The following is a 62052-nucleotide window of genomic DNA, read 5'->3' on the forward strand; positions in this document are numbered from 1 at the left end:
TTTCTTGGGATCTGTTGAAAGTAGATTTTCACCGATTGCATTTTCAAATCAGTACTGAAGTTGTCATTTCATTTACTTAGAGCTTCAAGTTTGCAGTTTAATAGTGAAATGCATTGCATTATGTAATACTATGTGCAGTTTGGTTTAATAATGACAAATTTTGCAAAAAAAAAACCAGAATGTGCATCAGAATATATTTAAAAATTAGTGCACATGTTTAAAAATTATTCTCTACTTTACCAAAAGGACCGTGATATACTAGCAAAAGAGATATGGGGAGGGAGGGAGAGGGAGAGCAACAGAGAGAGAGAGAGAGACCCATAACCTAATAATTTAACGTAATAGCATTACATTACATAACGTACAATCATAAAAAACTTAACTAATATCTCTTTCCCCGAATGACTGAAAAAAACCCCAAACAAAACCAATATTTTCCATTTTTTCTTCTCAGTTAAATGTTTTTGTTAGATTTTTAAGCAGCTGAATAGTTGGATTTCCCCAGTCCAATACTGGGGAAAGGGGGGAGTTTATTTGTGTGAACTTAAGAATTTAACTGAATATTTAAGGAAGCTAAACAAAAAACAAAACAAAAAAAACCCAGAAGATTTAAAACTGCACCATCAGTACAATAGACTGATTTACAGGAAAAAGACGTGTTTTCTTTTCAGTTGCCAATCTGCTTGTACTCCAATCCTAAATGGTGGATGATAGGATATAACTGAGATCAATGTAATGTAAATATTACATTATGTAAATATCGAGAAACAAAACAGTTGATGTAATGTCAAAAGCAACTTTGTTCTTGAGAGTGACAGCTAGCAAAGATTGTTATTCTCTAATTCAAAGATCCTCATCCTCCCTTTAAATCAATTTGCAGGATCCCAAACTGAGGGAATATTATTTTTAACTCCTGGATTTTATGCGATGCTGCATTGCTTAAAACCACATGGGTCATTTGCTAAACTCTCTTTGCAGATTAAATAAGTATGTGAACAGAGGATCAGGTCAAAATATTTTAGAAATCCCTGCCAGGTTCTAGTTTCAAAGCACATTTCTCAGAAACAAGAAACAAACTTGGGCACCTTCTTTGATTTGAGGTTATTGCTGTTGTTGGTGTGTGTGTGTGTGTGTGTGTGTGTGTGTGTGTGTGTATGTGTTATTCCTTAGGATCTCAAAATACTCAAGAAAGATACCCAAGTTGATAAAACAGCTTTCTTGCCTGCATTATTTCATTATTTACTGTATTTATTGGAAAGGAAGATTGCTGTTCTCCACATAATTTATCTTCAAGGGGGAAGGAATGTCTTAGAATAGTTGAGGACATAGAAACTGAGACAATAACGAAGGTTTGGCTGTTTTTTCTAATTCTCCAGAAACCATCATCCTTAATAACAGAATAACAGAGTTAGAAAGGACCTTGGAGGTCTTCTAGTCGAACAACTGCTCAAGCAGTGACTCTGTCATCTGCACCTCTAGAACTGTCTGGTTTGGCTCTGCAGCCCAACAAGACAGACACAGACTTCAGAGGGTAATTAGGACTGCAAAAAAACAATGGCTACCAACCTCCCTTCCATGGAGGACCTGCATCCTGCACAAGTCAAAAATAGGGCTGTGAAAAATATCTACAGACCCCTCACATCCTGAACATAAACTGTTTCAACTCCTACCCTCAAAACGACGCTCTAGAGCCCTGCACATCGGAACAACGAGACACAAGGGGAGTTTTTTCCTGAACGCCATCACTCTGCCAAACAAATAATTCCCTCAACCCTGTTCAACTATTACAAAGTCTGTACTACTATTACTATTAGTCTTCTCATCACTCCTTATCACCCATCATCCCCTCCCACTTGTGACTGTATGACTGTAACTTTGTCGCCTGTATCTTTACGATTTTTATTGACTGTTTCCTAGTATGTTTTGATTGCTTATTGTACCCTCTGACTATCATTAAGTGTTGGACCTGATGATTCTTGACGAATGTATCTTTTCTTTTATATATACCAAGAGTATTTGCACCAAGACAAATTCCTTGTGTGTCCAATCACACTTGGCCAATAAAAGAATTCTCTTCTCTTCTCTTCTCTTCTCTTCTCTTCTCTTCTCTTCTCTTCTCTTCTCTTCTCTTCTCTTCTCTTCTCTTCTCTTCTCCTCTCCTCTCCTCTCCTCTCCTCTCCTCTCCTCTCCTCTCCTCTGAAGGCAAGCTGTTCCACTGGTTGATTGTTCTGTTAATTTCTCCTTAGTTCCAGGTAGCTTCTCTCCTTGATTAGTTTCCATCCATTGTTTCTTATCCAGCCTTCTGGTGCTTTGGAGAGAAGCTTGACCTCTCTTCTTTGTGGCGGCCCCTCAAATACTGGAACATGGCTATCATGTCACTTCTAGACCTACCCAATTCCTGCAACTGTTCTTGCGGAAGGATATGATCCAAGAAGAATAGGAAACAAACTTCTAATTTGCTTCTTTTCTTAGGGGAATATTTCTTTACTTTTTTTTACAGTTTTTTTTCTTTCTCTCGCTCTTTCTCTACAACACACACAAACACGCACATATACATTTTAAAACTGGCAGCTTGCAGCCCAAATTTCAAGCGCTTCAAAGGATGGCTGAAATTCATTTTGGGAATCAGATCAGAACCTCGACTGATCTTGTGATGGTCCAAATCCAATCCAACTTTAGGCAACCAGTTGAGTGGCCAACACAGCTAAAGCAAAGCAGAACTTTGAAAAGAGGCTACCAGTTCTTCTATGTCCCATTTTCCATTCGGCTGGTCGATGCCCATAAGAGAATATGAATGGAATCTGCCCAAAAGACTCTTTGTAACCACAAACATTTTCTTCCCAAACGACACAAAATGTGCTGCGTTCAGCATCCGATGAAGCTCCTCATCCAGGTTCTTCCTTTGCCAATGTTTGAAAACACTGGAAAGGATGACTCACACTAAAATCCACTAAAGACTTTCGTTTGTTTTGGTGTAACTGCCTACGCAAAGAAACCATACATGTTAAAATAAATATGCCTAACCTATGTTTGCAGAGGTAACGTGACCCCAATGGTTATATTCACCAATTAGTTGTTCTCGACTGAGCAAAAAGTCATTACTACTGCTATGAACACAACCTGGGAGCTGAACTCATCCAAGGTTCTTTTTTTTCTCTCTTCCCCACACAAAACCGCCTCCGGATTTCATTGTTCAAATAGCTTGTTCTTCACAAATTGCTCTACTCAAGAATTGGCTGACTTTGGGAAACAGTAATAAGGCCCTGAAAGTCTTTCCATTGGAGGCTATGGCGAAATCGTTCAGAATGTGAGATTGCAAAACATATTCTTTGGAACTTAGGTAAGAAATTCAGTTTTCCTGTTTGGGACCATGTGCCTGAAAAAGTTGTGCAAAATGAAATCTGAAGGTTGTGGGATTTCAACCTTCATCCTGATAGGCTCTTTGAATAGAGCACACCAGACATTAGTGTGGTTGGTTGATGTGGCAATACCTGGAGACAGTTGACTTCATGAAACACAACTGAGGACTCTTAACGGAATGTCATGATTTATGAACTGAGGTTGAAGATTTTTCAAGGAAAACGTTGGTTGTCCTAATGATTGAACTGAAGCTCTCGGTGAAATACCAAAAGGACTCACCAAATATTTAGAAATGTTCAACTTACTGGACTTGATACCATTAATCTTGCAAAAGACCTCTCAATTTGGAACAGGATACCTGTGGTGGCGATACTTCCATGATTCTAAGATCCTGGTTAGGATCCAGCTCATTGGAGTCAACATCCAGTCTGTGTTATTGCAACTAACCACAGACTGGCATTTGGCCATCATTATGTTGGTTAGATGTATTTTTGTCACGTTTAATTGTTTTGTTATTCCCGTTCCCTTTTTTTTAATGTTGGTTTGTATTTTTAAGGTATGATGTTGAAACTTAATAAAGATACTTTTTTTAGAAAATGTGGTGACACAAAGGGGTGTGACACAAAGGCAACAGAGTCAGATAATCAGTAGGAGTCCCTTTATTAGCTCCAACTTTGCCCCCAATGTCCTGGTTACCTTCTGGCTGGAGAAAAACTCTCCCAGGAACAGCCTTTGGCTGCAGAGATTCAAGTCCAAAACATGGTCAACAAAAACTGTAACTCTAAGTCCAATCAAGGCAAGAGGAGTTAATTAGTCTAGCAGGGCAAGAGAAGGAATTCCAAGCATGAAGGCACGGCAAAAACTCAACACAGTTGGGAAGATGCAGGAACACAGATAATCCAAGTCAACATAAGATAAACTCACATTTGTTCCCAGAAGACACCACACTCAGCTTGCATCTCTTTTAAACTCTCTTCCCAGGTGTGGCTAATGAAGGGAATCAAGGCCCTTTCCTCCCCCATAAGCCATGCAACCCTGTTCCTCCCTGCATGCCCTAGGATGAAGAGGGAATGGGCCTGGGTCTTCCTCTGAACTCCCTCTCTCTTGTTCTTCCTCTTCCGGCTCTGCCCACCCAGACTTTGCCCTTCCACCCCCAGTTTCCTCCACAGCCAACAGAGCCACACTCCCACTCCCTGTCAACTGTTCCTCTTCCTCCTTGGATTCAGACTCCGACGGGGACATGACAGAAACAGAGAAATGCTGTTCTAGATAGAAAGTATAAAGGAAGAGTTTTAAAAGTTGAAACCAGGACTTTGAATTGGGGCTGGAAATGGACTCATAATCAAATCCTTGTCATAATGAATTGCTTCCATGTTTCCAACTTTCCAAACCATTTTCAAAGCCAAGCCCAGATCTTCTTAGCATAAATGAGATCTTGATGATGGATGTTATGCATTCAGTTGTGTCCAACTCTTGGCCGTTCTATGGGCCAGGTCTCTCACAGTCTTGAACTACTTAGAAGACTTCTTAGATCCAAATAAAATCACAGCTCCTGTATTCCTCCCAAATTATATGGTGGGGTCACATTCAGAGTGGCATGTGGTGGGATGCCCAGGGACTTTATGGTGGATAGAAGCAGGAAAAACCCAAATGGAAACTCTGTGGAAGAGAGAGAAGAGAGAGAAGGCAGAAGGAAATCCTAGCTGGCCCAGTTCATTCAACTGCTTTAATTGATTTCTTGTAGAATATATTCTGAATCTCATATACTCTGTGTTTGTGTGTTTGCGTGTGTGTGTTTGCGTGTGTGTGGTTTCATTACATTTCCTTTTCAGGGAGGGAAGGCACAGAACTAAGGGTGGTGCGCTAATTGCACAATCTCAGAATAATGCACACACAGACACACAATGTTGGGTTTTCTCTTGCCCCACTACTCTCCTCTCCCTTGTGTCTTCTCTCCTCTTTCGTCTTCCAACGGTCAAAGATGTGGGGCAGGAACTCTAAAAGTCAGGGGGGGCGGTGAGGAGGAGGAGGGGCAGGCACATGTTTTGTGGCCTAGGCCCCTTTTATTTCTTTTGGGGAAGTTGGTCCTATTCCAAGTTCCTCTCCCACAGATTGTTCCTGTTGTTGTCATTGCATCTGAGCTTTGCTTGTCATGTGGCTACCCACCAGTGTGTGTGTGTGTGTGTGTGTGTGTGTGTGTGTGTGTGTGTGTCCTGATCTCAGTTCAGCATCCCACACACTGCCAGCTTCAAGAAAAAGTCACAGCTTCTTTGCTGGATGAATGAAGCCATCTCATCCAGCGAGAGTGCTCTCTTGCTCCAATGATGGTCAGAGATGTTCACCTACAAATTGTCCTTCAGGTTCATAGCGAGACAAGGTCACGGCGTCTATTTTCAATGTGGAAACATCTGGGGATTGGAGGAGCCTATCTAGCCAGAAACAATCATAATCCAAAACATTTTGTTAGTACCAGATTAGAGAAGGGTGCTCTTGATTATGGTTTCAATCCAGAACAGTCATCAGTCCTCAAAAGTCAATCATCAAAGACTAACCCTTGATTTCTTAAGCAGCTTCTAGAATCATAGAGTAGATGATGGCAAACGCCACTCCAAATATCCTAAGAGGCATAACTTATAAAATAATAATTATTACTATTCTATGGGCCAATGAATAATGAACTTATAAAGGGATAATAATTAAGTATAGCATGATAAAGGTAAAAGTTTCCCTGACCAGTTATGCCCGACTCTAGGGCATGATGCTCATCTCCATTTCTTAGCCGAGGGAAACATCATCCCAACATATTTCTGTGGTCATGTGGCTGGTGTGGCTATATGCCAAAGGTGTACTGGATGCTGTTACCTTCCCACAGACGTAGTACCTATTTATCTACTTGCCTTTGCATGTTTTTGAACTGCTAGTTGGGCAGGAGCTGGAGCAAGGGACGGGAGCTCACCCCATAGCAGAGTGGCTGGGTCTCGAACTTGGGCCTCCAGCTGACAAGCTCAATGTCTTTAACCACTGAACCATTTTGTTATATAGTGTAGTGTAGTGTAGTGTGACATGGTATAGTACAGTACAGTATAGTTAGTATAGTATAGCATAGCTAAACAATTTGCGCAGTTAAGCAACTACAGCTACACTCTCAGAGAAGCTCCTTACACACACACACACACACACACACACACAAAAAAAACAGGAGGGCTTAAATAACACATTTTAAAGTGACAAAGCAATAAACATTACTCAATTCTGGAATATGATTCACACTAGAATGAACCAAATTTAGAAGCTGAATTCCCACTTCATCCTACAATATTCATATTACATTTCACCAACTCAATACCTAAAATATCCCTTCAAAGTCTACTTAGCTTTATGCGCTATGCAATCATTGCTACAAGGATACAACAGATGCCCAGAATCACTTTACATCGAGAGATGGATGGCATATAATAATCTTTAATAATCAGTAAACATGCTTTTATTCTTTTATCGTGTTCTTTGCTGTTTTTATTGATGCATTTTCTTTAAAGTATTCAACTGAAAAAGAGGCGTGGGACTCTGTGTTATACAACAATGGCATTTTTTTTATATGATCAATTATCGTGCAGAAACAGGTCTATCAAAAAGCATCATTTTCCAGGATGGAGATTGTGAAATTGTGATCCCACGATACAAATAACTTATACATAAGTAACAGAGAGAAAGAAAGAGTGAGTTTGTGTAGCTCTTGGTTACCACGTCTGACTAAGAAACCTTCTTTCATAATATTCCCACAAACTGTCAGAAAGTATTTTAAGGCCTTGATTTCAAAGAATGCATAATTTTTTAAAAACAAAAAAACAAGTAAGACCATCCTTCCTTTTTTTTTTTTCTTCTTCAAAATATGGCACACACTCCTAAACCTCTCGCTGTTCCTATTAGTCTCTTTCAGAGCTAAACAATTCAGGCGATATATTGTGTTGATCAAAATAAAATAAAATAAAAGGTCTCGGCTAACAAATTTTCAAGAAGCCCTCTGGAGAAAATAAATATAAGAGTGAAATCCTAAGTTCTTCTACTCCAAAGTAAGCCCCACCAAATTCCATAATATTCCTATCCAGAAGAAAGCCTACAGAGACAATCTTCCTGTTTGGCCTCCTTCTATAAAACTTTGCCTGTCCAGGGAAGCAGTAATGAATGGGGTGTGTGAAAAATGGTTTTATAAGTCACTATTTTCAGGGCCATTGTAACTTGGAATGGCCATTAAAAGAATAGTTGTAGGCAAGTATCTCCCATCACATCCCACCACCATTTCTGAAAGCAACCATCCAACTCATCTGAGATCATTGGATGAAAAGCGACAACTGTCCCGGGACTACAATTGAATGGAAATACTGAATTGCTGACTGGCATACAAAACCTTTGCTAGACCAATACCCGAATACAGCTCATCTGTCTGGAATCCTCACTGCATACCGGACATTAATACAATTGAGCGAGTCCAGAGGTATTTCACGAGAAGAGTACTACAGTCCTCTGCTTGCAACAGAATACCCTACACCACCAGGCTTGAGATTTTGGGCTTCGACAACCTTGAACTGCACCACCTATGGTTGGACTTACGCCTAATACACAAAATTATCTGCTACAATGTCCTACCAGTCAGTGACTACTTCAGCTTCAACCGCAACAATACAGGAGCACACAACAGATACAAACTCAATGTAAACCGCTCCAAACTTAGTTGCAGAAAGTAAGACTTTAACCACAGAGTGGTCAGTGCCTGGAATGCACTACCTGACTCTGTTGTTCCATCCTCTAACCGCCACTCCTTTAACCTCAAACTCTCCACTTTTGACCTCACCCCTTTCCTAAGAGGTCTGGAAGGGGCGTGCATAAGTGCCCAATCGTGCCCACCGTCCCTGTCCTATTGTCCCCATTTATCTGTATCTATTTCCTGTATTCTTACTCATGTTTATACTTATACCTATTATCTTGTAAGCCATTGACAAATAAAATCAATCAATCAATAAATAAATACAACAAAACCAAGCTGACAATCTAGGTGGTTTGTGCTGTCAAGCGGAATTCCGTCTGGGTTGTCCCCACCTTAAAACAGTCACAGTGTCATGCTTTTATCCGCCAGTTCCTCTGCTTTTTTGCTTTAATGAGACCCATTTATTTCCCAGGGGGTTGATACGGGTAAGTTGTTACATTGAGTTCTCAATTTTGCATGTTTAAAAGAAAAGAGAGAGGGAGGGAGAGGGAGAGAGGAGAGAGGGAGGGAGAGACTTCTGCAAAATAGTTGTGGGTGTTGTATTGTGTTTACTTTTCAAAATCTCAACTTTCCCACCTCTATGTGCTAAAGCAGAGCTCAGACTCCGTAAAAGTAAATAAGGCCACACCTGGAATACTGCATCCAGTTTTGGTCACCATATTACCAAAAAGAAGTCAAGACTTTGGGGGAAAAGTGCAGAGAAGAGCAACTATGATTAAAGAGCTGGAGACTAAAACGTATGAAGAACAATTGCAGAAACTGGGTATGGCTAGTCTAGAGAAAAGAAGGACTAAGGGAGACATGAAAGACCAGGGGAGATATGATAGCAGGATTCCAGTATTTGAGGGGCCGCCAACAAGGAAGAGGAGGCAACTTATTTTCCAAAGCCCCAGACGGCAGGACAAGAAACAATGGGTAGAAACTAATCAAGGAGAGAAGCAACTTAGAACTAAGGAGAAATTTCGTGATAGTGAGAACCATCAACCAGTAGAACCATTTGCCTCCAGAAGTTGTGGGTGCTTTATCACTGGAGAATTTTAAGGAGAGATTGGACAGACATTTCTCTGAAATGATACAGGGCCTCCCAATTGAGCAGGGCATTGAACTACTAGAGGACCTCCCAGGTCCCTCCAGCTCTATTTTGAATTGAATTGAATTGAATTGAATTGACAATATTCATAGCCTTCCTAACTTCTAAAGGGATAGTCCACTGCAAAATAAATGAGTGCAATATTATGAATGGAGGGTGTGAGAAACAGAGATCCCTAGTACATAAAAACATGATGCCTCTTAATTTTCTTGATCAAATATTGGAAACCACCAAAGAGTTTCAGATTTGTAGATTTAAATGTTGGCTGGAACAAACTCTTACTCTGACCTTGCACGTTTTTTTTTTAATATTTGCTTAATATTAAGCACTCTAGCTTTTTCAGCACAGGGGAAATAGAAATTAGATGGGGCAAAAACAGAAAGAAAAAAAATCTAATAATTGGTGGGATGGGAAGGGTCCTACCCAGACATTTGTATGCTGAAAAGGTAGAAACTTGGTTGAAACGTGGCCATCAACTGTCCAAAATTATTCTTAGGATGGTATTTTCCAATCTTGGCACCTTGAGGATTGTGGACTTCCTACTCCCCTGATGGCCTTGGGAATTCTGGGAGTTGAAGTCCATAGGTCCTCATGTTACCAAGGATGAGAAACATTCCAACTCCATGAATGAAAATCTGGGAGTAGCTATTAAATTAAAACGAGTTGGAATTATTTATATAACAAAAAGAGAAGCAATTGCACAGAGGCATCAGCCTATCTGAAAATAGGGTGCCGAGGGGAAAAACAGCTGGCACACTTGCAAAGATTTTCCATTGACTAGAGCATCTGTGCCCAGATGTTGAGTGTAGGAACTGGTTCTTCACAGGCACTTTCAAGTTCTCCAATTTGTATTCTTTTTCCTGCAATGGCACCTGTGTTGGTTTCTGACCATATCTTAACCACAGAAACCTCAGGATTGGTTTTACAATGATTTTATCTCGATGTTCAACTTCAGAATTGGAGGAGAAATGGAAGGAGCTTCAGAAAAGGCAAAGGTGTTCTTAAGAAGCCCTTCATCGTGCCAGAGGCCCTGTTAATAGGGAGGCAACATAAGCATCCAACAGACTACACAGAAGGGTCTCAAGATGTTGAGACTCTAGGAACAGTGAAGAGAAGAGCAACAAAAATGATTAGGAGAGGCTAAAACATATAAAGAACGGTTGCTGGAATTGGGTATGTCTAGTTGAAAAGAAGGACTAGGGGTGACATGATAGCAGTCTTCCAATATCTGAGGGTCTGCCACAAAGAAGAAAGAGTCAAGCTATTCTCCGAAGCAACTTGAAGGCAGAACAAGAAGCAACGGATAGAAACTAAACAAGGAGAGAAGCAACTAATTTCTAAGGAGAAATTTCCTGACAGTGAGAACAATTCATCAGTGGAACAGCTTGGCTCTATGTGGGTGCTCCATTACTGGAGCTTTCAAGAAGAGATTGGACAGATATTTGTCTGAAGTGGTATAAGTCTCCTGGTTGAGCTGGGGCAGGTAGAGGTCTCCTCCTTGAGCAGTCTTCAAGCAGACTAGAAGACCTCCAAGGTCCCTTCCAACTCTGTTATCCAATGCTGGCACTGCTGGCATTGACAATTTTACCTAACTGGATCATGAAACATCTGCAAAAAAACCACGAAGCTCAGAGACCACCAAGGACCCCCTCAGTTCAACCCTGTGCTGCAAAGATGATCTTCTGCTGGTACATATGAACATGTTGTCCCAAACATTTTCACCCTTGGAACCCTAAGTTGCTGCTGCTGCTTCTTCCACTGAGCATCTTCCTCACACATTGGGGCATGGTGCCTCTCAATCTCAGGGAAACAGATGCGAATTTTAATCCAACACATTTGGAGGGCACCACATTGAGGAGGAAAGCCAGTCTGACGTAGAGATTAAAGGCACTGGGTAGAAAGCAGGAGACCGTAAGTTTTAGACCTTCCTTAAGCACCAAACCAATTGAACTTAGTTTAGTTCAGTGGTTCTCAACATTTTCTTCACCATGAAATAGCCTTTGTGGCTACAGACCAACAAAACTTAACTCAAGATTTAAATCATAACATTTCTTCAAGTCTTCGTGGACCTCCTGTGACAATATCATGGACCCCCAGTGGTCCACTGTCTACAGGATGACAACCACTAGTTTACCCAAAGTTACTTTTTCAGGGGGCAATTGGACTTCCTTGTTTTTTTCTTTTGATTTTCAGAGGGAAAAAAAATGCAGACTACAGGAACCAGGAACACCACTCAGGTGAGCCTGAGGACACAAATAAACCCCCAAGTGGCCTCAACGACCCTCTGAAAGGATGCAAATGACCAGCTGTCTGCAAGGAGCATCAATCCTTCCATTCCCCATCATCCAGTTAGAGCTGAAGAAGCTTCTTGGATGAGAAGTGAAATGTCTTCAAAAGGAAAACCAAGGAAGTCCAGTTGCCTCCTGAAAAAGCATCTTTGGGACATTGATGTCCTGGAGGACAGAGAATCTCTACAAGCCAGTGATTTAGCTCATTAAAGACTACAGTTATAGAACAGACCCTGGTAACTCTCTAGAGCTCAGAAGTTGTGGGATGCAGTAAGCTTTGCCAAGCAGATGCCCTCATTGAGTTCAGCATCCAAATGGTGATCTCCAAGTAGCTGGGATCAGCCGATTGACTCAACCAAGTAGGCGACTTTGGCCCAACGTCTTAGCTCTTAGGAAGAAAGCCACGACAGACCACTTCTCGAAAACGTTGCCAAGAAAACCGTGGAGTCCTACAAGCCACCACCAGGAATCACAACTGACTTGAGGGGAGGGGGGGGCGGGCACCCACACAACATTGAGGAAGGGGGATTTAGGTGGTGAGAAGCACAGAGCAGATTGAGCACGGTTTCCGAAACTTTCTCTTCCCTTTTTGCTGAAAATAATAAAAGTTACCAAGAACATCCCACCGCTTGTACATGTTGATGCTTTTTTAGGTGTCCCTCAATAAGCAAGGATGGGATTTGGGAAGTGGCGCCCAGGTTGAAGCTTTCGACTTCACATTTTCACTTGTTAAAACAAATACCAAATGACTCATGCCCTAACCGCTGGTCCCATCACCTGGCTCCCCATTGGAAGCAGTGCCCATAAATATTATCTACTGAGAGCGAAAATTCTGCATTGAATTTGTTAGACTTGGGTTAAACACGGAGGCCAAATTCGCATTTCAGGACATTTTAGGCCTTATATGCAAAGGCGTCTTTGCAAGAGATCCCATCCAAGGTGCAATTTTTTAAAAAAAAAAAATACCCTAGAAATTCGAGAAGAAAAGAGTAAATCCAGCAGGCTGCAGATTAGGACAAAAAGACAAGAAAATAAATTGAACTCGTTCAACACAACATCTTGCAGACACTCAACTTGGTATCCTGCCAAGAACAAACTTTGACCATTTTCCAAGATTAGGATGTTGATGTTCTAATCTAAACCAACAGCAAATCATCCTGGCCTGTTTCACTATTCCAAGAACCAAATAAGCTAAACCTGGAGGAGAAAAAAGTGTCCACAGAAAACCAGCCCAATCAAGGAAATAAACTTCAAGTTTGGGTTTTTCTGTGATATGCAATTTTTTTTAACAGCAAGATCCCAAGTTACCCTAAGTCTGTTTTTCTTAGCTATTGTTCACTGAAAGAGTCACAATGTTTTGATTCATATAATATGATCAATCAGAACCATAATGGGTCCCATAACATGTTCAGAAAACCATCTGTAAGAGATGACCAGGATGAGGGAGGGGTCAAACGCATCATAAGTCACGAGTCCCTGCTCACCTGCAAGATATCTAAGTCCAGCCCACCTTGAATGCCTTTCTTATCTCCCACTCATTTCCCTTGACTGTTAGTTGGTCAGATTCTTGCAGAGAGTTTAAGCTTGCAATAAATCTTTATACTCATTTGGACTGTCTAAATCTCCTGATTTCCCCAGACCTTGACAATATCCCCATGGTGGTTTAGAAGAGTCTTCTCCAATCCTAGGTCTAATCATAGTCTATATTTCAGAAGTAGGGACTTTAAGTTTCTCAACAACAGTCCCAGGTTGGAAAACGTTATCATGTGTGAACCCAGGCAATATGTAGGTAATTTTATTTTGGTGAGGAATCCTTATTATCTGTTGGCTCATACATTCAGACAAGTTTTTGTCAATCCAGGTTCTTCAGGGTTCTCAAACTACAGTTCCCAACTTGGCCTTAAACTACCCAAGTAGATGTAAAATCTGATATATGTATTACTCTTTAGGCAAGCTACCTCATGAAGCTCGTGTGATGATAATCCTGGGGGATAAAAGAGGGAAGCTGTATTCTGTATCACCTTGATTTGTTTTTAAACAAACCTCAGAAACAGAAAGGGAAAGAGGAAAAGTAACGAAAAATGTTACTTACATTTTTGCTGGCTTATTTTGAAAGGTTACAAAGTTCTCAAACTTGCTTTCTCCTACATTAATCTTTTGAACTGTGTCTATAGTTTAATGATTGGCAAATTTTATAATTGCCATAAACTTGTAATTATAGCACTTTGCATCATTAAAAAAAAAAAAACCAACTCTTGTGCAATTTCTGGAGTATTTCACCACCAGAAAAGAAAGCAAAAAGAGAATAAGAGATGGACTCTGTTTACATCCATAATTTTAAAAAAAAATTAAACAAACTGTTATAAGTCAAGGACAATCTGTAAACCTTACTTCTACCCGTCTTCACACATTGAACAAATCAGATCTAAGGTTCAGTCACACATTGAACAAATCAGATCTAAGGTTCAGTCACCGAAAGGCCTGATTGCGCCAATCTTTCTCAAACTTAGTGACTTGAAGCTGCATAGATTCCAGGCACCAGAACTCCCCAGCCAGCACAGGGAATTCTAGAAGTTGAACTCCACGCAGCTTCAAGTTGCTAAGGTTGGGAAACAGCGGGGTGACTTTGATGGCCGGTATGCACAGGTCTCCAAATTTAGCACACAACAATGTTAGCAACAACAAAAAAAGACTCCGCTTCCTGTTCATCATTTCAGCTTCAAAGTTTCCTCTGAACATAATAGTTCACCTCAAGCGGAAAGGGTTAAGAACCCAAACGAAGCATAAAAAAGTGCATAAGGCCTTCTGGGTCTGCAAGCAACATCTAAACCTCCAAAATATTATTATTTTTTCCTCCAAATCATATGACTAGGGGTGACATGATAGCACTGTTCCTGTATCTCAGGGGCTGCCCCAAAGAAAAGGGAGTCAAGCTATGCTCCAAAACACTTTTGAGAGTAGCACAAGAAGCAACGGATGGAAACTAATCAAGGAGAGAAGCAACTTAGAACTAAGGAGGAATTTCCTGAGAGTTAGGACAATTAGTCAGTGGAACAATTTGCCTCCAGAAGCTGTGGGTGCTCCAACACTGGAGGTTTTTAAGAAGAGACTGGACAACCAGTTGTCTGGAATGGTATAGGGTTTCCTGCCTAAGCAGGGGGTTGGACTAGAAGACCTCCAAGGTCCCTTCCAACTCTATTCTGAATGTAATTTATATCCTAATCCTTAAAAGGAGCACCTCTAAATGTCGCTGGGGGAGCTTTTCAGCACCCCACTGTTGCTGTGAGGCTTCCTGGGTGGAAGTCGAAATGAACCACTAGAACTAAGTCATTGCCTGCATGTTATTATTCTTTCTGGAACATATTTGTGGCCCACCCTGTACATCTAAATGGTGCTCAGCCTTGCTGGTCAGCGTCATCATCACCTACAAGGCTTGCTGAAGGTCACAGAGATGTTTTGGTGGCCTGCAGGCATTGCATGGACCAGGAATTTGAGACTCCTGGTTTAGAGCAAGGATATTGTGGCCTTTTTAAGAGAATCCCTCTTGACGTTCAAAGGATTTGGGAAAAGCACCGGGCTCTTTCAAAAGTTCCCTTTTTAAAACACAAATAGAATGATATGTACCAAGCAACTGTCCCAGGTAGGAAGGCACATAGAAAACAGGTGTAGCCACAAAGTCGTTTTTCTGACTCTCTGAAAAAGAGATGGACATGTGTGCACAGCCTTAACTGAGCTGCCTGGAGAGAATACACCTCAATGGCTAGTCTTAAAGATGTTCATTTTCCACGAATGAGACCATATTTTCCCCCAAAAAACATCCCATCTCCGTCTGGACTGTGCCATTTTGCCATTCCAGCTATCCTCCAGGGGCACCCATTGCTGTTCTTTGCTTTTGTGATTCAGTAGACATCAAGCAATCTTGATTTGTTCTCTTGTTGATAAAGAGTTAAAATTAGAGACTGGGTAGATTCCCTCACCGAGCTCAGTGGGCACCAAGGACGTCACATATCTATGGAGATCCTCAACGAGTGTTGATCATGGTTTTCCCGAAGGTGCTTTGTTCGAAAGGCAACTGGGCTTGGTTTTATTTTTATTTTTCCTTGAAGATATTTTGCTTCTCATCCCAAAAGCTTTTTCAGAACTGAAGAACTGAAGAAGCTTCTTGGATGAGAAGGAAAAAGTCTTCAAGGAAGAAATAAAGTCCAGTTGCCTTTTTTTTTTTTGCGGGCCGGGGGGAAGCACCTTTGGGACAAGGACCCCACGGTTCAACCCTGAGCTACAAAACTTATCTTCTATTGGTGCAGAGAGCAGCTGGGGATTTACAGCTGCTTCCTCCCAACCACATGATTTAGCCGCTGTTTTTCGCCACCTGCAAGGACAGCAGCTCCGCCACCAGCCCTGCCAATTCCAAGGCGGGGAAGGAAAGAAGTTAAAAATACAAACGAGGCTTCATTTGTGCAATAAATTAGCCTGGGGTGATTTATAAAGCAACCAGGCTGACTGTATTTTTCCTCTATTGTATAATTTATTAAAGGCACGGATAAAACTTCCATTGAACAAGCTCCATTTAAAACCTGCCACTGAAAAAGTACGTCAAAGAGTGGATTGGATCACAAGCACACACACACACACACACATACACACACACACACACACAAAACCCCTCTTGTTTTTAATAGCACAGGGGAGAGTGGAATACAGAATAACACAGCTGGAAGGGACCTTGGAGGTCTTCTAGTCTGACCCTCAGCAGCGTGTCTCGCCATCACTGAAGAACAGTGGACTGAGCATACTTTAGGGCAGTCACAGCCTTCCAGGGGGTGTTTGAGAGATGCTGGGACTACAGACCCCAGTATCCCCAGCCCACTATTTCCCCAGACTGGGGGAAGTTGCCTGAAAAAGACCTTTCAGGTTGGTTTCTATGTTACAGGGCCATCCTCCAGCTGTTGCGGTTATAAAATGGCTCATGTTGAGCTCACAGCAAAATTGAGGAGAGGGGGGGCTTTAACTCCAGAAATTAAAAGTCTCTGCAAAAAAAAAAAAAAAGAGCAATAATTCTTCTACTGCATTTGAGACTTTTTTCTGTGGTTCATGTCGTGGCTCTTTGGAGGAAGTCTCCAGTTGAACATTTGTACCCCATCAGTAAACGTGGCTTTATATCAGGGGTGCGCAACCTTGGCAGCTTTTGAGACTTGAGGTCTTCAACTCCCAGAATTCCCCAGCCATTCTGGGGAATTGGTCCATTCCTCTTAAAATCGCCCCCAAGTTGAAAACTCCCGTCCGGGAGATGCCCTGTAAAGCAAAGAAATGTCCAACCTTGGCAACTTTAAGACCTGTGGACTTCAGCTCTCAGAATTCCTGAGCTAACATGACTGGAGGAGGAATTCTGGGAGTTGAAGCCCACAAGACTTAAAGTTTGAAGACCCCCTGTCCTAGGATGTGAAGAATCCCTAAACTGAGAGAGATTGGACCTTCTAATAGTGCAAGTAATACCTCCACAATAACTTTACTCCGGCTGTCAGAGAGTGCATGTGATTGCTGAAATTATTTCAAAGGAAATAAAACTCATTTAATGTTCAGCCTGAATCATACCGTGCCAGATTCTGGTGACTAAATATTTGTAACTGAAGTCATTTGCAAAGGGAGAGCTATTCTGAACAGGTCTCATGAGAAACTACATTACGCTGACTGGGATCTGGAGTTTTTCCCCGCCTACAGATGACCGTCCTTTGCTCTTTTTTACCTGTATTTCGGTCTCCGCATGCCTTCTCTCCGCAGAGTAGATAATCAGGGTATTTATGGCCTCGAAAACGGATTTCCTCTAGCTGTTAGGGGAATAATGATTAACAAATGAGAACTATGCCCCTTGAGAAACCAAGCCTTGATCTAGTTTAACCTGAAGCAGCTTGTAGATGTGGATGGCAAGGTAGAGGTTGCCCTCATCAAGTATTTTCTATTCTCCGGCTGGTATATTGGCTTCATAAACTGCAACCAAAATAACCACAACAACTAGGCAGACGCTTCTTTCAGAAGCTGCTTCACTCCGGAGAGTTATACCTCCAAAGCCTTTTCAGTTAATAAGTCCCTATTTCCTTCTTTCCTTCAATTTTTACTTGTTTGGTCCTTCTCAGCTACCATCGTTTTCCCAGAATACCCCAACACCGGGGGGCTTGCTTTGGGGAATGGGACAACATGCCATGGCCAACTCGTTATGGGACACTTCAACAATTCTATTTCATTACTTAAAATACATAAAAAATATTTTCATTTTTGCCATTCCCTTTTCATTCTTTTGCATCCTTTCTTTAATGATTCTGTTTCACCATTTCTTTGATATTAGTGTAACTCTTGTCCCGCAATGAGTTGGCCATGGCAGGTGGACTGTGGCAAGTGTGGTGCATTGGCTGTGGTGAATTGTCATAGACTTGTTGCTTTGGGCTTCCCTAGGAGAAATAAATGGATGTTTGAACCTCAAGGATGTTTGCTGTTGGGGGAGCTATGCTAGTCATCAGGTTAACCAGTGCAACCAAAATGTCCTTTCAGACATGCAAGGTTCTGTTAATCTTGACATCGGTCTTGCAGGATAATCCAGACCAGAAGTGAGGCCGGATGGACTAATTCTACTTTGTTGTAAGGAGACGCATGATTTAAATGGGGGTATATATTGTTTACAATTGTAAATATACAACGGTGCTGCTGTTTTGGCATTACATATACCATACATACAAAGATATTGCTAAACCATTAACTTTAGTATTATTGATACAGTATTTGCTTTTTGGTTCTGTTCATTCTGCCTATTTTTTTTCCCCTGACCTTCCCTTCTTTTTTGTAGCCACTGATAAAACTTATTCCATGTTTCACGGTAAGCTGATTCCCCCTTCTTTTGCAATTCTAAGGTTTATCTATCCCATTCTTCACAAGCCATTATTTTCTTTGTTATTTTTCTTTCTGGTGGTATGGTTTCATTTTTTCCAATATTGTGTGTATACCATTTTCACCACTATCAAAACAGGTATAATTAAATATGCTATCTCTTGCCTATACCCTTCTATCATTAGTCCCAAGAGAAACAATTCTGGATTAAATGGAATATGATCTCTCACCATTTGTTCCACCCAAGTCTGTATCTATCTCCAGTATATATATATATTTTGCAAATTTATACATCCACCACCTGTGGTAGAATGCTATCTGATAAGTCCTTACACTTCCAGCATTCTGGGGATAAATTTTTATGCTTTTTGGCAAGCCTTACTGAGGGCAGGTACCACCTGTAAAACTTCTTGTAAAGGCCGGAGCCATTGTTAACTTCCTATTATTTGTCCAGAGATTCTCCCATTTAACCAGTTCAATGTTGTGTCCAAAATTTCACATGCTATATTTTTATAATCTAATTTCACCTATTTTATTTGAATCTGTCGGTGCTTCTGGCGGAGATAAAGTAAGAAAGATTTCCCTGGCGGTTTTTGCAGCCGCTCAAGAGCAACGCCGGATAGATTGTCCTGGATTTCAACAGCACCAAGACAGGAAGAAAAAACCTTTTTTGGGAAACGGACTGAATTTTGCAGATTGAGCAATTGCAAACCTCGGCGTTTGCAAGCGGAAGAAAGGAAAGGAAGGGAAGAAAAAATAAAATAAAATAAGAAGGGTGACTGTTACTTTTTCTAACGCTTGTTTTCACACTTCTGAGAAAGTGAGATTCAAGGGGGCCGGAGGAAGCAGATGTAGCCCTCGGGCTCACAACCTGGGAGCTCTCCAACCGATTCAAATTAAAAATTAAACAGATTAACAGATTTGGAAGGGACCTTGTAGGTCATCTAGTCCAACCCTCCACCCAAGCAGGAGACCCTTTGCTATTTCAGATGAATGGATTCCCATTCTCTTCTTCTTCTTCAAAACCTCCAGTGACAGAGCAGCCACGACTTCTGAAGGGAACCCATTTCCACTGGTTTAATTGTTCTAGCTATCAGGAAATTCCTCTTTATATCTAGATCAAAAGGGACTAACCGTGTTACAAAAGGTTGGATTTCAACCTCTAGCAGACAGGGACCAAAAGTGCTTTTCCAAGAGGCAGCTGGACTTTCTGGTTTTTCTTTGAAGACGTTTTGCTTCTCCTCCAAGAAGCTTCTTCAGCTCTGACTGGATGGTGAGGAATATCAGAGCTGAAGAAGCTTCTTGGAGGAGAAGCAAAATGTCTTCAAAGAAAAACCAGAAAGTCCAGCTGCTTCTTGAAAAAGCACTTTTGGAAGAAACTTGACCTGGATGACTGAGACCTTCCGTATACTTTTTTATGGGTAGATAATATGTATTATATACACACACACAAACACTGAAGAATCTTCTTGGATGAGAAGCGAAACGTCTCAAAAAAAAACCAGAAAGTCCAGTTACCTCTTGGAAAAAGCATCTTTGAGACAATCATGACCTGGAGCAACCTTGTCAACTTTAAGCCTGGCAGACTTCAACTCCCAGAATTCCCCAGCCAGTTTACAGCTTACAGCTTACAACCAGCTTACAGCTTACAATTAACACCAGTTTACAGCTTACAACCAGCATACAGCTGGCTGGGGAATTCTGGGAGTTGAAGTCCACCAGGCTTAAAGTTGCCAAAGTTGGAGAGTCCTGACCTGGAAGACTGGGAATTATCTTAGACAGAGGTGGGTATTCAGCCGGTTCGGACCGGTTTCTGGAGAACCAGTGGCAGAAATGTTGAGTAGTTCAGAGAACCAGCCAATCCCACCTCTGACTGGCCCTGCCAACCCCATCTCTTCTCTGCCTCTCACTGAGTCCCAGCTGATCGGCTGGGTCTCCTTTGGTTGCCCTGCCCAGGAGAACGGAGCTGGAAAGCAGGTTAGGGGGGTGGGGAGGGAAGGGGGATTTTGCAGTATATCCTTCCCCTGCCACGCCCACCAAGCCACAGCCACAGAACCTGTAGTCCAAAAATCTGAATCCCACCACTGATTCCTTACAGCCTGAGATGAACCTCCCATCCGTTGAGGATTTCCCATTCTTAATTTGTGCCAAAAATGAACGGGTTCCTAATAACCCTAGAGGTGGCTATAAACTGGGCGGCTCTATAAATGGAATAAATAAAATCCAGTCCCTGCAACAAATTGGGTCAGAACCAGAGGTGGGTATTCAGCAGGTTCTGACCAGTTCTGGAGAACCGGTAGCAGAAATTTTGAGTAGTTCGGAGAACCAGCAAATCCCACCTCTGGCTGGAGATCTTACAATATCCTTCCCCTGCCACACCCACCAAGCCACGCCCACAGAACTGGCAGTAAAAAAAAAATTGAAGCCCACCCCTCCTGAAGGCTATAAGGTAAGGCTAGATGTGTTTCCCCCCCCCACCCCCACCCCATCAGAAGGCAGAAGACAATTGATTATAAAAAGCTGCTATTTATTTGAAGGCCAATGTTGGTAAAAGAATCGCAAAACAAGTTAGACAAGCGGTCAAAACAAATATTTGGAGACTTATTGCAATCGGCCTGATCACCCTGGGATGCTCAGGGGCACATCACCCCGCTTCCAAGCACACCTCTGCAACTGATTCTACTTTCCATGGAGAATTGGGGGGCCGTTCACGTAGTCCTCGACTTACAACAGTTCGTTCAAGCGACGGTTCAAAGTCACGGCAGCGCTGGGAAAGGTGACTCAGCCCTGTTTTTCACTCTTGTGACCGTCCCCGCATCATCGTCCCCATGGTCGCGGGATTCAAATTCGTCCTCTCGGCGACCGACTCGTATTTAGGATGGCGGCAGTGTTCACACGAACCCCTTCCGACAAGCACAGTCAAAGGAGGATGCCCGATTCACTTAACGAACGTGTTGCTCACTGAACAGCGGCAGTGATTTACTTAGTAACGGTTCGAGGAAGGTTGTACAATGGGGGCGGGGGGGGTCATTTTAACAAATGCCTCGCTTAGCAGCAGAAAATGTGGAGTCAATTGTGGCGTTAAGTCGAGAACTAGCTGTACTGGAGCACCAAAGAGACCCAGTACAACAGTCTGGGAGCAAAGAGAGAGCTTGATCAAATGAAAGCCCTCCCCCCTTTTTAACTCAAATGATGGAGTTGGGGTCCCGGGGAGTCCCAGCGCTTCATGATCACGAGCAGGCTAAATTTACATGAATGATCGCCCCTCGTACTATGTAGATCTGGAAGGGGGGCTGATCTCGCGTGGCTTTGAGAGTTTCCTCGGCCATTGTAAGGGGTTTAAGTCAACGCTGTGTCTGTCCCCACGAAAGCCAATCCTTCGGGGAAGAGAATGTTTGCAGCTCAGGGTTGAGCTGTGGGGTCCTTTGGTGCTCTCTGAGTTTAGCAGGTTTCTGGCAGAAACATATCAGACAATGCTAGAAAGGAGTGGGGTGTGTGGGATGATGGAGGAGGAGGAGGAGGAGGAGGAGGAGGAGGAGGAGGAGGAGGAGGAGGAGGAGGAGGAGGAGGAGGAGGAGGAGGAAGGAGAAGAAGAAGAAGAAGAAGAAGAAGAAGAAGAAGAAGAAGAAGAAGAAGAAGAAGAAGAAGAAGAAGAAGAAGAAGAAGAAGAAGAAGAAGAAGAAGAAGAAGAAGAAGAAGAAGAAGAAGAAGAAGAAGTTGTTATTTTCTTGCAGATGTCTCATGACCCAATTAGGGACCATCATCAGTGCTAGACGGGATTGAGATTTGCAGAGAGGAGGAGGAGGGAGGAGGAGAGAGAGGAAGGGGAGGATTATGGGGGTCCTTGGTGGTCTCTGAAGTTGGTGATTTTCTTGCAGATGCTTCATGACCCAACTAGGGACCGCCATCAGTGTTAGAACTGAGTAGGGTTTGCAGAGAGGAGGAGGAGGAGGAGGAGGAGGAGGAGGAGTCTGTAAACCTAGGCAGGCCTTGGTCACCCACTGACAATTCCACCACCAATTGTAACACATTACTGTGCCTTGTTCTGTTCAGTTCTGCTTTATTTTCACGTTTATTTATTTTTTTGCGCTGGTCTGTGACCGCAATAAAGACTGAATTGAATTATTTAAACCCTTTATATATTTACATACAAAAACTTTTTTTAAAAAAAAAAAAACACATCTCAACTGAAATTGGGGAAGATCTAAGCAATAAGATGGAATGGGGAGGAAAAATGGTATATAAAAAAAAAGAAGCTTGAAAAATGTATGAACTCGTATGCTCCGAAGTCTCAAACGGTAATTTGCTGGTTTTCTCTGAAAATGGGCCTTTGGTGAGGCCCACAAGAATCCTGGAAGTTCCTGTACATCGGATCATAATGCACCTCCTCTCCGACTGGGTGGCCCACAGCGCTGGTTTCATTCTTCCGGGCTTCCTCCATCAGCTGCCGGCTGCTCAATTGCTCGATCTGCATTCAGAAGACAAAGAGATACTTTGGGTTGGGTCGTTGGAGAGAGACTGTCAAGGCAACGGTAAAGAAGAAGTCGTAAACGCCAGGGCCAACTATTCAAAACAGCAGCTGGGTCTGCTTGGTGTTCCGTGGAGTCCAGAGTGCTTCGTATCCCCTGTGCAACATCCAACATATCTCTAAGGTCAGTGAGATGGAATGAGTTGTGGGAAAGCAGAAAGCTGCTTTCCCAGGGAGAAAGAGGCAGCGGGAGCTTGAAAAGTTTGGACAGCAGGAGGAGAGTTAAGATAGTTCCTCCCTTGCTTTTCCCAGAGGATATATTCTGTCTTTTGGTTCACTGGCTGAATAGAAAGACAGAGAGAATAACTCTACAAATTCTTCCATGCAAAAGTTTCTCTTATTGGATTATCTTAGGTATCCTCAAGGTAACTCACAATTATGTCGAGGTGCATCTAATGTCCAATTCTTTGCACAGTTGAAATCGTAGTGTAAATGAGAGTAATCTTTCGATCCCATATTTCATCCCATTATAGTAGAAACAGGGGGGTAGAGATGCTACCTTGAGGCTGTATGTTCAGGCAAGAGTGAAGAAACCACCCCCAACCCACCAAGGGTCAATTCAGTGACCAATCAGTGTTACAGATGTGGCCACATGACATGAACTACATTTCCCAAGATACCTTAACTACATTTACCATGATGCATTCCCTTAAGGGGACAGCTCTCAATTCCTAACTCACTATCCCAAATCCCATTAACTATAAACTGTCTGGACAGCACACTCCCCACCTGGAATTGTAAATTCCACTAACTAAAGTAACTATATAACTAAGATAAACAGTACATAGTAATACTAACTGAATAACAAATAACTATATATAACAAATAACTGGTATAGCATCTCCTGCTTAAGCAGGAGGCTGGACTAGAAGACCTCCAAGGTCCCTTCCAACAACTCTGTTATTTGTTATGTTCTGTTCTGAGTCTGGCAAGATTCTGTCTATAGGTGAAGAAGAAGAAGAAGGAGGAGGAGGAGGAGGAGGAGGAGGAGGAGGAGAAGAAGAAGAAGAAGAAGAAGAAGAAGAAGAAGAAGAAGAAGAAGAAGAAGAAGAAGAAGAAGAAGAAGAAGAAGAAGAAGAAGAAGAAGAAGAAGAAGAAGAAGAAGAAGAAGAAGAAGAAGAAGAAGAAGAAGAAGAAGAAGAAGAAGAAGAAGAAAGGAAATTATTATTAAGTAACTTCACTTGCTGCTCTTGGTTCTTGAGCCTGACGGTGAAGGTGGATTTCCTGATTCACAGCTTTCTGGTCTCTGCACAGCACAGGAGAGTCAAAGCGATGGGTCACCTGCTAGCTAAGCCCAAAAGCTCTGCAGGCAGCAGCCAGGATGCCTGTGCTTTCCTTTGCTCTACTCAGCTCAGCAGCAACAGGCAGGGGCTGAAGCTGCTCTAGCAAGGAGGTTCTTATCTGGTTCAGACATTATGCTGAGCTCTTGTGTGGTTTCACTGGTTTCGTTCAATCATGTTGCCTGAACATAGCCCTTGTGTTCAGAAAAAAACCCATGCATTACACTCAGCCTGCGCATGCCTCCATCCAGCTGTGGCTTATTTAAGAGAATACGGTTGAGCGCATGGTGAATCCTTAGCCAAAGAGCACATCTCCGGGAGGTCCCTATCTTGGGCCTGAAAACTTGGAGGAAGACCCTCCAGAAAGATGCCCCTTCATGCCAAGGTCTGGCCCCTCTGCCAACCCCCCTCCCTGGCTCCTAAGCTGGGCAATGCTCTTGCTCCCAAGTTGCACTGAGCTTCCTGGGAACATTTAAAAAATGCTTCTCTGTTGCCAGGTCTTCAATTGTTCATTAATTCTGTTGTGTCTTTGCACTGTTCATTGCACTCCACCTTGTGTGGATGATAGTCACCTCCAGAGCTCAGAATCAGTAGGGAAGCGTGATCTAAGTCAAATAAGCAGCCCTGCCATGTACATACGTAGAAAGGGAACTTGGCCTTTTTGTTCACATCCAGGGCATTTTCTTGACTTAGAGGGCCCTTCTATGGATGCCCCAGAGACAGGCCCTCATCTCCTCTTTAATCCCCTGCACTAAACAAGCTTGAACCAGACAGATCCGTTGCCACTTTGTTCAACCAGGAGACAGGCCAAGTTGCAAAACGGTATCAGGAGCTGCCTGGCCAAGCTGTAGATTTGAGGTGACTTGGTTAGGGGGGCTCAAGCCAGCTCACGGCCGATCGCCCAGCCTGGAAGTCAGTGTTTTTAATGACCCTCTTTGTGGATCACTGCATGCTCTTGGAGTTTAGGTTGGCTTTGTCTCGACTTGGGAGTCAATGCTAGCTATCTCCATTTGATGCACACTTCAGTTCTGCCAGCAAGAAACAGGACAGCCCAGTTTTTGCCATTCATCACATGGCCCGTCTTTGCTACCCTGGTAAATCCATGCTGAAGAGCAGCAAACACATGCCAAGCGAAGATATTCAAAAGCAGAGAGATTTTAACAAGAAACTTTGAAGGCCAGGGAAGAAAGAGCAGAGCCTCCCAGTGGGAAACAGGCACTCCAAATCACTGACAAGAAGATCCAAAAACATGAGCATTAGTCATAGAATGGATCCCACTGATCAGATGTTATCAGAGTTGGAAGGGACCTTGCAGGTCATCCAGTCCAACCCCCTGCCCAAGCAGGAGACCCTACACCACGCCTGACAGAGGGCAGTCCAGACTCTTCCTCCACGGGTTGATTGTCCTCTACCATATATGGCTGTTTCGAAAAAGGAAAGTGAATCTAACACAAACAAGGAGGACCAGTTCTGCAATTAACCTTAGGAAGTCCTGACATTTGACCAGGGAACTCAGATGAGAGCTGGTTCTCTAACTGACTGATTCCTGACCAGTTGTTCCGCTCACCTCCACCAAGATCAGCTTGCAGCGTAAGGGGACAGTATCTGGAAATTCTTCTCCAAAACACAGAATCACTTTGCTGTTTGGAAGGCGTCCTTGGTTGTTATAATACTGATGGAGCTCTTGAAAGGGAGGAGTGGGGGAAAAAGAATCAAATTTGAATTCATTGAAACCAGGAATAGCAATAAAACTTAGACTTATATACCACTTCTAAGCGGTTTACAGAGTCAGCCTCTTTCCCCCAACAATCTGGGTCCTCATTTTACCCACCTCGGAAGGATGGAAGGCTAAGTCAACCTTGAGTCCCATCAGGGATGAACTCCTGGCAGTTGACAGAGTCAGCAATACTGCATTCTTTCTTTTTTTCCCAAAAAAAGTTTTTGATTTTTTTTTTAATTTTTACACATCTCTTTACATGGGCAACATGGTTCCAGATTATAACCCTTGGACATAGTCATACTTTCATTTCCACCAATCTTATATAATATCATCTCATATCATTATCCATTTCACCCATCTTTAAATAAATTTCTATTTCATATTTCACTTCATTAATTCAATATCAATATCATTTCATCCAAATATAGATTCCCAGTTCTTTAGCCCTATTATTTCTGTTTTCAACTTACTACCTATTTTATTTAGCATTACGCATCTTTATTATCCTTAATTTTCCCTAAGCAATACTGCATTCTAACCACTGCACCACCATGGACTTTGCCTCCCTTCTTCCTCCCTCCCTCCCCCCCTTTTTTCCTTCCTCCCTTCTTCCTCCCTCCCTCCCTCCCTCTCTTCTTCCTTCCCTTCTTTCCTTCCTGCCTTCTTCCTCCCTCCCTCCCTCCATTCCTTCCCACTTAGCACTTAGACTTAGCAGTTTACAGAGTCAGCCTCTTTTCCCCAATGATCTGGGTCCTCCTTTTACCCACCTCGGAAGGACAGAGGGCAGAGTCAACCTTGAGCCTGGTGAGATTCGAACTGCCAGATTGCAGGCAGATGGCAGTCAGCAGAAGTAGCCTGCAGTACTACACTCTCACCACTGCACCACCGTGGCTCATAGGTGATTGGTGTCCCTATGCTCAGCAGCACACAAACCCCAAAAAGGTCTCACTCACCTCTGAGGAAGTAGTTGGTGTCAAAGATTTTGACCACCTCATCCCGGTCCAGTTTGTTGGGTTTCTCCCTGCAGGCCATGGTGTTCCCACTCCAGAAGACCCTCCCCTGGCTGAGCCGCTTGATGAAGATGCCTTGTTTGTTGCAGTGCAGAAGGACGCCCCGTTCCAGGTGCCCAAAGAGCTTTCGGGTGATCTGCCTCTGGCGCTCGTTGGGTATCAGCTCTGCCGATGGGAACTGGACGTGTTCCAGGCTATCCTGGCAATAGGGCGCCTCTCCCAGGGAGATCCGGCAGCCTTCGGGCCGAGAGGTGGTTGTGCTCCCCACCAGCTTCCCTCCATAGTAGAAGTTGATCAGCATTTGGGAGTAGGCTACAAAGTCACACAAGGTAGAAAGCATCAGGTAAGTGTGCTGGTTTGGGTGTCTGCAGGGGGTGGACCCGTGTGGCCAAAAACGGGACAATGGTGTGGAAGAAGAAAGGATTCCAGGATTCAAGTCAAAGAGAAGATAACCCTAAACAGGTTGGCTCCCCGAAACTACATCAAAGTTCTGCCCTCAAAGGTAAATTGACTACTGGTGTTGGGGTCTTGTATTTGATTCCACAGTATTATTGGTATTAATATTAACGTTCTTAGTTCCAATATCCATTCTGAAAACTCCGCTCTTCCCAAAGGCACGCCTAAGACTCTTTGACATGGAAAAAGAAATGAAGCTAATCGAAAAGGAAGAAGAGTCACATCACCTTTCATTGTATGCAACGAAATTTCATTTTAATGTATGCTGATTAGTGTACATTCAACATGACTATAAAGTTAGTCTAAGTCTAAGCTAATCACACTGGATACTGATTGAAAGACCATACCTAGAAGAGGCTCATATGCAGCAAACCCAGTCATCAGGGACAAAGCTATGGTAAAAAAAAAAGAAGAAATTATTATTAATTTTTCTTCTAAGCAGAAGAGAATGTCTGAAATCTCCAAATTAAGGCTTCCCTTCCCTAACTTCTGTGCTGGATTAAATTCAGATGAACTACTTCATCTAGGATGAGTGCTGTTGACTCATTGGGAGTAACTCTTGAAAGTCTCCACCACTTTCTACCATCTGAGATTGAGATGTCTCTACGTTGGACATTGAACTTTGTGCCTTCTGCCAGAAGTCAGTCTAGGTTCAAGACTAGCAACTGACACCCTGGATGTAAGTCAAGGGCCGATTTAATTGGGTTTTGTTGTCCTTCTTGAAATTTGGCATCCTAATTCACCTGGTTCCATGGGCAGCCACCAAGTTCACCTACATGGACTGCCTGTCCTCACCTTTGTCACCAAAGCAAGAGCACAACACTACGGAATTAACACAATGACCTGGCCAGTCTATACTGCAAACTCAATGGTCTTGTTTATTTATTCCAAAAATAAGTACTAACATAATGGCCTTCTCTGTGCCTAGGAGAAAGGAATGAGTTTGGAAAACGCAGTCAGTCCAGAACATCTGGAGATTCCTTTTTTTTAATCCAACAAACCATTCATTACCTCTCCTGTTCAACAAAGGGTGCTTATCTTGAGGATGAAAATAGTTCTTCCCTAGCAAAATCAGACATAAGTAAGATCTTACAAGTTATTTAGTCATCAAGATGTATGGAACTTTATAGTGTTCGTTCTCTTTCAACAAAGAGATTAAAGAAGCCTCGGTGAGAATCTTGTTGGGTGCAGCTGGCTGTTGGAAGTTTGAAAAATATTTTTTACCAGCATTACAGTGAAACAACTCTGCCCATCATTAATATTTCACATTGTGTTTGGTATCATATGAATACGTCTGGACAATTTGTCAAATCGGAGTCCACTTTATATTCTTTCTGTAGTCTTTCACACAGACTTCTTGTTGTGGTTCGCTGGCAGTCGGTGCAGACGACAGTCGAGTCGGACAGTGAGGAAGAAAGGGGACCAGTCTGGGAGTCTGGGGAAGACTCAGACGAGGGTCCTGCATCCGATGCAAGGATGGGGCCAGGACCATCTGGAAGTGGGGTGCTGCCTTTGGAGCCTTCAGAGTCCGGCAGCAGTGAGGCAGAGGAACAAGGGGACCCTGTTCCCAGTGCGTGTGTGTGCAGAGCTGCTAGAAGTTGAGAGCAGCTGAGACAAAAGGAGTGACTCAGGAGTAAGGCTGGGAGGTGATTGGCCCCTCCCACCAGGGATAAAAGTCAGTCCTCGGTGATGAAGAGCTTTACAGGAAGCAAAGCAGTTCAGTAATCTCCGAGTCCTTCGTGAAGCTCTGTACTCTGGTTGTTGTTGGTTTTTTTCTGGGTTTTTGGGTTGGTTTATGTTTAGCCTTAATTGGACTTCTATTTCTTGGCAGAGTTCTGCAGCACTGAAAAGCGTGCTCTTATCTGGAGGAACTGTGTCTAATTAGTTTTGGCTGGGAATGCAAATTATTCCCAGTGTTGCATTAAAAGATTTTGCTTTTAAAATAAGTTTGTGTTTCATTGAGTTTGATGAAGCCTGGGTCTGAAGGCTTATGACTGAGGAATTAAGGCAGCCATGGACAATATAATCTTGATGGAATTGACCCAAGTCCTTCACCCAATAATCTTATATGATGAGAGTGGCATTGCCTGCCCTCTCCACCCCCCAATCAATGGACAAAGGATGAGTTCTGTCTGAGCTTGCTGGTTTGCTTACAGATGTTTCATGGCTCGGCCTCATCAGTGTGATAATGATGCTCACTGATCACGTTATCTAGTTGAATAATGGAACAGCTGCAAGCAAAGAGTCAACCAGGGTCAGGGATCACCAAGAACCTCACAATTCAACCCTGAGCTACAGATATTCTCTCCTGTCGGAAGGAGTAACTTACCAGGACTCGACTGATGAATCCACCAGTCTGGGATGGGTGGGTTTCTGCAGCTCTCCTGTAGTGGTGAAGGACTCCTCTTGATTGTGCCAAGGTATTCCTCTACACCCGAAGGAGTCTGGGGAGTTTATGGAGAAGAAGACAGGGAACCTTGAGATGACCAAGCAGACAGAACTGCCACCCGAAAGCAGCTTATTGTTGTGAACCCAAAGGGGCGTGGCAAAAAGGCAACACAGTCACGTAAGCAAAAAGAGTCCCTTTAATAACTCCAACTTTGCCCCCAATGTCCAGATTACCTTCGGCTGGAGAAAAAAACTCTCAGAAACAGCCTTTAAATGGAGGAAATTCAGTCCGAAAACAAAGTACATTCAAAATGTAACTAAAAATCCACACAAACCACGCTGCAGCAATTAACTTGACAGGGCAGGATAAAGAATTGCAGACTTGAAAAGCCAGCACAACACACGCAGTTGGGAAGACGCCAGGAACCCAGATAAGCCTTGACAATACCAGATAATTCACAATTTGCTTCCAACAGTTTGCTGTGCGCAGCTTCCCTTTTTAAATACTGTGTTCCCAGCTGCAGGTAATGAAGGGAATCAGGGCCCTTTCCTACCCTGTAAGCCACACAACCCACGTTGCTCCCTTCTCAGTTCCTCCCTGTGTGCCCAAGGATGAAGAGGGGTTGGGCCTGGGTCTTCCTCTGAATTCTGTCTCCCTTGCTCTACTTCTTCCCTGCTCTGCTCAGCCAGACTTTGCCCTTCCCCAGTTTCTTCCACAGCCAACAGAGCCACACTCCCACTCCCTGTCAGCTGCTCAGCCTCCCACTCCGAATCAGATTCCGACAGGTGCACGACACTTATCTTGCCATAAACCCTTCTGAGATTGGCTGTCTCTGAATGCCATATAGAGTGGCCCATTTTTATTTGTATGTCTATGATCTTTCTTCCATGTTGTCATGCACACTTGTCTTCCTGAGTGGTACTTCTTCTGGAGAGGATGGAAAGAGCTGAAAAGAAGGTTGGAGGTACCTTTCCCACAATCAATTCAATTCCCTCCAGTGTACACAGCCATTAGCACTCAGGAGTTGTCCATTGGGTGGGATTAGAAAAGCCAAAATGGTGGCCGCAGCAGTGCAATCACAGCTTGCACTTTTGCATGCGTGTCATGTGCTTAAATGTACATGAAATTCAAATTGGCTTTTTTATCCATGCCCTCCAGGTGCCACTGAATCCACCCACCTAGAGAAGAACGGTTGCACCCTAATGGATTAATGGCACCCATCATCGGAGGAAAGACCAAGTCCTAGGAAAGGGTTTTACCAATTTCTTCCACCCTACACCCATTTTATTGGACCAGGGTTTATTTACTCTACTACAACGGCTGTCCTTTTTTTTTTCCTCTCACCACGGATCTCCTTTAAATATATTTTGTGGCCATGGACCCCCAAGACATAACTCAAGATTTAAGTTATAATATTTTTTACAGTCTTTGCGGACCCCCCTGGGATGACATTGTGGACCCTCCAGGAGTCTGCAAACCACAGGTGGAGAACCTACAGCTCTACTGTATGGAGAAATTCGGTCCAGAAGAGACAACTCCAAAGAGAAAGAGAGAAAAATTGATACTTGAAACAAAGTTAATTACCTCTTTCATTAACTCTTCTATGGAGGAAGGATTGCAGTCCATATCTGTGATCTCAGTCAAGGCGCATTTAGGCCCCAGCCCCAGTTTGCCTGAAAGAAGATAGCCTTTGAGTCCTACTGCACACTCTACTGAGGATGTCATTTCGCGAGAGATCCAGAGGGTCTTTTGTACAAGGAGATTGACAGAAGAAGAAGCAAAGCAAAGCCCAAAACCTGTATGTCTAGTTTAGTGAAAAGGAAGACTGGGGGGGTGACATGGTAGCAGTGCTTCAGTGAGGGGCTGCCCCAAAGAAGAGGGAGTCAAGCTATTATTCTCCAAAGCACCTGTAGGCAGGACAAGAAGCAATGGGCGTTGATTTGGCACCTGAGGTGGGAGAGAAATGCAGAATATTGAGAACCCCAGACCTGTCAAGGATTTTCTTCCCATTAAATAAAAAAGACAGAGTGAAGAATAACAGAGGAATATAGAGTAGTAGAATAGAATAGAATAGCAGAATAGAATTCTTTATTGGCCAAGTGTGATTGGACACACCAGGAATTTGTCTTGGTGCAAATGCTCTCAAGAATCATCAGGTACAACACTTAATAATAATCATAGGGTATAATAAGCAATCAAATCATACTAGGAAACAGCCAAATAGGATCTTGGAAAATTAAAATAGAATGGAATGGAATGGAATGGAATGGAATAGAATAGAATAGAATAGAATAGAATAGAATAGAATAGAATAGAATAGAATAGAATTCTTTATTGGCCAAGTGTGATTGGACACACCAGGAATTTGTCTTGGTGCAAATGCTCTCAAGAATCATCAGGTACAACACTTAATAATAATCATAGGGTATAATAAGCAATCAAATCATACTAGGAAACAGCCAAATAGGATCTTGGAAAATTAAAATAGAATGGAATGGAATGGAATGGAATGGAATAGAATAGAATAGAATAGAATAGAATAGAATAGAATAGAATAGAATAGAATAGAATTCTTTATTGGCCAAGTGTGATTGGACACACAAGGAATTTGTCTTGGTGCAAATGCTCTCAGTGTACATAAAAGAAGAGATACATTTATCAAGAATCATCAGGTCCAACACTTAATGATAGTCAGAGGGTACAATAAGCAATCAAATCATTCTAGGAAACAGTCAATATAGATTGTAAGGATACAAGCGACAAAGTTACAGTCAATCAGTCACAAGTGGCAGGGGATGATGGGTGATAAGGAGGGATGAGAAGGTTAATAGTAATAGTAGTGCAGGCTTTGTAAATGGTTGGACAGTGTTGAGGGAATTATTTGTTTAGCAGAGTTTGGAAATGTTTAAAAATCTTTAAATAAAGTGGCTTCTAAAGGAACTCTTTGCAGGTGGGGGGAGAGGGGACCACTTTCCTGTTAGTTTTTAAATGCAAACCAAAGAGAAAACAATTTGTGCTTTGATCACAGGGAGCCAAGAGTTTTGGGTCTCGCTGCAGAGATCCCCACCTTGACACCTTTGACACATCACACAAAGGGGATGAGAAAACGCACGTTTTGTTTGTGCAATCAAGAGCAAAAGGCCTGGTGCAGAGAGAGATTTCTTGAAATTCAGTTTTGCATGGTTGAAGAGACACCACACCAGAAGAACCACAGCTAAAAATAATGCAGGCTGTACCGTTCGGGTATAAATTGGACACGGTGTTCTGTAACCACAACATTTAGCTCTGACAAAAGAGTTGAACCAGAGTTGTATTTCTGCCCACTCTCACAACTCCGGAAAATGGAGTCTTGGGGGAGTCGATTAAAGGGGGGAGCAAAGCCTCCTGCCCCCTCCCCCGATGTCAAGAAAAGGGCGTGGAGGAAGAGCAGAGGTGGCGGGAGCACAGCAAGTTGGTTGAGATGCTTTCTCACAAAAACATGCACCAGACATGCAAGATCAAAGCCTCAAAATAGTTTTGCTTGCAACCTTGTTTTCCAGCAGGGGGATTCTGGGAGTTGAAGTCCTAACATCTGGCTGGAAAGGGCAGCAGTTTTGCTTGATGCCACTTCCATATATGCCTTAAGCATGACCTGGAGGTAGCCCAAAAACTACTCGTAAGTCACTTTCTCAGTGCCACTGTAACTTCAAATGGTTTTTAAACAAATGGTTGTTGTTTGGAGCCGGTGCAGTGGTTAGAATGCCGCATTGCAGGCTGACTCTGCTCACTGCCAGCAGTTCAATCCTGACCAGCTCAAGGTTGACTCAGCCTTCCATCCTTCTGAGGTTGGTAAAATAAGGACCCAGACTGTTGGGGACCAGAGGCTGACTCAGAGAGGGTTGGAAAGCACTGAAAAGTGGTATATAAGTCTAAGTGCTATTGCTTATTTAACTCAAGGACGGCCTGCAATCCTGCTATTGGTTTTCAGAGAGCCCTTTATTTTAAACATATCAGCGTTTAGCTCTTCATAAGCAAAAGAAGACTTGAGTTTGCTTCCCTCTAATAATTTGGAGAGACATAATTTGCATCATTTCTCAACCTCAGCAGCTCCAAAGGTTTTATTTGAAAATAGGTGTAACTTATCCTGGGAAAGGTTTTGTTTTTTTGAAGAGAAGCCAATAAAAAAACTATGCCCACCGTCTAATACCTGCAACCAGGCACCGTTGCAGTGAGCGGATGCAAAGCTGTGCGTCTGGGCCCCACTTACATTTCTGTTCTTCCTCTGGAACAATGCGGTAAACCTTGTAGGGCTCCGAAATATCCAGCTGGGACCTCTCCGTCACCTCTTCAAAGTCAGGGCTTTTGTTTAAGGCACAGCGGAGTCTGGTTTTCCACGTAGCTGGCTCTGCCTTCTCTCCTTCTTTGTACTTCCCTTTGAATACCGCCCAGGCCTGCAAGGAAGGACAGGAAGAACTCTCACAAGGTGTTCTGACCTAGACCTTCCCAAGATCAAGAAGCCAACTCCCCATCCCAATAAAACCCCTTTTATTTAGGTTAAAGGGAATTCCTCTCCAGCAAAGTCTTGGCAAACAGTCTTTCGTGAGATTTCACAACCACAGACCTTGATCAGGCTGGGAGAGTTGCCAGGCCGATATCTTCTAAATGCCACACTGTAGCAGCAATGACTTGGCAAGAAGTCAAGAACGGATTTTCACTCTAATGAATTGAACTAATTGTCTCCTGCAAACCCCACTCCCCTTTTGCTCCTCTTTATTCCCTATGGGAGGGGCCATTCACCATCCACCTGTGCCCTTACTCCCAGGTTAACCCTTGTTCCTTAACCGTTCCCTTCTCCTGGCAGCTCTGTGCATGCGCACACTGGGAACAGGCTCCAGGTATTCTTCTGCCCCACTGATCTCTGACTCCGAAGGCAGCTGAAATCTGTTGGACGGCCCTGGCCCCATCTCTGCCTCTGACACAGAGCCCTTGTCAGAACCTCCCCAGACTCCAGGACTGGCCCATGTTCCTCCCCAACCTCCTCACTGTCCGAGTCTGCTGACCACCCTGCTGACCACTGGCAGGCCACAACACAAAGAAGGACTCAACTGTTTGAGATCCTGATCTAAGAAAGGGACAAAGGAGACCCAGCTTGGTTTAGTGGTTAAGGCATCAGGCTAGAAAGCAGGAGATTGTGAGCTCCACTCGCATCTTAGCCACAAAAACCAGCTGGGCAACTTACATTATACTTTATTTGGCCAAGTATTAGTAGGCACACCAGGAATTTCTCTCTGGTGGCACAAAAGCCCTCAAGTGCAGGTGCAATTTTGGGGCAGCCCTTCTCCCTCAGGGTTGTGGTGTGATGAAAATAGGAAGAGGGAAGAGTTTTAGGGATGTTCACTACCTTGAGTTATTTGTCGAAATAATAAAGGCAGGATGAAAATAAATAAAAATAAGAAAAGTGGGGCACAGATCAACAAATAAAATAAAAATAAGGAAGACCATTAGTAAGACCGTTGCACCATCCAAGTGCCTTGATGGGCTATTGGTCCTCGTTTCTCATTCTTATTCTTGGGTTTCTTCTACATCTTATGAACATCGGTGTCAGCACTCATGCCCCATTGAAATATCTTGTGTGCTGTTTTAAAAATGCATGCAAGTAGCCCCTTTAAAATGTAATTTCTACCAAGAACCATGGTGTGTTCATCTGCTTTTTCCCACCCTGACTACTGCAAGCACTACCATCTAAATTACCCAGCTCTTCAATTCAGCACTCTGGCAATACTTAGTGACAAAATTTAAAAAAAATATTTCTCCATGGTAGTGGTGAGGAATTGGCATCTCATGTATTTAACCACCATCCAACTTCATGGGCAATTCAAAAGAGGTTCCAGAGAATCACCCAAACAGAAGTTGATCCAAAGAAAGAACCAATTTTTGCATGATGGGAAAAAAGCAGAGAGCCGTTCTAAAAAAAATCTAAGTTGGACACCATGATTTGGATAGCAAGATGATTGGCACGCGCATCTATTTATGTATTAAACATGATTAAATGAGTGCATGAAATGGATGGGATTGAGTTTAGCAACATTCACTCAAAAAAGGGGATAGACAACTTCATATTTGAGCCACGCTACCAACAATTCAATCAAGGAATGCCCGTGGTTTCCATCAAAATACATTTTTTAATACCTTGAAAATGGATGCATCCACCTCTTGGTTGTAATCCTGTTTTCCCGCATGTTTCCACGGAATACGAAACATGGTTTTCTCCTCGTTCTCCCAGATCAAACCAGGATACAGTCCACTGTCAATTTGTTCGATCAGCCATTGTCTAAGCCGCCTTCCACCGTTTCGGTCACACACCCTGTAAGGAGAACATGTCAAGTGTTTTTCTTCCACACTTTTTCAGTCCTTTTGCAGTGGAACTCCAATATTGTCAAAGATTCGGTCTCTAATCTGGTGTTTCTCACCCATGGCTGGCTGGGGAATTCTGGGAGTTGAAGTCCACCATTCCGAAGGTTGAGAGACACTGCTCTGACCCTATGCCCCATTTTTAATCCTCTATGAAACTGAACTGACACGTGTCAACAGGGAGGATCTCAAGAAGGAAGGTGTATATTTGCATGGTCAACCTAGATCTAGGAAATGTTTATAAGAAAAAATCTGATGGTTGTAATATAATGTAAACCATGGAATGTTTGGCCAGATAGGTTGTCCTTATGGAATGCTCTTGTACCCAAAGTCATGATCTCAACTCAAATGTCTTGTATATTAACGGACGTACAATGTACATTGATGTACATTGTAAGCTAGCTAGATAACAACATTTAAATCAATGTTGGCTCATTCTGAAAATGATCTTCTGACTCAGTTCTAGTTAGAACTTGGTTTCAGAAGCTGAAGGCTAGGAAAAAAATTGTTCCTGACGCCCGTAATAATTATTTCTGCATTTCTGCATTATCGCTTCGAAAATGTATAACAAACTCATCTGACAAATAAAGATATGGAATGGACATGTCCAGGAGAACATGAGGAGCCAACTTTGACTTGAGGGTCAACAAGAGATCCAAATTATGAACAATATTTTATAACATGTGGAGGGTTATGTCCTAGCGGAACTTTGAATGAAAGTTTTTGAAGCATTTATATCAATATTAGGGAAAGCTCAACACAGGATAAAACTATATCTAAGTCTCTTCAAGTGCCATGATTTTTCTTAAAAGCAGTCACTACGAGTTTTATTGGAGGCAAGAAACAGAGATACGCCACAACTGGGAGCGGGAATGGAACCCCCAAAACTGCACAAGAGAGACGATTCCAACTGCATTTTAAGGAAGTCTCTTCACGAATGAAATGCTCAGTATAAAACTGTGTGAGAAAATGTATCAGCTGACTGCGGGGAGGAAAATTACCCAAACGATCTTTAATCAAGAACTATTAACAATTTTCCCTGAAAAAGAGCTTCCTCCTAATGTAAGAATCAAAATCCTTTTGTAGTGTTTTCTCTCTCTCTCTCTCTCTCTTTCTCTCTCTCTCCCTCCCTCCCTCCCTCCCCCTCTCTCTCTCTAAAAATGGAAATATTCAGATACCCATGGTGGATAACCTAGAACACAAAGAACGAAGGCGCATGTTTTGTGATTCTTATTACTTTATTAAAAGAGGCGAAAAGCTGCGGTGTCTGAACCCCATTTCCTAAATTGCAACCTTCCCTAGTGAGTACAGGTCAACTGTCCAACAGGATTTATCCAATGCCCTCGGTGCACTTGTGTTATGGCTAGTCCTAAACCCCAATGAGAAAGGAGGAAGACTGGGCCTCATCTGTAGCAACTGGACCCCATCAAACAGGTACCCCAACAGCTGTAGTTCCAGAAGATGGGACCACGATTGTTGGAGAACCATCACTGCCCTATGGGCTCTACAGCACCGTTAAATCTAAGTAAACAGATGCATTACAATGGAGAGACCTAGTAACAAAATAACAGAGCTGGAAGGGCCTTGGAGATCTTTTAGAGAATTTACAACCTCTGGAGGCAAGTTGCTCCACTGGTTAATTGTTCTAACTGTCAGGAAATTTCTCCTTAGTTCTAAGTTGCTTCTCTCCTTTATTAGTTCCCATCCATTGCTTCTCATCTTGCTTTCTGGTCCTATGGATAATCAGTTGACCTCCTCTTCTTTTTGGTAGTCCCCCAAATATTGGAAGACAGCGATCATATCTCCCCTAGACCTTCTTTTCACTAGACTAGACATCCCCGATTCCTGCAACCATTCTTCGTATGTTTTAGCCTCCAGTCCCCTGATCATATTTGTTGAACTTTTCTCAAGAAACTTGAGAACTGTTCTGAAGAGTCAATAATCATAGAATCTTAGGACTGGTTCAAAGATTCCTTTCCTGTTGTTGTTTTTAAGAAAACACTGCAACCCAAGAAGTAAAATGTGTGTCTAAATGAGCCTCAGAGATCCGGAATTAAAGTGTGAGTATGGGTCACACAAGCAACGTTTAAATAGCAACCTGGAATATTTCGCTGCAAATTCTTGGCTAGAATTTTACGTTCTAAATTTCAGCTTTAACGGAAGGTTTCTAATTTGAGCTTCTCAAGCTGCTGCGCCATTTTTTTTTAAAACTCTGGCCACAATTTCCTTTTTAAAAGCCTGTCAAAAAAAAATATCAACCACGGTCCAATGAACAATTCTACAGGAAGACCTCTCCGTGCAAGCTAATTCAGAAGTCAGTCCCCACGCAGGATGCTTAAATCCATGAGAACAGCAGCTTCTAGCATGTTCTTCAAGACCAGGAAGCAGAAATGTCCCGACTCTGCTTCTAGGCCCGTGTTCCTCAACCCCTTTCCGAGCTGTGGACTTCAACTCCCAGAAAACCCCAGCATGGGGGAATTCTGGGAATTAAAATCCACACCTTGGAAAGTGGTTGAGTTGAGAAACGTTTCTCTAGAGACAGATGAGGATTGCACCATCGTTTGGTCTCTCCGCCATCTGTGTCCTCCCCTTCCGTCTCTTCTCCCTCCTTCTTCTCCTTCCATTTCTCCTTCTGAAGGTCCTAGGTCAGGATGGAAAGCTACCCTGGAGACCTTCCAGATGGCCATGCCAAGGGATGACAGCTCATCTAACTTCAGTGACAGTGGGGGTGGGGGATCCCAAAGCTGGAAGAACCAGCCCAAATCAAGCAAAGATGGCAACTGCGGGATCTAAAGAAAAGGCCGGGTCCAAAAAGAGCAGAGAAGATGTCCAAGGTCCTGAACATCCAGGAAACCAGGAGAAAGGAGACCTCCCTCTGGATGTGAAAGAACCCTGGATCTGAAAGCCCCTCATCTTCCCTCCGGGAGACCCCACAAGCTACCAGGCTGGCAAGACCTGCCCACCCTCCTCCAGGGAAGTCCTCTCCCCCCCACCACCCACCCCGCCTTCAGCTGACCTGCTCCACATCTGGACTGCGCCGGCTGCAGCGAAGTGGGCGCAGCTCTCCCGGGATAAGCAAAAGTGAGCCCGAAACTCGCGCTTCGGGGGAGCGCTTTTATACCCCCGGCCGAGCGGAGGAGGGTCGGCCACAAAGGCCGTTCAGCCAATGGCAAGCTAGAGCGGGAGGCAGGCTGGCCAATGGGAAAGGGAAGCATTCTTGCCACTGCTCCCGTTTCAGAGAAATCAGCCGGCGGGCGCGTCACTCGCTGCAGCCAGGTGGGATGTCTTGCCCGGCCGTGCCCGGGGCGCTGAACTTGCCCGCTCGGGGCTTCCAGGGAACTCTTGGGCGCCCACGAGGCGGAGACGGAGGAGTTGGGTGGTTGGCCGGGAGTATCTGCTTCTCCTTGTCGGAAATCTTTCCTTCCCTTCCCTTCCTTCCTTTGTTCCTTCCTACTTTTCACCTCTCTTTCTCCCATCCCTCCCTCCTTTCCTCCCTCTCTCCCATACATCCTTCCTCCTTTTCTTTTTTTCTGCTTTCTTCCTTCTTTCCTTTCTTTTTTTCTCCCTTTTTCTTTCCTTCCTTTTTAATCCTTCCTTTCTTTCGCGTTCCCACCTTATTCGTTTGCTTTTTATTTCTTTTCTTAATGAATAAATGGTAGAGAGGCAAGAAAGAGACTCTCAAAGAGGTGGGGGAAACGTCCAAAGCGTGAGAGAAAGAAAAAAAAGGTGACATGGGTGGAAACTCAGCGGTGGACGGGCAGGATGGGCTACACAGGAAGGGTGGCAATTGTGTCAATTTCTAAGGATGCCACCACAAGGAGGGTGAGAATCATGAGGGCACAATTGCCCAGCAGCTGAACATCTATTAAAAATTTGTGAGAAACATCATTATTGGGACAAAATTGGAGGCAGTTTTCCCCTCATTCCTGGGGACTTTCTTTAAAACTGCATTTCTTCCTTCCTCACCTAAGGTTATACTACAAAGCTTACAGAACTGTTTGGCCAGTTGATAAGAAAAGTTGGTAGCCCGACACGTTTTCCTCATTTGATGTATTTATTTTTCCTCTATGGTCAGACTACAGTCCGTGCATTTCTGGACAACCTTATTATTTTAATAAATCAATAAAGTTTAGTCATGAATGTCAAACTTCTCTGAGGATGTTTGCAAAGGCTGGCCAAGGAATGTACAGTGTCTGGTGTCGATCAAATCTAAGGATCAACTGCCCCGAAATATTATTTTCCTTCCCAGGGACATGGAAGGTCTCTCTCCTCCAATTTCTCACCATCATCTGCATGTTTGATCAACCAGGTTTAACCTCCTTGTCTGGTTCCATTTCAGCCTTGGACTTCTGTTTGCAAATGAGGAGGGGGGACATGACCCCCTGGCAGTCAAATCTGCTCAGTGGGGGTTCTTGGTGCTCTCCGAGCTCGGCTGTTTTCTTAAAGACATTTCATTACCCAACACAGGAACTTCCTTAGGGCTCGAAGGGAGTGGGGTATGTGAGGAGGAGGAGGAGGAGGAGGAGGAGGAGGAGGAGGAGGAGGAGGAGGAGGAGGAGGAGGAGGAGGAGGAGGAGGAGGAGGAGGAGGAGGAGGAGGAGGAGGAGGGAGGTCGTCTTTGGTACTCTTGGTTATTTTCTTGCAGACGTTTCATTACCCAAACTAGGTAACATCAACACTACCACTGATGATGTTACCTACTCTGGGTAATTTCAACCCTGAACTACAAATATTCTCCTTTGCCATTGGAATCTGCTCAATCTTTGCAACAGACAAATCTTGAAAAGGGAAGTAAGGTTCTCACAAGTCATCAAGGCTTGGGTCAAAATATCTGCCCCTTTGTTTCTTGGAAATTCACAATTCATAGTTATCTCCTCTTCCTCCTAAATTCCTGGAAACCCAAAGGATGGCTAATGATTGTTCATATCTCGACAGTCTGGTACAAAAGACTTCAAAACATTTATCCCGTTCAACATTGCTCACATCTTAGCAAATGACTTTAGAAACGGAGCTGGAGTCTAGTTGGAGCACACTGAGTTGCTACTAGGAGTTGAAAAGAGACGGGGCTACAGCCACATGGTTTTCCCACAAAGGCGTTTCACTTCTCATCCAAGAAGCTTTTTCAGTCAGAACTGAAGAAGCTTCTTGGGTGAGATATGTCTTCATGGAAGAACAAAGAAAGTCCAGTTGATTTTTGACAAAACAGCACTTTGGGGACACCCAGAGACCTTGTTCATCTACCTTCTTGGATAAAAAGTAACCTTTGAGATTTGATTTTTGAACCTTGATGAGGGGAACCCCCCCAAGATATTGTCCCTATGTGATTCTCACCTCCGATTTCCCTATCCAGGCCCTTTTCTCCCAGAAACTCGGATTGTGCACCCTGTGAGACAGCAACTGGAGGGGGATCTTTCCGGCTGGGAACTAGGAATCAAATGCTCTCACTTCAGTGACGTATCCTGACGTAGCAGCTTCGATCTGTTGGTAGCATGGTTGTAAAAGTAATCTCTGCTTATCATATATCTACGATGATTTCCTGTTCCTACCAGTGGCAGCTCCTTTTCTCTTTCCGAGCTGAGTTCCCATGTGAGCTTCCGGTGCCCCTTGCAGACAAGCTGTCTGGGCTGCTTCTCAACTTCCCCCATTAGCCATTTTGACCCACAGCCAAAACTGCAGCTGCTTCTCCATTGAGGCTGCAGACCAGGAGCTAAGCAAAGGAGGCAAGGAATTTGGCTTGGGGATTTGGGGAAGACGGTTCTTGCACACATGACTAGCTCACTGCTCAAGGTTGACTCAGCCTTCCCTCCTTCTGAGGTCAGTAAAAGGAGGACCCAGATTTTTGGGGGCAAGCGGTTGACTCTGTAAACCACTTAGAGAGGGCTGTGAAGCACCGTGAAGTGGTATATAAGTCTAAGCCAGTGGTCGTCAACCAGTGGGCCAGGGACCACTGGGGGTCTGTGAGAAAATTTTGGTGGTCTGCAGAGAAATGTCACCCCTAAAGCACCCCCACCAAAGCAATTAAGGCTGCATGGCAACACAAGGCTGCGCTGCCCACATAGCCTGTGGGAACACAAGGCTTGCATCGCTTGCATTGAGAACAACATGAGATAGTGAGGGGAGGGGGGAAAGGGCGGAGGGGGGGAACTTGCCCTACTTGCCCCATGTGCCTGGCTTGGCCACCAGGCTGCTTCTTTCCACTTCTCTCTTCTTCTTTTGGCTGCACGCAAGGAAAGCAGCAGAAGTCTTTCTTTCTCTCCCCCAAACTCAGTCAGAAATGAGTCTTTGGGACCCTGCAAGGCCTCCTGCTCCAAGAGGCTGCGTCATTCTGGCAGAGTTTGGGCGAGAGAAAGAAAGACTTCTGCTGTTTCTGCTGCTTTCCTTGCATGAAGCTGAAAGTCAGTCTCTCTCTCTCTCTCTCTCTCTCTCTCTCTCTCTCTCTCTCTCTCTCTCTCTCTCTCTGAGAACGGAGCTGGAGATGATATCCTACGATCCCAAATAAAGAATAATCAATCGGTAGGAAAATGGGGTGGGGATTTTCCTGCAGATTTTTTGGGGGATTTTCCCAGGGTCTCTACTGCTTTCTCCAGAGACCCTGGGAAAACGTCAGCAAGCCACCTGCAGTCAAAATTCATATTAGTGGTCCAAGGGATTTAAAATTATGAGTTTGGTGGTGCCTGAGGTCCAAAATTTGGGTGACCCCTGATCTAAGCACTATTGCAACAAGAATAGTCACCTCATCCAAAATGGATAACGATGTTAACGAACTAAATTGAAAGGGTGGAGCTTCGGTTCAAAAATCTTGCCCACAGATCCCCGGTATTAATGGCAAAATGGGGCTCCCTTTCCTAGTTAAATATTTGTGGGATCTGATGGTGGTTGTGTGAAGGTTGAAGAACAAGATTAGCGTACGGGCTTCTTTTGAACATGTGTGTGAAAATCCTTTTAAGCAGTATCACGAAGGAAACTTAGGGCAATCCAATAACATTGTAGATCCCTAGATAGTTAGTAGAGAATTGCAGGCTTGGGTATTATTGTTCATGTAAACATCATATTGATTTATATTATTTAAGTTTATTGGTGACTTATCTTAATAATGTTCCCATCACAGTGCATCTAATTTGGGGCACTAATTCAAACTATAATCACTCCCAATTCCAAGGATTATTGCTAATTTTAAAAAGTTATCTGTTTCCCAAGATAGATGCTCCTGTTAACTATGTTCATCACTCCTATTCAAATCTTAAGGAAGGCTGAGCACCAAAGAATGGAGGCCTTTGAACTCTGGTGCTGGAGAAGACTCCTGTGAGTCCCTTGGACTGCAAGGCCATCAAACTGGTCAGTCCTAGAGGAGATCAATCCTGACTGCTCTTTAGAAGGCCAGATCCTGAGGATGAAACTCAAAGACTTTGGCCACCTCGTGAGAAGGAAGGACTCGCTGGAGAAGCGCCTAATGCTGGGAACAATGGAGGGCAATAGAAGAAGAAGGTGGATGGCAGAGAAGGAGGAGGCTGGATGGAGTCACTGAAGTAGGCGGCATGAACTTAAATGGACTCTGGGTGATGGAACAAGACAGGAAGGCCTGGAAGAACATTGTCCATGGGGTCGCAATGGGTCAGACACGACTTTGCAACTAACAAGAACAACAATTCAAATAAAGTGTTCACCATGTCACTTTTGAGAACATTCCTCAAGAATTTCCAAGATACTTTGCCTCTTCTCAGCCAGCAAGACACTTGGGATAATTGCACACCCTTCTCCTTGAAACTGTTAAATGACCCCATTTTTCTTTCTTGTCATGGACAGCCTCCAAGTGGACAGCAAAAGGCACTTAAGTTGACCTCTGGAGAAGTCCACTGTTGCAGCCCAACCCACAAGGAGTCTGAACACATTCAAGGAAGTACCAGAAAGGAAGGACCTGCAACAACCTCTTCATATTGATCAAAAGTAGAAGCTAAACAGTTTCTTTCCAAATGCTCCTCCAGTTATCAGTTAGTTCCTTGGTGGCGGCCGCTGGTGCTGCTGTCACCGTATCTGGTGTGTGGCTGGTGGTTGGCTGGGCCTGGAGCAGTACCGTTCCACTTGGTTTCTCCGAGTTCTATTTGTGGCTCATTTACTTTCTCTTCTCTGGGGGAGAGCAACCGCTGTAGCTCCTCTTGGTCAGGGAGGGGGTTCTTGCCATATTCCATCTGGACCCAGGTTCGGTACTGCCAAGACAAAATACCAGAGGAGCTCTCAACTGAGGTATAGAGAGGACGTAGAGTGAAAGGTCAGTGAACAGGCTATAGTCAACTCAAGGAGAAAATGTGGTCTTTAGAGGACAGATAGGGGTCACCTAAGACCAGGGGTGGGATTCAAACTTTTTAACAACCGGTTCTGTGGGCATGGCTTAGTTGGTGGGCGTGGCTTGGTGGCCATGTGATTGGCTGGGCATGGCCAACTCAATTTCACTCACATCGAGGCATGCATCTCCTTGCCTGGCCTTTCATGACTGTGGGGATGCTGCAACAGTCGTAAGTGTGAAAAATGCTCATAAGTCACTTTTTTCAGTGCCATTGTAACTTAGAATGGTCACTCCACACAAGCAAAGTACCAGCAAAAGAGGGGGGGGGAAACTCCAGAAAAGTTCCTGAGACAGGAAGTCTAGTCCTGCCAAGAATGTAATAAGGGTTAACGGAGAGGCAGTTTCTGTAAGCAACCCCAGAATGTTTCCTTCCTGCCTTCCTTACAGGATTAGCCCTGTAGTTTCTTCTAACAACCGGTTCTCCGAACTGCTTAGAATGTTAACACCCGATTCTAGCAAATAAGTGCGAACTGGTAGAATCCCACCCCTGCCTAAGACCCATACAGCCCACTCAGACATATAGACTGTCTATGTCAGGGATCTTCTATCTCCATGGTCCATGGACTTCCATGGACCTGCAACACGATCACTTCCTTCCAGAACTAAACTTCTACTAGTCCTCCTAAGCCAGAGTTAAGCTGGAAGTTGGAGCACAGAATAATGGGGCTGGAAGCAACCTTGGAGGTCTTCTAATTCAACTTCCTGCTCAATTAGGAGACCCTGTATCATTCAAGACACATGGCTCTCCAAACTTTCCTTGATAACTTCCAGTGATGGAGCACCCATAATTCCAGAGGCAAACTGTCCCACTGTTTGTTCTCACTATCTGGAAATTTCTCCCTAGTTTTAAGTTGGGTCTCTCTTTAATGGTCTTCCAACCTATTACTTCCTGTCCTTGGGGCTTTGGAAAACAGGGTGACCCCACCCCTCCTCTCTTATCATGTCACCCCCTAAACCCGCTCTTCATTAGACTAGACCAGGGGTCGCCAACTTTTTGGACCTCAGGGACCACCAAACTCATCATTTTAAATCCCGCGGACCAGAGAGTCTGGGAAAATCCCCCCAAAAAGTCTGCAGGAAAATTCCCCACTGTTTTCCTACCGATCAATCATTCTTTATTTGGGATCACAGGATACTGTCTCCAGCTCCGTTCTCAGGGGGAGAGACACTTTTGGCTTCATGCAAGGAAAGCAGCAGAAGTCTTTCTTTCTCTCCACCAATTTCCACCAAAAATGAGTCTTTGTGAGATTTGTCGCACACGCAGCCTCTTGGAGCAGGAGGCCTTGCAGGGTCCCAAAGACTCATTTCTGGCGTAGTTTGGAGCAGAGAAAGAAAGATTTTTGCTGCTTTCCTTGTGTGCACCAAAAGCAGAAGACGAAAGAAGCAGCCTGGTGGCCAGGCCAGGTACGTGGGGTGAGTGGGGCAAGTTCCCCCCACCCTCCACCCTCTCCCCTCACTACCTCGTGTTGTTTGCAGTGCAAGCAATGCAAGCCTTGTGTTCCTGCAGGCCATGTGAGCAGCGCAGCCTTAGATTAGTTGTTTGGGGGGTGCTTTGGGGGTGTCATTTTTCTGCGGACCCCCCCCCCCCAAATTTTCTCACAGACCACCAGCAACCACTGGACTAGACACAACCTAATTCCTGCATTCTCTCAATGTACGGTTTAGCCTCCAGACCCCTGATCATCTTAGTTGCTCTTCTTGAATAAAAACAAGTTTACTCAACTGCTCCCTAGTAAAAATAAAAATAAATTAACATGCAGTCTCAGAAGCCCAGTGCAGTTTCAGCGTCGTCACCAAATTTCCACCCCTCTGGAAGAGCCTTTGGCGAGTCTTCATTTGACCCCAGAGAGCAGCAAAATACCCCTGTCCCTTTCACAAAACCACGTGAGGCGAGCGTGAGGAAAGCATCAAAACGTCAACGAGAGAGAGGACTTTCACCAGCACCAATCAGAGCTGGCTGTGAATTCCATTCATAGCAGCCTTTAAGGTCCCCTGATCATTAATTTCCACCAGTGGGCTCTGGCTAGTTTTGGGGGACTTCCAGTGGGAATTTTTTTAACATTTCTGTCTCTCCTGACATACCTCCTCTTCGGGTCACTGAGCCCCCACCCCGCCCCCGCCTGAAACCAGCCACAAATTGTTTTGAAACAGGAAAACACGTGGCACTTCACTACCATTCTGGGCACTATGAACAAGTCCCGAAGCTCACTTGGTTTTTCTAATGCTACCATGCCGTTCCAATCAAGCCTCCTCTGGGTGCTTCGTTAATTAAAGATTCTCAAAGCCTTTCAACTCCACTTTTACCCGGGGCCAGCATAAAAATTGGACTTCCAAAAAGAAAAGAAAAGAAAAAAAGGAAAGTGATTTGTTTTTGTTTTCATTTCCCTTTCCCACTGTTCACATTCTGCTTACACAATCTTGTTCGGCTTCAGATCTGCAAGCGCATAATTTGCTAGACGTTTTTGAGGAGCTGCTCCGAACTGTTGCCGATCAGACAACGTAACACGAAATTTGGCTTTCTTTGCAAACCAATGTTAGCAGAAAAAAGCACACACACAAAAACATATAAACACCCCCTCAAAAAACTCTCAATCTCTCTCTCTCTCCCCATCCTTCCTTATCTATCTATCTATCTATCTATCTATCTATCTATCTATCTATCTATCTATCTATCTATCTATCTATCTATCCCTCTATTCCACATCCCTCCAGCATCTACCTGTCTACCTATCTATCATCTATTTATCTAGCCCCATTCCTCCACCATTATCTATCTTATCTTTCCATCCATCCATCCATCGATCCTTATCTGTCTGTCAATCTCTGCCTGCCTGCCTGTCTGTCTGTCTGTCTATTTTAAGAAATCTTATGATTTCCAACAATGCTCATTTGGGGATTTCCAAAAGAAAACTTTTTTTCACCTTATGCATAATGAATGAATGGATGATTTAGCTATTCTGGGAATGCCGAAAGGTGTCTTTTTTTTTTTTAAGTACCCATAATGAAGGAAAAAATAGTATGCTAGATAGAAGAATGAGAAATATTTTCACTAACTTCCTGCCAGGTGCAAAAGATCAGCCCCCCCCCCCATCAAAGTCCAATTAAACTGATTTATTGCAAAACAGCCTCTACACAGGAACCCTCTCAAGTAGCAGAAGTAAGGACTTCCTAGGGAGTTAGATGAGGGTCAGGGAACTGAATTTAGTTCGCTTGTGATTATGTAGGGATTCTAGGCTGCTTCCTCTTTTAACCCCACCTCCACTTATGCCACTCTCTCCCCTACTCTCTCTAAGTAGACATTTAGGGGAGGCTCTAACGCGTTGGGTTTCAGGGGGGGCGGGACGGATTAAGCATCAGAAATCGTAGAACCTCCAGAAATGAAACCTCAGGTTAGGGGAGTGATATGTCGCCCACTACTGCAGGATGTGGTCAAAAATTCAAGATGTCAATCATCAAAGTGCATTTGGTTTTACATCTGGCTGGGCTTTTTGACCACTTGATTATCAAGACTTGGATCCGCAGCCCATCCTGCACGAATTAGCTACCTGGAAAAGGGTGAAGCTGAAGTGTAAATTCATTTCAGAGACTCAGTGTGAAAGAGAAAGTGGTATCTCACTCAGTTTCAGAGTCAGGAGGAGTGGAACAGCCCCAAGTAAGCCTTGTGGTTGTGACTCTAAAGGTCAACCTGGAGCTCATGATCTTACTGATCAGTGTCTTCCAGGAAGCCCCTTCCACAAGGCATGGGAAGAAGTCAACAGTTATTCAGAGGTAGACTGCCTCTAAAAGGAGCAGTTCTACTTTGGTACCACAATATATCAGGAGCTCCAGCCTTCTCCTTTTCTGTGAAGATATTAAATCACTGTCCACTCACCCTTCTCCTCATTATCAAAAATCAGGAGCCTGGTGGAGTTCTATTGGACTAACAGATTTTAATGAGAAGATTATTCATCCATGGAATAGCATTATCTGAATTCGGTTTTTTTAAAAAGCCAACCATTTGGTACAGGGCTCTTCAACCTTGGCCACTTTAAGACCCAAAAGACTTCAACTCCCCAAATTCCCCAGCCAGTCCACAGGTCTTAAAGTGGCCAAGGTTGGACACCTTTGATTTAGTACTTAGCAAGGATGCACTGTAGCACTGAGAAACCCTGGCTCAAATATTCAAAAATTCAGCAAATATTTGGTTTTGAGGCTACACCTGCCAGATGGAAAAGATGAGGGACCAAAAGGAAGGATGTGCCTTCTTTTCGTTGAGTGTCTGATGCTCTCAGTTACAGCCTGAAAACGGGCATCTGTTCCCACACCCAATGCTTCTTTTCAAAGACAGAAAATTACATGTTGGTAGGCTGGATGAGTGGTGATCCCAGCCTCAATATTCTGCCCTCTGGTGCCACAGCCCAGCTTCCACATATACTGCATTTCTTGGGAGAAGGACATTTTAGCTGTTGGGGGGGGAATCCCAAGCTCGGTATTTCTGCAACAGTTGTTTGTTTTCTCTGAAGTCTTTTTTCTCCTTCTCTGCACTGTGACTCTCAGCTCCTGTTCTCACTTGGTCTCATCCCACTTCAAGCGGAGTATTTTTCTCAGAAGGTCCTGATTTCAGCGGTTGGGGGGAAAAAGGAAGTGAGGCCAGAGTAAATTCACTTGGCCTGGGAGAAAGCAGAGTTTCACTCCTGGTGTGGTTAGATATTCAAGATTTTGAGTTATGGGGACCCTGGGTAGGAGGGTCAAAAAAAATAAAAGAAAGAAAGTCAAGATGACAACTAAAACTATGCCATGGAATGATTTTTTTACCTGCGTTGCACACACGATGTACGTTGAAATGGATGTGGCATTGACTGCGCTTTGCAATCCAAAATCAAAAATTCCATGTTAGCCTACAGGGTTCCTGCTGAGTTCCGTGTTTTGATAGGAACAACGGAGGAACCAGCGCTGGGAACTTCCTAAGCATTAGCTTAGTCCCCTTTGGTGAGACAGGCAGCTATATAAATGTGATAAATAAATAAGTAATAATAACAAAACAAGGCATTAATAAAAGCAAATTAATGGCTACAGAGAAGGACACAAGCGCACAAAGATTTGCCCGTAATGACTCCAGGGTCAAACAAGGTGCCCTTGGGGTGACATACCTCCTGCAGTAACGTAGCTTCGTACTCCTGAAGCTGTTTCTGGAAGCCAAAGTTGGGGCTCACGTAGGATCGGACAACTTTGGCAGCAGCCAAACATTCTCTCCAGCCAAGGTGGGTTACCGTCATCAGGTAGGCCACCAAAATCGTGGTGCTGCGAGAAACTCCAGCTAAGCTGTGTTGACAGAAGGAAGAAACAACGGTCTTCAGTTTCCTCAGACATGGAAAATATTCACAACAGACTCAGGATTTGCAAGAGTTTTTCACTCAAGACAAACAAAAATGGCCAACTTGTCATTGTCCATCATCACATTAGATTGTTCTATAATCATGGCTTGTTTAACGAGCCAAAATTAACTGGATTCAGCTAACTAAGCAAGAGACGAGATGGGAGCCAGTGAGGTGAAATGGTTAAGGTGTCTGGTGAGGCTTGAGAAGATTTGGGTTCAAGTCCATCTTTAACTATGGATGTGCACTGGTGGACTTTGGGGGGGCCGATCAGGGAATGCAATATTTCACAAACAGCACAACTAGATCAGGGTTTTCAAACTTGGCAACTTTAAGATTTGTGGACTTCAACTCCCAGAATTCCCCAGCTAGCAGTTGTGGACTTGGTCACCTCCTAAAATTCCCCTGCCACATTTCACCATCGCCACCACTACAATGCTTCTTAGTAAAGCCACAAGATTTAAAGGTATGTCTATTTGCAGATATTTAAATTCCTAGAGTTTCCCAGGTTTTTCTGGGAAAACAACAACAACAAAAGGCAGGACTACATACCAGTGAATGAGACAGCCTCCACCATGCAGTCTACATTCATGAATAAACCTGATGCACTCTTTAAAATGTTGTATTCTGGATTGGAAAGAGGAAAAAAACATCACTTCCTTTGTGACTCTTAACTAAACAGTTCTCTTGACGAGCAAGTCAGAATTCAAGAAAGAAAATTCAATACGCTCTTGCTGTTCCTCACGACAACACAGGATTTGGGGTGATGTTCTGGGATTAAGATCCTTCCAGGAGCCATCCTCCTCCTCTCACACACACACACCCCTTATTTTTGGAGGAGAAGAGGGGTCCCAAATGCTGCCATTAATTTGCGGTAGAAGGGTCAATCCGTGCCACCTCATTCTCAGCTAGCTTCTTGGAAAACCTCTGTCAAAGTTCATTGGAGATTGCGAAATCTGGACTCCAAAACAGAGTGCAGAAAATAGACACTCCAGAACAGAATTTCCTTCCTTCGGCCCACTGCCGGCAGGCATGTTGCGATTGCACAAAAAAAAAAGATGGAGGGAAGAGGGGAGGAGTGAATAACCACCCAATTCTGCTGAAGAAGGATATTCTCACCAAAAATCTTTTCAGAGGGAATATTTAGCTCACAGGAGAAGATGCTTGCCAAAACACTTCCACCTTTGGCTTCAAACGTTCAAAAGATGTCGAATTCGACATTCAAAAATGGGGTGAGGAAGGGAATTCAACATGGAAAAAATGAAACCAAAAGATGTCGGCAATAACTTTTGAAAGCAAAAAAAACCAATGCTCCGCTAGGGCAGCACATAAATTTAACACGTGGTTATTAACTAGTAGCCACACATTTATAAAAGGAACACAAGATGTATGTAAGTGTGGAGAACTCAAGAGGTTCAAGAACTGTTTGGGTGATCTGCTGATTTCGTGTAATTAAGTTAGTTCATTTTTCTGTCTGCAAACCTGTATGGGTTGAAGCCACAACCTTGTGCATTTTTCAAACGTTCTGCCTACCCATCGGTTCAGAAGGCAGGGATCAGCGTAGCTTGTCCATCGCCTGAATATTTCACCCGTTTTCCTATCGATGCCACCACATCTTTTTATCCCAGGATCTCATCCGGTCAATCACACCATACTTTTTTTTTTCTAGAAGTATAACAGAATTGGAAGGGACCTTGGAGGTCTTCTAGTCCAACCACCTGCTTAAGCAGGAAACCCTACACCACTTCAGACAACCGATTGTCCAATCTCTTCTTTAAAACTTCCACTGTTTTTCAGCACCGACAACTTCTGGAGGCAAGTTGTTCCACTCAATGATTGTTCTGTCAGGAAATTCCTCCTTAGTTCTAAGTTGCTTCTCTCCTTGATTAGTTTCCACCCATTGTTTCTTGTCCTGTCCTCGGGTGTTTGGAGAATAGCTTGACTCCCTCTTCTTTTGGGCAGCCCCTCAGATATTGGAACACTGCTATCATGTCGCCCTTAATCCTTCTTTTCATTAAACTAGATATACCCAATTCCTGCAACCGTTCTTCATGTGTTTTAGCCTCCAGTCTCCTAATTATCTTTTTTGCTCTTCTCTGCACTCTTTCTAGAGCATCAACAACTTTTTCGTATCATGGTGACCAAAACTGGATGCAGGATTCCAGGTGTGATCTTACCAAAGCCTTATAAAGTGGTACTAACACTTCACATGATCTTGCTTCTATCCCTCTGTTAATGCAACCTAAGATTGCCTTGGCTTTTTTGGCAGCCATAGCACACTGTTGGCTCATATTTATCCTCATATTGTCCACTATGACTTCAAAATCCCTCTTGTAGCTGCTAAGTTTAAGCCAGGTAGCACCTGTTCTAGAATTGTGCATTTGGCTTTTCTCAAAATCCAACTTAATTTCCCTTGTTTGTTCAAGTAGCCTGCACTTTTCTTGAAGGATGTTCACAAGTAAAATGAAACACTTGGAAATGTATTGCTTTGGGCAACAGGTAACAGCTTTGATTCATCATCAAAGAAATTATTGTTATTTAGCCTATGATGAGAAATGACAGAAGAGAAATAAACGCAGACATACATGACTTTCAGAAGTGCATTTTAAAAAAAAATCAAAGGAATGGAAGGATGAGAAGAGAACTAATACCACTCTATAAAGACTTGGTAAGGCCACACCTAGAGTACAGCATCCAGTTTTGGTCAACACACTATAACAAAGATGTTGAGGCTCTAGATAAAGTGCAGAGAAGAGCAACCAGGATGATTGGGGATTGAAGAATGGTTACAGGAACTGGGCCTGGCTAGTCTAGTGAAGGGAAGGACCAGGGGAGACATGAGAGCAGTCTTCCAATATTTGAGGGGCTGCCACAGAGTGGAAGCTATTTTCTAAAGCACCTGAAGGCCAGACAAGGAATAACGGATGGAGAGATTCAACCTGGAAATAAGGAGAAATCTTCTGACAGTGAGAACAATCAATCCATGGAACAGAAGTTGCCTTCAGACATCATGGGAGCTTCATCACTTGAGACTTTCAAGAAGAGACTGGACCGTCATTTGTCAGAAATGGTATAGGGTCTCCTGCTTGGGTGGGGGGTTGGACTAGATGACCTCGAAGGTCCCTTCCAACTCTGTTAATCTGTTAAGACTGGGTGTTCTGTGTTGTGAAAATAAGGCTATCAAGACCGTCTCACTGTTCTGTCTTGCTTTCTCCGCTCAGAAAGCCATTATTTCTGAGACGATAGTTTTACCCTCCATTTCCCTCACAGCACATGGAACAATTTTGAAAGAACTTACAAGTTTTGACTGGAGGAGTCCGAAGCTGAAATGCAGAGGTAGGTCATGCCCTGAAATTTTTTTTAAAAAAGAGAAAGTTTAGGGAGCCCTATCCGTGATTCAGATAAACATCGACAGGAAGAGGCTTTATCGATTTAAATGAGGAAGTGCCATGATTGTTGTGGTACTCAACCAAACCTCTTGCTGCAATTCTAGGACAGTTTTGACTCAAAAGCATTGATACATTCTGGGGGAGCCACCCACATTTGATGCGATCTCAGTGTATTTTTTTTTTGTTGTTGTTGTTAAGTATTGTCAGCAATCCATTCAGAAATTCTAGCTGCCTTGCTGAATGAGGAGAGAAAGAGAAAGCTTCAAAAAGAGACCAGGAGGGTTATGTTCCCTAGTTCTGACTCTATTTCCGTCCTGTTTTCTTTTGGTCCCTTCCTGTTCTTGAACTGAAAGAAAAAAAGGTCCGTCCAAATGACCATCGTTACTAAAGTCCTTGCCGATTTGGTGCTCCTAAATATAATTTTCATTTTGGAGGCAGAGTCTCAGGACAAAAGGATGCTTCCTGAGACACAAACTTAGTCCAAACAACTCTTGTTTTATTTCAGTGCTGGGAATTGTGTTCATTCCCAGCCTGTAATGAGTCCCAAATAGTTCCTCAAGATAAGCACCCACCTTTCTCTCCTTTGAATTGCTGCCAGCAACTAAAGTACCAAGTGAATTGTAAAAAGCCAAACGGAGTACAAAGTCCACACAGAGCTTCAAGGATTAATCCAAACAGAGCGAATGACTTTGCTTCCTGCAAAGGTTTCCCTATCTTTGCACCTCCTTTATACCTTATGGAAGGGGAAATCACCTCCAAGCTTTACTCCCGAGTCACCCCTTTTGTCTTAGCTGCTCTCGCCTTCTGGCAGCTCTGTGCACACGCGCACTGGGAACAAGCTCCCCTTGTTCCTCTGCCTTGCCGCTGCCAGATTCTGGAGGCTCTGGAGTCAACATACAACTCCCAGATGGCCTTGGCTCCATTTCCGTATCGGATGCAGGACCCTCATCCAAGTTCCCCTCAGATTCCCAGAGTGGTCCCTGTTCTTCCTCACTGTCCGATTCTGCTGCCATCTGCACTGGCTGCTGGCAAACCACAACAAGGATCTGTGGGAATCAAGGGTGTGGGGAAGGGGAGAAAAGGGGAGAAAAGGTACCCCCAATATCTTCTCTTTGTTGGGTTTTACTTGTACAAAAAATATTTCACTGTGCCCTCTGGATGATACAATCATCGTTTAGGGTCGCAATGACCCTCAAAAAATGAGCTTTGGACTGTTTTTCACCCTTAACAATAATTGAAGCGTACCCTTCTCACATGATCAAAATTTGGGCTGGTAGGGGGCAGGTATTTGTGACAGTTGCTGTGTCCAGGGGGGTCACATGACCCCCATTTACAACCTTCCCAGTTGGCTCTAACAAGCAAAGTCAACGGAGGAAACTAGAGTTGCTTAAGAATGGCGCTATTCGCTAAACGACTTCAGTGATTCGCTTACTAACTGTGGCTAAAAAAGTTTGTAAAAATGGGAGCACAATTCGTTTCATAACCGTCTTGCTTAGCAGTGGACATTTGGGGCTCCGTTGTTCTTGGGAATAGAGAGCTACCTGTAGTTAACAACTTCTGAAATTTGCCCACAGGGCGGGGGTGTTAACGACTCTCGGACCGAATTAGCTCATTTTCTGAGTTTGCATATTGAACCTCCAGCTCACCAAACCACAAGCTAGGTTCCCACAGCATGTTATCAACCAGGAAAAGGACCCGGCCAGGGTGAACTCTGAGTGTGCTTGATTCTTTTGTACCCAGGTGGCTACTAGGGTTTTTGCCTGACCTGGGTTAGCGTGTTGTATAACCACAGCTACACACCTTTTGCTGAAGAAGAGAGGAGCTTTCTTAGAAGAGAAGAAGAGAATGGAGCTGGAAGGGGTCTTGGAGAACTTCTAATCCAGCCCACTGCTCGAGCAGAACCTATACCATCTGAGACAAGCTACAGGCCAACGCAGCTGGGTTGGGAAAAACTGAGATCCTACATCTGGGTCCATTTATTTATTAGTCATCCAGTATTCTCTCTTGGATTTCCTCTAAGAACTGGAGGCTCTGTGTCCTATTTTTGTCCTAGCATAACAGCCCTGAAGAGTAGGTTGGGTAAAGGGAGAGTATCCGGCCTGCTTCCACAGTGGGAAGGAAGACCTGGACATGGGTTAACTTAACTCTCACAGTGCTGTAAGCCAAAAACGTGGTTGTGTATCGGTTGCTTAATAACTTGGCTGGCCTAACTGCTCAGGGCACTACATAAATCTGGCCAACTCTGGATCACGCAATATGCAAACAAGGGCCTACTTGGTTGTGGTGAAGACACCCAACTGGAAAGCGGGGAATGGATCGCGCATGCTTTGGTCACCAACTTTGAGCCATTTCATAACTATCACTCCAGGCAAATACGGGACTTGAGAGAGATAAGGAGCACTAAAATGTCCTTAGATAATTTTTTGTATTTTCTTCACTCAGGTCAGGACAGGAACCAAACAATGAAAAAATGGAACAAGAGAGGAAGTACAGAGAGATAACATCTCTTCCAAATGGAGCCCGGCTCCTGCAGATTCCATAAACACATCCACGATGGCTTCTTCACAACAGAATATAAACGGTTTGGCATTGTTTTCTTCCAAGCTGCCCTACATCTCTGACATTTCCATCACAACCTAGCCAGGTTTAATCCTCATTGGCTTCCCAGTCCAGAAGGAATGTCCAGGGATTGTAAAAGAAGACCCACAGCAGGGGTGAATAGCTGCCTCAGGAGAGGACGCAGCTTCAGGACACGGTCTGGCCTTTCCCAGAGAGGTTTCCGGGTTCACATCCAGCATTTCATCTCCAGCTCAGAGGTTTGGGGCAAAGAGATGAGAGGCTGAATAGCAACGGCTAAGTCGGGGTACACAATGCAGGGCTAAAAATGTTGGTGGTAAAGTAGTTCCTTCCCTTCAGAAGGAAAGCAAGAGAGACGCACATGGAACTTAAAACATGGAAATGCAAATCTAAGGAGTTTTGGGGTATGTTGCAACTTAGGCACAACAACAAAATCATCCCGGTGGTTTAGAACATCCTCTCTCTCACAGGCCACCCACCTTCAGGAAGAGGAGGAGGAGGAGGAGGAGGAGGAGGAGAAAGAAGAAGAAGAAGAAGAAGAAGAAGAAGAAGAAGAAGAAGAAGAAGAAGAAGAAGAAGAAGAAGAAGAAGAAGAAGAAGAAGAAGAAGAAGAAGAAGAAGAAGAAGAAGAAGAAGAAGAGGAGGAGGAGGAGGAGGAGGAGGAGGAGGAGGAGGAGGAGGAGGAGGAGGAGGAGGAGGAGGAGGAGGAGGAGGAGGAGGAGAGGCCCTCCTTTGCCCACACTAGGCCAAACCCAATGCCTGGGAACCACAGCTTGTCTCGGCATTTCTTTCTCTGTGCTCTGGGATTGCCATGTTACTCAATACATTCATGTGTTTCCGGTTCCTCTTCTTTTCTTTTTTCCTCCCACTCTTCTGCCTTCCTCCTCCATCCTGCTGTAAGGCTGGTGGATGGGCAACGGCCTGCTTAAATCTGTGAAGCATCCTCCTTGCATTGCCGTTCTTCACCCGTCTTCACCTAACCCAGACACACCCGCACCTTCCCTTCTTTCAAGGTGAGCATTTCGGACCAGATGATAAGATGAAGCCCACCGTGGTTTATAGGGCAACGCAGCAAACCAGACAACTGCTAGTTCAACGAAGAGGAATTTGTGAGCCCGTTTTTTCTGATTGGCAACCAGTCTCTGATCCTAGCCTTCCCCAAACCGGTGATGGTCATGTTGACTCCAGCAGAAGGGAGATGTGGTCGAGTTCACCTAAAGGGCTCGGTAAGTTTAGACCCTACAAACCAGTCAAGGGTGAGCCAGGCTTGGTCAACCAGACAAGGGGACAGAGCAGGAGCTAGGAAATCTGAACTGTAGTCCCATCCCTGAAAGACCAAATTAGGGATAGATTGTCATGGGGAAGATCTATGGTCTCTAGGGATCAAAAACGACCGAATGGTACGTAATCAAATCAGTCCTGTTTTAGGCTTAAAAGCACACTGGGTCTCTTTGGGCCAGCCTCTCTCTCTCAGCCCTGGGAATAAAGGAATGGCAACCCAAAGAAAATTGCATTGAGTTACATTCCTTTGGGGAGAACCGATTCTGACTCATTCAGACTTGTGGGGGTCTGCTGCCCTCCAACGGTTGCAGTAAGTCATGACGTCCATTTTCCAATGTATCTTTTCTTTTTATGTACACCGAGAGTATTTACACCAAGACGAATTCCTTGTGTGTCCAATCACACTTGGCCAATAAAGAATTCTATTCTATTCTAAGTAGACAGATGGATGGCAACCTTAAGGAAAGGGTCTTTCCACCATCATGGACCTATGAGTCTGACAACTGCAGGACCATCGTCTCCCCCTACCCAAAATGTCTCACAGGGGATTTGCTATACTCACTTCCAGCAGAGGCTTGGCATTGTTGTGCACCGAAAGAATGTGGGTGATCCCATGTTTCATCAGGTTCTCTTTGTCTTCAGCATCTGCAAAGAATGGAGTGTTTCCGAGATCCAGAAGGAACACATGGATTGCCTTTGATGTGGACTTTGTTCTCATAGAAGAAACAACAACACTTATATGACGGGGGCGGGCTAGTGTGCCTCCAAGGAAGTTCTGGAGAACTTCAGGAGATGCCTTGCAACTATTCAGGGTTATTGCCCCCCATAAAAAGAGATAGGGCTCCAATTTTAGTTCTGCAGTTGCCATCTGGATTTTGCTCATCGTATCCTATGGACATTCCTGAAACTGTTGTTATCTCGGTGGTGACTATGGATCATTACCCTGGTCCATTTCAGGCCTATTTTACCAGGCTAGATCAAGGGAGGGAAGGAGCAGAATTCCAGAACACTAATCATCATCAACATCTCCAAGAATAAAGTACTGAAGAAAAAACAACAACTTACCACTAATGCTCCCAAGGTAAAGGCCCTCCACCACCTAAGGAGACACCAATAAAGAACATGAATGCATTGTCTCCCATGCCAGAGCTAAAAAAAGAAATCTTTCTTGAGTAATACTTCGTGGAAAGCAGCTGTTTTACTCCATCCTACACTAGTTAGGCCTCCCCACGAAAGGTCTTACATTCAGGGCACCCCATTTTGAAAAAGCCTCAGAGAAACTGAAACAGATGTAGAGAATGCCGACACAATCTGGTGGCACCTTTCCCACCGAACAGGAGGGAAGCTTTTGTGAGGTGCATCTGCCTTCATCGGATGTGTAAATGATGGAGGGTTTAAACTGAGGTAAGGTGGAGAGAAGAGACAGGAAGATAGGTTGGTTATGCTGACACATGAGAGAAATTATAAATATCTTATCAATCAACAATTGCAGAGTGTGGGGAAAGTTAAACATTTATATATATATTTAAAAAACGATCAAGTAATACGCCATATACAGCACCACAGTACCATATACAGTACTTTAATATATAAAATCCAACAGAATTGGAAGGCTATAGACATAGCCACATGTTGGGCAGTGTCCTTTCCACCACCTCCCTAGCAGATGGTCATCAGAAAATCTCAATCAGTCACTCACTGCACGAATCCATGATCTGCATAATTGTGGTTTAATATCTGCAGGTTTTTAAGAAGAGACTGGATAACCTGTCTGAAATTGTATAAGGTCTCCTGCTTGAGTACAGGGGCTTGGACTAGAAGACCTCCAAGGACCCTTCCAGCTCTATTCTGATTGATGGTGTTGTTGCTTCAACTGCAACAATACAAGAGCACGCAACTGATACGAACTCAATGTAAACCACTCCAAACTTGATTGCAGAAAGTACGACTTCAGCAACAGAGGAGTCAATGCCTGGAACGCCCTACCTGACTTTGATGTTACATCCTCAAACCCCCAAAACTTTAACCTTAAGCTGTCCACTATTGACCTCACCCCATTCCTAAGAGGTCTGTAAAGGGGCGTGCATAAGTGCACCATCGTGCCTACCGTCCCTGTCCTATTGTCCCCAGTTATCTGTATCTATTTCCTGTATTCTTACTCATGTTTATACTTATATCTATCACCTTGTAAGCGATTGACAAATCAAGTCAAATAAATAAAATGAAATCACGACTTGGCTTAATACATCCCTGGAATTACGAACAGTCAAAGGGATCTTGAAGAAAAACCAGCCTGCTGATTGAGAACGATCTCTGCTTCATTTCAACCCAAGAGTGGAGAGAAATTTGAGACTGCCCCGTATCTGAGTCAGGAAGGTTAATTATACTTCAGTGAAATGATGGCTCTTCCCGTTGTTTAGGGACACAAGTTGTAAACAAGCCTTCTGCTAGGCAGATAGTTGTGTAAAAAAAAACACAAGTTGATTGCTTCCTTCTTTTTCTTCTAAGCTCTGCTGTACGTTTTGGGGCGGGGACAAAAAAAACCCTCCAACCATTGGATGAATGTATAAGATTAAATCATAATGAAAATTAGAATATCTCGTATAAAATGATGGAAGTACAGTTAAATGAATGTTTAATAATTGATATTATATAAGCACAAGCTAGACCGATAAGGTGAGGATTTATATAACATGTGAGTAATGGTTTAAAAAAAAGGATAGCACAAAAGATTATAACCAACTGTATGTATATAATTGAAAGAGGGTTTTATGTTTTTATGTTTTGTTCGTATGTTTATTGTAAAAAATAAAAACGTTGTTTAAAAAAAAACACCCAACCCGAAACAATTTCTTCTTCTATCTCTTCAAGGACCTTCAACACCAGATGCCAAACTTCAGCTGGTTCCTACATGTTTATTTGTTCAGATATTGCATGGTGGCACCCATATGTAAGACAGTAATTCCCAAGCTGGAGAACCTTAAGATGGGTGGACTTCAGTTCCCAGATGTCCTCAGCCTACTGACTTTAAGAGACAACGCTGGTGCCCTGATGCACGGACCAAGATGGATTGAGAAAAGACGGATTACAATGCAAGACAGTCGTGTTCCTTCCTGTTCCTCCCCTCTTCCCTTCCAGCTCCTGCCTATTGTTTTAAAGGACCCCTCCCCCTTTCTGCAACCAAGCCATTTTGCACCCACCCAACCCTTCTTGGGGGCCCTTCCCATGAAACTCTAGGATTCTACCTTGCTCATGCCGATCCCCATGACGACTCTTCATTCTTTGGCGGGCCAGCAAGGGCAACGTTCACTCCATTTATCCCTGTGGTCTCCGAGACCCTGCGAAGCAAAAACAGAGGACACCAAACCAGAGAAAAGGTTCCTGCAACCGAGACTCACCCGGCTGTACCCTCTTTCAAGGAAGGAGTGTGTTGTGGGTCCAAAGGGTGTGTTTGTCCAAGGAGAAGCAAACCTGGGAATGAGGAAGAGTGCAGGGAACCGAGAAGCTGGCAATGTCTCCCACTCACTCGGGCTCCTGGGTGCTTTTTTGGGCTCAGGACAGCTGTTGTCAGTGGCTGTCAGCCCAACGAAGCCTTCTAAGGTCAGCCAGGACAGAGGGAGGCGGGGAACCTGTGTGGGTTGGACCTGGGACAAGTGGTCAGTTGATTTGGGATGCCTGCATGTGGCACTATTCCCTTTTTCCTCCCTCTCGGTCCCATAATTCACTGCAACCCAGTTGCTGCCAAGCAGAACATCAGAATAACAAAGAGTTGAAAAGGACCTTGTTGATCTTCTAGTCAGCAACCTGCAGCTCTGGAGCCGCATGCGGCTCTTTGGGCCTTCTGCTGTGGCTCCCTGTTGGGTGGTCCCACCACTGGCCGGCCCCGCCCCTCACCCTTCCCTCCCAGTCACTCTTCACCTGGTCTGAGAAGGTAAAACACAAAAGACAGAAATGAGAGGGAGGGAGGGGAGACCCATTTCCTACGGAAAACACCGGGAGCCACAAAACATGTGTAGGCGTGGCGGGTCTGTGTCATGTGACTGGTGATGTCGAGTTGGCCACGCCCACCCAGGTTTTGTGGCTCCCGGTGTTTTCTTTTCTGTGGGAAACAGGTCCAAATGGCTCCTTCAAGTGTTTAAGGTTGCAGACCCCTCTTCTGGTCCAAGGCCCTGTTCAAGCAGGATATGCTATACAATTCTGGTTGTCGAATGGTTGTCCAATCTCTTCTAAAAAAATCTCCAGTGTTGCAGCACCTACCACTTCTGGGAGCAATTCGTTCCACGGATTCTTCTCACGGTCAGGAAATGTCTGCTTCGTTCTGGGCAGCTCCTGTCCTTGGTTATTCCCCACCCGTTGCTCCTTGTCCTGCCTTCAGGTGCTTTGGAGGTTGACCCTCTCTTCTTTAGGGAAGCCCCTGAGATACTGGAACACCACTATCGTGCCACCTCTAGTCCTCCAAGACGTTGTGTTGCCCTACAAATAAGTTCTTTATGGAAGGTTCATTTTGGAAGGGGGTGGGGGGACAAAAGAGGACATCATCACAGGGGCTGTTTGGGAGGCCAAAGCTCTTGGTTGTTAGTTAGAAGTGGCCTGGCCGAGTGCCTTCAGTCACTCCTGTCTTTGACAGGCTGTGATGCAAATGGGTCCTTTTCTAGTTTCAGTAGTAGGGCGTTGAGCTTCCCATCCTAGTACACAATGGAGAAGGGAGAGAATTTTGACATGGAATAAGGAGGAAGGTGGGAAGGCCAATAAATTGGGAAGGAGGGCTGAGAACTTCCCCCCCCTTGTGCTACTGGTCCACACTGTAGTCATTGCAGGAGGAAAGTTGTGCTAGTTTTAAGCCAGTCCAATATTTTGATTCTTCCTGCATTTTATCTGTCCAGGATTTCCATTATTGATTTGGTTTTCCTCTGGAAACGGCGCACGACTGGAGAAGCACAGCAAAACCAAAGGAACTTGGA

At 44.0% G+C, this 62052-nt stretch overlaps 2 protein-coding genes across 4 annotated transcripts; both read right to left on the reverse strand.

Annotated features, from left to right (window-relative positions):
• Window positions 1-22416: 22416 nt before the first annotated feature.
• Window positions 22417-39272, reverse strand: IRF8 (interferon regulatory factor 8). The gene is made up of 9 exons (XM_087940736.1): window positions 39166-39272; window positions 35928-36102; window positions 34006-34189; window positions 31344-31432; window positions 29700-29814; window positions 27718-27762; window positions 26858-27226; window positions 25752-25867; window positions 22417-22844 (listed from the first exon to the last, which is right to left on the reverse strand). The coding sequence occupies exons 1-9, from the start codon at window positions 39174-39176 to the stop codon at window positions 22668-22670; spliced, it is 1281 nt and encodes a 426-aa protein (XP_087796862.1). The 5' UTR covers window positions 39177-39272; the 3' UTR covers window positions 22417-22667.
• Window positions 39273-43204: 3932 nt separating this feature from the next.
• On the reverse strand, window positions 43205-60668 carry LOC113445002 (dual specificity protein phosphatase 22-A-like). Of its 3 annotated transcripts, none has more exons than XM_026713976.2 (8): window positions 60563-60668; window positions 60337-60429; window positions 58157-58190; window positions 57654-57736; window positions 53143-53192; window positions 50397-50471; window positions 49620-49791; window positions 43205-44353 (listed from the first exon to the last, which is right to left on the reverse strand). In XM_026713976.2, the coding sequence occupies exons 2-8, from the start codon at window positions 60355-60357 to the stop codon at window positions 44135-44137; spliced, it is 654 nt and encodes a 217-aa protein (XP_026569761.1). In that variant the 5' UTR covers window positions 60358-60429; window positions 60563-60668; the 3' UTR covers window positions 43205-44134. The 3 variants fall into 3 exon arrangements, with proteins under 3 accessions (XP_026569761.1, XP_087796865.1, XP_087796863.1); XM_087940739.1 differs by having other exon boundaries at window positions 57654-57804; window positions 60563-60619; XM_087940737.1 differs by lacking the exon at window positions 60563-60668 and having other exon boundaries at window positions 57654-57804; window positions 60337-60562.
• Between the last annotated feature and the right edge of the window lie 1384 nt (window positions 60669-62052).

This window comes from Pseudonaja textilis, chromosome 11 (genome assembly GCF_049901715.1).
Source record: "Pseudonaja textilis isolate UNSWEBS1 chromosome 11, rPseTex1.2, whole genome shotgun sequence".
Lineage (NCBI taxonomy): Eukaryota > Metazoa > Chordata > Lepidosauria > Squamata > Elapidae > Pseudonaja > Pseudonaja textilis.

Coding starts and splice junctions, on each gene's coding strand:
- IRF8 (XM_087940736.1), bottom strand. Junction 31,433..34,005: donor TCCAGAGGAAGAACAGAAAT/GTAAGTGGGGCC, acceptor ATCTTCTTTCAG/GCAAACTGGGGCTGGGGCCT. Junction 29,815..31,343: donor TAGAAGAGTTAATGAAAGAG/GTAATTAACTTT, acceptor TAAACTCCCCAG/ACTCCTTCGGGTGTAGAGGA.
- LOC113445002 (XM_026713976.2), bottom strand. CDS start 60,357: ATGGGGATCGGCATGAGCAAG. Junction 58,191..60,336: donor TGGGGATCGGCATGAGCAAG/GTAGAATCCTAG, acceptor GTGTCTCCTTAG/GTGGTGGAGGGCCTTTACCT. Junction 50,472..53,142: donor GACTCCTCCAGTCAAAACTT/GTAAGTTCTTTC, acceptor TTTCCAATCCAG/AATACAACATTTTAAAGAGT.